The 69,015-nt window shown below is 44.9% G+C and overlaps 5 protein-coding genes across 7 annotated transcripts in view; 3 read left to right on the top strand and 2 right to left on the bottom strand.

Annotated features, from left to right (window-relative positions):
• svep1 (sushi, von Willebrand factor type A, EGF and pentraxin domain containing 1) overlaps positions 1–13,806 on the top strand; it is a 75,281-nt gene extending 61,475 nt beyond the window's left edge. The window contains exons 34-49 of the mRNA XM_053415782.1: positions 513–597; positions 722–913; positions 1,127–1,294; positions 1,402–2,068; positions 2,229–4,951; positions 5,083–5,317; positions 5,748–5,903; positions 6,831–6,894; positions 7,297–7,470; positions 7,645–7,821; positions 8,899–9,081; positions 10,500–10,670; positions 11,492–11,587; positions 11,984–12,079; positions 12,367–12,460; positions 13,516–13,806. Coding sequence (XP_053271757.1) covers positions 513–597; positions 722–913; positions 1,127–1,294; positions 1,402–2,068; positions 2,229–4,951; positions 5,083–5,317; positions 5,748–5,903; positions 6,831–6,894; positions 7,297–7,470; positions 7,645–7,821; positions 8,899–9,081; positions 10,500–10,670; positions 11,492–11,587; positions 11,984–12,079; positions 12,367–12,460; positions 13,516–13,546 — 5,312 coding nt within the window. The 3' untranslated portion in view covers positions 13,547–13,806. The remainder of the gene's footprint in view (positions 1–512; positions 598–721; positions 914–1,126; positions 1,295–1,401; positions 2,069–2,228; positions 4,952–5,082; positions 5,318–5,747; positions 5,904–6,830; positions 6,895–7,296; positions 7,471–7,644; positions 7,822–8,898; positions 9,082–10,499; positions 10,671–11,491; positions 11,588–11,983; positions 12,080–12,366; positions 12,461–13,515) is intronic.
• A 56-nt stretch (positions 13,807–13,862) lies between these two features.
• txn (thioredoxin) lies at positions 13,863–17,443 on the bottom strand. Its single transcript, XM_053415780.1, has 5 exons — positions 17,286–17,443; positions 15,504–15,608; positions 15,044–15,103; positions 14,300–14,365; positions 13,863–14,217 (listed from the first exon to the last, which is right to left on the bottom strand). The coding sequence occupies exons 1-5, from the start codon at positions 17,307–17,309 to the stop codon at positions 14,155–14,157; spliced, it is 318 nt and encodes a 105-aa protein (XP_053271755.1). The 5' UTR covers positions 17,310–17,443; the 3' UTR covers positions 13,863–14,154.
• A 2,053-nt stretch (positions 17,444–19,496) lies between these two features.
• LOC128429905 (prostaglandin reductase 1) lies at positions 19,497–24,259 on the bottom strand. 2 transcript variants are annotated; one of them, XM_053415779.1, is made up of 10 exons: positions 24,161–24,209; positions 23,892–23,958; positions 23,531–23,648; positions 23,204–23,249; positions 23,054–23,113; positions 22,345–22,512; positions 21,077–21,350; positions 20,876–20,981; positions 20,205–20,323; positions 19,497–20,110 (listed from the first exon to the last, which is right to left on the bottom strand). In XM_053415779.1, the coding sequence occupies exons 3-10, from the start codon at positions 23,634–23,636 to the stop codon at positions 20,000–20,002; spliced, it is 990 nt and encodes a 329-aa protein (XP_053271754.1). In that variant the 5' UTR covers positions 23,637–23,648; positions 23,892–23,958; positions 24,161–24,209; the 3' UTR covers positions 19,497–19,999. The 2 variants fall into 2 exon arrangements, with proteins under 2 accessions (XP_053271754.1, XP_053271753.1); XM_053415778.1 differs by lacking the exon at positions 23,892–23,958 and having other exon boundaries at positions 24,161–24,259.
• Positions 24,260–24,311: 52 nt separating this feature from the next.
• On the top strand, positions 24,312–28,344 carry haus3 (HAUS augmin-like complex, subunit 3). Of its 2 annotated transcripts, none has more exons than XM_053416224.1 (6): positions 24,312–24,417; positions 25,057–26,094; positions 26,196–26,405; positions 26,566–26,798; positions 26,948–27,233; positions 27,710–28,344. In XM_053416224.1, the coding sequence occupies exons 2-6, from the start codon at positions 25,093–25,095 to the stop codon at positions 27,935–27,937; spliced, it is 1,959 nt and encodes a 652-aa protein (XP_053272199.1). In that variant the 5' UTR covers positions 24,312–24,417; positions 25,057–25,092; the 3' UTR covers positions 27,938–28,344. The 2 variants fall into 2 exon arrangements, with proteins under 2 accessions (XP_053272199.1, XP_053272200.1); XM_053416225.1 differs by having other exon boundaries at positions 24,340–24,417; positions 25,062–26,094.
• Positions 28,345–31,284: 2,940 nt separating this feature from the next.
• Positions 31,285–65,442, top strand: poln (polymerase (DNA directed) nu). The gene is made up of 25 exons (XM_053416691.1): positions 31,285–32,044; positions 34,993–35,103; positions 35,256–35,409; positions 35,475–35,748; positions 35,965–36,140; positions 36,299–36,411; positions 36,490–36,626; positions 36,726–36,794; positions 36,869–36,929; positions 37,101–37,165; positions 39,763–39,846; positions 39,954–40,049; positions 40,409–40,465; positions 40,667–40,723; positions 41,830–41,895; positions 49,835–49,892; positions 51,205–51,282; positions 54,858–54,969; positions 56,505–56,587; positions 60,468–60,599; positions 64,128–64,238; positions 64,311–64,386; positions 64,805–64,872; positions 64,977–65,038; positions 65,356–65,442. Exons 1-25 carry the CDS (start codon positions 31,285–31,287, stop codon positions 65,440–65,442), a joined length of 3,147 nt encoding a protein of 1,048 aa, XP_053272666.1.
• Positions 65,443–69,015: the final 3,573 nt, after the last annotated feature.

Here is a 69,015-nt window from a genome sequence, read left to right as displayed (position 1 = left end):
TATATAAAGAAACTGCATAATGTTTCTTTTTTAAATTGAAAAGATTAAAATTGTCATTTTACTGGTTTCCTGTGTGTTAGAGGAGGATTTAAGTCGTTAAATATTAATGTTGTGTGTTAGTGAGCTGACTAATGGCTCAACAGTGACACAGGAGACAAGAGGTTTTTCTGCAAAAGTGGTAAAACACAGTTCATCGTTGTTGTTGTTGTGAAGGCAGGGAACAGTGTTCAAAGTATGAGGGGGTGGGCGTGTGGCTGGAAGAGTCACTGGTGATAAACTGTTTGCTTTTACTGTAACTGATGATGATTCAGTGCAGGAGGATCCAGGAAGCCAGAGCAGGAAAAAAATACTCTCAGTAAGAAGCACTCAATCACCAATTTTAGAAAAGTGTACAAAGGTTCTTTACTCTGAAGATGAAGGAAGCTGCACTTTCATTCAGTCATTTAGTTTTTCAGTGGAATAATGAACGATATAAAACAGCATTTATTAATCCTCTTATTTGATGTTTATAGCTCTTTCCTGCCCGATGCCAAGTGTCCCAGATAACTCCATCATGACGGGCGACAACTTCACCTACGGAAGCAAGTTGACTTTCAGGTATCATTTGCATCCCCAACCACACAGTGACCACAGGAGAAAGAGCAACAAAACTATTCAAAATAAACTTATATAGTTTCTTCTTAACATCTGAGTCTAACTCCGTTCTCTTCTGCCTCTGTAGGTGTATGAGTGGCTTCCTGCCTCAGATCCAGTACGACTTTCAGTGTCTGGTCAGTCTGAGATGGAGCGGGACGCCACCTGTCTGTCACCCAGTGACCTGCGGGGGGCCTCCGACCGTGGGGAATGCTGACTCCAGGCTGGACACAAACACATACCTGTCCAAGGTGAAATACACCTGTGCTGAGGGCTACAGGTAAACAACCATGTATTATCATTGGACTGTTGAATCCAGTGAATTTATGATATCGTAAAAATATAATTGCCTCAACTAACATTCCAATTCATACAAACCATAAATCAAGATAACAAAGTAAATGCAGTGAGCCATTCTACACAATTTTCCATCTATAAACCTCTGTGACACTATAGTATTATAAAGTACTTTTATTTTCATGTTGGTGTGAAGGCCATTGGGCTCCATGGAAGTCGTCTGCGAGGCCTCAGGCGAGTGGAGCAGACCGCTCCCCCGCTGCGTGAACGTCCTGTGCAGTGAACCTCCGGCCCTGAAGGACGCTGAGACCGTAGGAGAGAACTATGAGCTGGGAAACAAGGTGCACTATGTCTGCAAAGAAGGGTAAATGTGGTTGAAGTCCCCTCAGTTACTACACTCGGCTGTTCTGTCAACAGGGATTGTATTGTCTGAATGCCAAGTTTGTTTATAATGGTCTCCTCCATCTCCAGCTACACTCTGATTGGCCCGGAGACCAGAGAATGTCTGCCAAGTGGCCAATGGAGTGACAGCTGTGCCCAGTGTGTCCCCCGCTCCTGTGGCCCCCCGCCTGCCATTGACCACGCAGAGCCCTACGAGAGCCACCAGCTGTTTGGAGACACCGCCAACTACTACTGCACCGACGGGTACATCGCCGGCAACAACTCTAAGATGGTGTGCAATGCTCAGGGCGTGTGGGCGCCCCCTGGTGGCATGGAGGCCCCGCGCTGCATCGCCAACTTCTGCCTCCGTCCGCCTGAACTACCCCATGCAATTCTTGATTCAGTCAACAAACCCAAATACACCAGCAACTCTGAAGTGAGCTATAAGTGTGAAGAGGGCTTCATGCTAAACACCACGGCCACGCTGAGATGTCTAATGGGAGGAGAGTGGCAGCCTTCGCCGTACGACATCGGCTGCGTGCCAGTGAGGTGCTCCAGGCCCGAGAGCATTGACCGGGGCTATGTGAGCGGGACCAACTACAGCTTTGGAGCCATGGTGGCGTACACCTGCTATCCAGGCTTCCTGATCCGAGGGGAGAAGAGGAGGACCTGCAAGGCCAATGGAGAATGGGAAGGAGCTCTCCCCACCTGTATACCTGTGTCCTGCTCTCCGCCTCCTCTTCTCAGGAATGGACAGGTCAGCTTATTTTAAAATGGCACGAATCCTATTAAAATGTCACAAGTTTGAAGAACTGTCCCACACTTAAAGAATGTATGCAGTATCGCACTGGAATGTGGTAAAAGTATACAAGTATGGCTTGTTTAAATGGTATATTCCTCTTTTTATCACCCCACAGGCAAAAGGTCGCTACACCTTCAACAGCAAGGTGTTATATGTCTGTAACGCAGGCTACAGACTGATTGGTCGTCAGGACAGAATTTGCCAAGCCAACCGCCAGTGGTCCAACACCGACCCTCCCAGCTGTGTTCTTCTGACCTGCGACTCTCCTCCCTCCGTCACACATGGACATTACCGGGGCTCTGAGTTCCAGGTGGGCCGCAAAGTAGAGTATGTTTGTGATCAGGGTTACGAGCTGGTGGGAGAGTCCATGTGGACCTGTCTGAAATATGGACGGTGGGATCAGACGAGGCGTCCACGCTGCTCGCCGGTGCAGTGTCCGGAGCCGCCGCTGGAGGAGAACCACCTGGTCCTGAAGGGCCTGGACTCCGAGTCTGGAACAGTGGAACTATCATGCGAGGATGGCTTCGTCCTCGAGGGCGCTCGCATCCTCCGCTGCACACCGTCCCAGGAGTGGAACGACACCTTCCCAGTTTGCAAGCAGGTGTTTTGCGGCCCACCTCCTGATGTGTCCTTTGGTGGCACCTCCTTGTCCTCTCCTCCGTTTACTTTCAGCTCAGCCGTGACCTACAAATGCATGGATGGTTTCACTTTAAAGAAAGAGAGCTCTGTGTCCTGTCTCGCCAGTGGGCGGTGGAGCAGTCCCTACCCGGAGTGCATCCCAGTTGAATGTCCTCAGCCTGTGGAGATTTCTAACGGTATAGTAGATGTCCAGGGTCTGATGTACCTCAGCAAAGCTCTGTACAGTTGTCGGACTGGATATAATCTGGTGGGTAACTCCACCGTCCTCTGCGGAGAAAAGGGACTTTGGATTGGAGGGGTTCCCTCTTGCCGCCCAATCGAATGCTCCATCCCAAAGCAGATCGCCAGTGGGAAAGTGGTTTACACAAAACTCCAGTTTGGTCACAGTGCAACTTACTCCTGCCGTCGTGGTTACCGCCTCCAGGGCTCAGAGACTCTGAAGTGCCTGGCCAGTGGGGACTGGGACTTCGAGCCCCCTGCATGTGTGCAGATATCTTGCACGCCACCTCAGCCCATTGAAAATGGTTTTGTCGAGGGCCAGGATCACAGTTTCGGTGTCACTATCTTCTACAGCTGCTTTCCTGGATTCCAGCTCATGGGCCAGGACCATCTGACCTGCGAGGAGCTCGGCTGGTCGAGTTCCGTCCCTGTCTGCATGCTGTCGGACTGTGGCCTGCCTCCTCACATTGACTTTGGCGAGTATGTGAGGGTGACAGAGCAGCGAACAAGTTCTTTTACAACTTCTAAAGACACTGGAGCCTCACCGGAGAACTTGAGCTTCCTTCACGGGTCATTGATTGAATACCAGTGTCACAAAGGTTACGACCTCTCGAGCCCCACCAGGTTGGTGTGTCAGGAGGATGGAGGTTGGAATGGGACAGCCCCGTTTTGTGTCCCAGCAGAGTGTCACACGCCGCCAAGGCCAGAGCACGGCTGGGTGAATGTGACTGATTCCTCCCTCGGCAGTATGGTCAAGTATTTCTGTGAGGAGGGATATGAACTTCAGGGGGAGCCTGTGAGGCAGTGTGTGTCAGATCGATTGTGGACACATGACGCCCCCGTTTGTCGACCGGTGTCCTGTGGCGACCCAGGGCCTATTGCCAGCGGCACCGCTCATGGAGGTGCTTTTGTGTATCCTGAGGCCCTGCACTATGAGTGTCACCCTGGGTTCATCCTCAAAGGAAGCAGCACAATCGTCTGCCGGGTCGATGGATCATGGAAAGGACAAAAGCCCGTCTGTGAGCCACTGTCTTGTGGTTTTCCTAAAGTCCCCAGTGATGTGACTTTTAAAGGCGAGGAGTACATGTATAATAATGAGATAGAACTAAGCTGTCAGCCCGGTTTCCTCTTGGAAGGGAAATCTGTCAGTGTCTGTCAGGCTGATGGCACCTGGAGCCACAAGTCCCTGACCTGCGTACCCGCCCGCTGTGGGAAACCAGCACCGATTCCCAATGGACGTGTGCTGGGATCAGAGTTTGGCTTCAACAGCAAGGTGCAGTATCAATGTGACGAGGGACACACACTCAACGGAGACTCCACACGTGTTTGTCAGTCAGACGGACTTTGGGACACACCGGCCCCTCGCTGTGACCTCATCAGCTGTGATCCGCCCGAGGACATCAGCCACGGCTTCCTGAACGGCTCCAGCTTCAACTACGACGATGTGGTGGAGTACGTCTGCTTCGATGGCTATGAGGTGGTCGGGGACCCCATCCTGCGATGCTCTGCTCAAGGCCTCTGGGTGGGCGCTGTGCCCCAGTGCCGACCCTGCGTCTGTGCCCCCCCGGTGGTGAAATACGGCGTGGTTCTCGGGCGTGACCGCTCCTGCGGGGACCGGGTGCATTTCCAGTGCGACGAAGGCTACAAGCTTCTGGGTCCCCCGCAGGCTGTGTGTGAGAAGGGAGGGGTGTGGAGTCCCGGGGTTCCTCTGTGTGGCCGAGGAAGGTGCAGTGTCGCTCCGCCAACAGTTCCCAATGCTGTCCTGCAGGGCGGCAGTGCCACCTTCCCAGACACGGTTATATACAGGTGTCGGCCCGGGTACCAGATGAAGGGATACCCACACCTCTCCTGCGGGAGAGACGGCCGGTGGGGGGAGCCCAGGATCAGCTGTGAGCCTGTGAGCTGTGGAAAACCTCCGGCTATAGCCCACGCTCAGACGGAGGGAGTCACCTTCACTTTCCCAAACCAAATCACTTACAGGTAAACCAGAAAAGCTGTAGTTCAATCACATTACCTATGAACTTAGCTCCAGGTTGTTTTTTTAACTATTCATAACCATATTCAAGACATTTAAGATGTGTTTGAAATCATCTTGCTCTCCTCCCTGACAGGTGTGACGATGGGTATGAATTGGCCACACAGACGACTTCTCTCTGCTGCCAGAGCGACGGCACGTGGTCCAAACACAGCCTCCGGTGCCGGCCCCGGCCCTGCTCGCTGCCTGGCAACTTCTCCATCCCTCATGTGGTAATCACTGGAAAGGAGCTCACTCCTGTTGGGGGCACCATCTCCCTCTCCTGCCCTCCAGGCTTCTTCCTGCAAGGCTCGGCACTGGCTGAATGTCAGGTAATGATTTGTTAATCACGAAGACGTTTCTTTCTGAGGTGGCCCACCGCTCTCCTCTTTCCAACTGAACACATTGTCGTGGAAGTTTATCACGAGATTTTAAATAATGAGTTTCTCAGACCTGAGTTGCCTTAAGAGTTTTAATTATAAGCTCTGCAGAGGGTTAAACAGCCAGCAGCATAGCTCAGAGTGAAACCACGAGAAGTTAAAAAAGGAAGTTATTTTTTTTAACGATGTGATAAACAGGAAACAAAACAGAAAACCACAAATAAAGGTCAACAGGAGGTGGAAGACATTGATGTTGTATCAGCTAAGTGCACAGAGAACAGTCAAAACAGTAGTGAGACATAGATCAGTGAAATTGTTCATTACCACATCGATAAGGACCCATGAATAATGTATGACCTCCCTGTCCTGTCTCTTGTCTCAGCTGGGTGGACACTGGACTCCGAGCATCTTGACAGTTTCCTGCGAGCTGGTGGTGTGTGAGAGACCCCCCCCTCTTCTTCACGGCGTCACAGAGGGCGACAGCTACAACTATGGAGACTTTGTCGTGTACTCCTGCCTCCCGGGCTTTGACATGAAGGTGCTCATCAGGCCACATTTTTCTCTCAAGCTCTTCTTTTGTTCTTTAGCCTTTTTTATCTTTAGCTGCTGGCGTCACAGAATGTAAAAGAATCTCACACATTCTGTCACCTTGAAAGATGCAGACAGTCGTACTGGAGAAACCAAACCTAATCACTCAGAGGGCACTTAGCTCCGCCGAGGCCCAACAGTCCCCTGATTAAACCACATCTAAATTCACTGAATCCACATTTTCATTTGGATCTGTACCAGATGGCACTCATAAATATCAGTCCACTGAACACTTCAGACTTTTTTCATCAGCATCTATTCAAATATTCTGTGAAAACTTCCTGGAGTTCCTCCCTGACCACATCCCTCGGCCATGTTAAGTGCTATTCCATCCTGCAGTTCCTGTGTAATCCTCCAAACTAACAAACAATGAACGCAGACGAAAACATGACCTCACCTCTTCATAGGTTTATACAGTACAGTGAAAACATTGACTTCAGGATTCACAGTCTCTCCTCTCCCCTGTTTTCTGAAACCCTGAAATGTAATAGGTGTATGATCTCATTCCTGATTGGCCTCTCATTTCCCACTGATACAGCAGAGGGCTTTTATTTCCTCCTGTGAAACTAGGAGCTAATGGCTAGCAATCAAGTTACACTAAGTCACATGATCTCTCCTCAGCGGTCAATAGGAATGTGCTGCTGCAGAGCAAACAGATGGAGCTGAGTCACTCTCCCACTGATACACTGATAGACCCTCCTCTGTGTTGAGTGGTACAGTGAGACCAGACTCACAGAGAGCGAGGCTTAAGTCCTAAGTGAAAGAAATGTATATATATATATATTTATAAAATCTATTTTTATTTTGTAAAGCTGATATATATATATATATATGGTTTGCTGGAATCTGTAGCTTTACCTTGTTCTCTCTGCCGCAGGGCGACTCTATCCAGACCTGCCAGGGAGACAGAGCGTGGAGCAGCACCCAGCCAGTGTGTGTCGGTAGGTCTGTGTTCGTCTGTAACTGACACATTTTTAATCCTTACTTACAAACATGCATCAGTGGCAAACCTTCACTTCCAGGTTCACCTTCCAATCAGCGGGAGCAGGGGGGGGGGGGGGGGGCGGGGGGGGCGCATGTGCCTCCTTGATAAAGTTAATCCACAGTTTGGCTTGAGTTCAACTTTTAAGAGCTTTGATCCCTGACATCCACCTTCACTTCCTTATATGTGACCGCTCCTTCATTCTCAACACTCATGGTCACCAGGACAGAATGCTTTGTTGTCTTTGAACAGGACACACAGGATCTTTAATGAGGAAGAGTTTTCCATGGCAGATGTTATGAACACAACATTCCCACCACACCTCTGACAGTTTTGTCATACTTGTGTCTCGTCTCCTCAGCGCAGTCCTGCGGGCCTCCTCCCACCGTGCACAATGCACAGATCCACGTGACTGGAGACACTTACCTGCACAATGCCAGTTACGTGTGCAGCTCGGGGCTGCAGCTGCTCGGCTCCAAGACGCTCACCTGTCTGGCCAACGGCACGTGGAGCCTGCCAGCTCCGACATGTGAAGGTAAAGTAGAAAGAATGAATTAAAGGTTGCGAAACCACATATCATCTCCACAAAGTCCTGTGATGTGGGAGCTAATTAATTCAAACATTTCAAAGTTACACAAACAGTTTAAGGAGTGTCAATAAAATACCCAGAATAAGAATAAAAACTCTTTATCACTGTTCCTTACGTCAGTGGGCCGAGGCTGCATCAGCCCGAGACAGGTGCCGCACGGCAAAGTGCAGGAGCACAACCTGAACACCGGGCGCGCTGTGGAGTTCCTGTGTGATAAGGGCTACAACCTGGTGGGGGATCGTCTGGTGGTGTGTATGGGGGGCCACACATGGAGCTCCACCTTCCCCAGCTGCCAACGTGAGAAACTCACACACACATACACACACATAGAGTTACATATAAGGACGAAAAAAGGAAATACAGAATTAAATAACTAAATAAATATGATTTGGTGATTAAAAACTGTATTTCTATATATTTCTATAGTATCCTTCATTCACTTGTACTTATTTATTTTTTGTATTTTTTTCGTCCGGTATTCATACATTTATATTCTTATACTTCTAAGTTTAAGTATTTATGCTTCTTGTTCATTAAACCAGTCATTTTGCATTAATTTAATTGTCTATTTATACATAGTTACACACGAATGTGTCAGAAAGAGTTTAGATAAAGACATGTGACCGATACTTCATCTGACACATACCTAACATCTGACTTCCTGTTGTGTTTGACTTGCTCTGACATGTCAGAACAACCACTGTTACAACAGCTGTGCATTTGGCAAACATATGCAACACACACACTTCACAGTGCAGACCAACGCCCCACACTGGGTTCTTTCACCAGTGAGTTCCATCTCCTGTTTAACAACGTGTGTGACGAGAGGTCAGTGGGTCAGAGCTCCTCCTGCTTCCTACCACACAGATATAGTTTGATTTAAAGCTGTTTATGCACCTGCTGACCTTTTATAGAAGGTTGGTCGCACTTTTCAAAACCCAGTTTTAAATGGTCTAATTATAAGAAAGACTTCAAATCAATAAAAGGAGCAGATCAATTATGAATAGTTCAAATAACAGCTCAAGAATCAGGAAATGCTTTCCGGCAGAAGTACGTCTCAGGAAGGGACTTCAGAGAAGACACCGACCCAGAGTGGTTCCAGAGCGACAGGGCCCAGACTGCAGACGCTCTGTCGCCCTTAGTTTTCAAACGAGTATTATTGTTATTTAATCCCAAATGTCAGAAAGCCACCTCCTGCTTATTCAAAAGGAACTCTCAGAAATTACACTCCACAGGCGCCCTGATAAGTACAGAATGGATTTTAAGCTTTTACGAGTTACTTTTACCTGCCTGTGTTGTTTCTGTGGGAAACCTTCATGAGATCATACTTTTGTGTTGCTAACACAAACTCTGCACCACCTCTGTCCCTCCCAGCCAAGGCCTGTCCAGCTCCTCCAGGCTGGAGGGAGGACACCAGCGGGAACGGAGCCCAGCAGGAGTTTCATGTGGGGCAGTCGGTGCGAGTCTCCTGCCCCAAAGGTCAACAGGTGAAAGGCAGCGGCACCATCATCTGCAGGCCGGACCAGACCTGGAGCCCCGTCAGCTCCGTGTGTGAAAGTACGTACTGGTTTCTACTGGTTCCACAGCAGAAGAGAAAAGAGAAACTGGAGTTCTGGGACTTTTCTCTTTAATGCTAATATTCAAAGTTCCTTCCAGTCAGTCTATAGATTGAAATCCATCAATATTAAAGCCCTATTGCTGTCTGCTGTCTTCTAATGACAAATATATTTGCTGTATATGTAGATACTAATACACGTTGCAGTATATAAATATTTTATAGGTCGTTCTAACAACGTATTTGATTCTATCTCCATTCTTCCTAATTCATGTCGCTCTGTCTATTTGTGAATCAGCTTCGATCAAGAAGATTTGATGATTATTGCCAAATATGTGTTTGAGTAAAAGATCGAATATTTTTTTTCCAGCCAAAGTGATTAAGTTATATGTTGAGAAAATCTCAAATGTAATTTCAGTGCTTTACATTGCAAATTACGAGATAATCAAGTAAAGATCTGGATCTGGTGTTTCCCACCTCTGCATGCTCTGCTCCTCTCCTGCTGCTCCACCTGTGCTCCTGCATGTCTGTTGGTTCAGATCTGTCTGTTGGTTCAGATCTGTCTGTTGTCGTCCGTCTCTCTCGGGGCTTTCATCAAATCAAATGAGGCCGCATCAAACAGGCGTCCTGTACGCTGCACTAATTACAGGCACCTCTACGGCCTCTATGGCAACCTTTGTCCCGTGATCCTCAGATCTGTCCTCAGAAATATTCAACACAATGGTGCTCGTGTTGCTGTGGCTTGTTGTTGTTGTGTTGGCATGGAGTGTGTTGTCCCACATGCACGCCTAACACCAATACTCTGAGTCCTGTCTTTGTCACAGAAGATGTTTCCGTCACGGCTGATCCACACCGTGTGTATTCTGCATGAAATTCTCTTTTCCTCCGGGCGATGACGGATTAAGAAAAACTCCTTGATTCCATTTGATTGAGAGTGCAGAACGGGGGGGTAGGCAAAAAGAGCAGGAAAACCTAAAATACAATTCTGATCAAATTAGTGCTGCAGCCTCTGACTTTTCCTACGTGCATGGGAACCATTTGGAGGAGGGGGGGGGGGCTCAAAGAGACAAGTGTTCCAGACAGAGGCTGAAAAGAGGAGCTGCAGCAATGGACAGTGTGAGGGAAATTATGTTTTCTGAACATTAGAGCAGGAAAACCTTTTCAGGTAATAACCCAAATTTTAAAAGAGAAACAATTGAGTTAAATTAAGGCTTCTATCAATGTGGGAAATCGAATAAACTGCCATTGTGCAGTAGGTGTCTCTCTTACTCCGTCCACCCCCTGGAGGCTCGGCTCCTTTCCCACTCTGAATGTTTTTCAGTGCATTTAGTAACAGACATGTTGGGATATGATGAGGACGTCAGCAGCAGCGTTTGAAGCGGTCAGTACTAGTGTAGTGAGTAACCCGTGTGTTGTACAGGGGTGTCCTGTGGCCCGCCCCTCCATGTGGCCAACGGGGTGGTGCGGGGGGCGGTGTTCCAGTTCGGGGACGTGGCGGCGTACTCGTGTTTTGGCGGCTACGCCATGGAGGGCGTCGGAAGGAGCAGGTGTCTGGAGAACGGCACCTGGACGCCGCCTCCCACCTGCAGAGGTAGAGAGAACACCGAGGGGACTCCGCCCTTTCTCCCAGGACACTTCCTCCTGAGCCGACTCTCCCTTTTCCCAGCCGACGCCATGCTGCTTCTCAACCAGTTCGCTCTGTGCTGGACTCCTCCTCCTGCTTGGCTCCAGTAGATGCTTTGCACTGTAGAACCTATGAACTGGTCTGTGGTCAAACAGCTTCATCACAGAACCTCCTCCCTGCTGCTGCTGCATCCTGACCGATGCCTCTGTTTGTGCACGTTTAGCTCTGTGACTCTCACACATCAGCTTCTTTAGCCTGGATCCAGTTCCATTAGAGGAAAAAAATCCCCCTTTAGTCTAGAAGAGCAACTGGCACAGCTGAGTGTGAAGCTGCTTCTTCCCCATAAACCAGTAACACGTCGTCCAGATAGACAGGTACAGATATCAGATCAGTTGATCACGTCCATCTTCGTGAGGTCTACGGCCGATTCTCTGCATCTGAGATTCAAACACACACCAACATGATTTGCATATGAAAACAAGGGCTGTATCCAGGCTAAGCTGTCCTCACCAGCTGCTGAGACAAACACACACCCACACACACTTAAGGGGGTTTCTATTGAGTTTGTACAGCCGAGTGTAACCTGCAGTGTGTGAATGCTGCCTTCACTCTAGTGCATGAGGTTGCATGGCCATTGGCTGTGGCAGCAGAATTAACCGAAAAGGAATCAAACCCTTACATTTTACTGGAAGGGGATTGAATCTGTAGAAGTTGTGTATTTGTATGTGTCACTCAACATTCCAGTTACTTAAACCTGTTTTGTGTGTGTGTGTGTGTGTGTCCCTCAGCTGTGTGCTGGCTGCAGTGTCAGAACGGAGGTGTGTGTCAGCGGCCAAACGTCTGCTCCTGCCCCGAGGGCTGGATGGGCCGACTCTGTGAGGAGCGTGAGTATTTCATCTTTACATATCTGTGTGTAATCTCTGTTGACAAAGTACAACACACACACACACACACAGTAACCCAATCAGCCTGCTAAGCAGGATTTAGCAGACAATGGTGGACACAGAGGGTCAAACATAATGGAGACAATCAGTGTTTTCAGCTGAGGAACTGACGCGTTGGTCCATATGTGCTTTTTGCTCGGTCGTCACAAAAGTTAAAGAAGTCAGAATTCAGTAATCACCAAAGGTCACACGAAATTAGAAACTGCTGATGAATCGATTGAAGGGTCTCAGAAAGTCATTCACACCTACTCTACTAGTTAACTGTCCTTCTATAGACTTATCTATTATTAACAGTATGTAACACCCCCCCCCCTGTTGTCTCCTCTCTGATGACAGCTATCTGCATCCTGCCGTGCCTGAATGGAGGCCGCTGCGTGGCACCTTACCAGTGCGAGTGTCCCACTGGGTGGACGGGCACGCGCTGTCACAGTGGTGAGTTCACCGGCGGGTCGATGACACTCTGACATGTTTAGGCTGGTACATGTGTGAGCAAACCAGTGCACCTACTGGGCACATGGTGGAAAACCCACAGGATTCCCTCCACGTCAGCAGCAGCAGCATCCCCCTGAGGACTCTGAGGAGGGGGGGGGGGGGGCGGAGCTTCTTTAACCATCTATTAAGAGCTGTAGCCTACTGATATATCTATATATATATATGTATCTATATATGAAATGTTTTACTGATTCATTGAATATGAAAAATGTGTGACGTCTCCACAGCTGTGTGTTCATCACCATGTCTCAATGGAGGTCGCTGCATCAGGCCGAACAGATGTCACTGCAGTTCAGGGTGGAGCGGGCACGACTGCTCCAGGTGAACACACACACACAAACACACTTTCCTCAAAACGTTTTTCAAACATCCAAATGAGATGATTTATAAAGTTTTAATGTTATATTTCTAAATGAATAATGACTGTAGGACATCGTACGATAAGTTTATAAACTTTGGATCATGATCACCAGCCCACACCCCTGCAGCCAAACTGACATGTGGTGCTGTTGCTTCATCTCTAGTAGAGATTCTGTTAAATAGACAGAACCCTCCAGATAAGAAGATGGAGTCACTGGAAAGCTGGTGTCTGCTGGGGCTGAGCTGGGAGAGAGGGTCTGTCTCTGCCATTGGCTCCAGTTCAATATGTACTGGGTGTTTCCATGTTGCTCCACTGGGCCTCCCCTCCGCTCTCAGCTCTTCACCTTCTAGACTCAAACTGAAACTAAAGCCTGATTTGAAGAGACATTACCAGAAGTCCCCCAGGTTTCCTCTGACTCACTGGATCTTTTCTAGAGAATTTTACATTCTGTATAATTGTTTGTGTGGAAAAATCCTTTATGAGCATAATCTTCCTCAATAATCTATTTATTAGTGTGAAGCTCTTGAGTCACATTTACTGACAGGGTTCAGTAATGATGAGTCCTGTGGGCGACAGCATGAGCCTGGTTTCCTGACTCAAAGCTATTGAGTGGAAAAAGTTATTTTTTTAGCTACATGTCAGTAACATGTATCAAAAGATCACTCTGAGGAATGTGCAGCATCTTGTTATATTTTTGTAAATATTTCTAATACTTGAGTGTCACATTATCAGGACTTTGAAATGACCGTGAAAGAAACACCTAACATTTAGTTTTTCTTTTCTTCGAATTTTATGAACCAAGTTATTCTCACGATACTTTGTATTTCTCAATGAAATATGACAACTGTATTCTGGTAATATTATGCAAGTTTCTATTGAGATAGGACTTCCTCATTTAACTATGACTTCTCGTAACGCAGAATTATCACCTATCGCCGTCATATTTAAAAAACACTTGGACTCAGCCTTAATTTTCCTCATGAAAACTTTGAATCATGTCTTTCTCTCGCTGCAGGAAAAGGAGAACAGGATACTATCACTTCTGAAGTCCCGCCCCCGCTCTGTGTGAATCGTCCTCTGAAGGGAATTCTTGTAAAGTTAACTGACGCTCGAGCGAACCAGTCTCATCTCTCCACACAAGACAACGCAAGAACCATTTTGTAAAATAAAGCTGTATTTTTTCATATAGAGACTCAACAGTATTAAAACATATGCTGCTATATACTTGTACGATGTGTAAAAACTATTGATGCAATTGTCCAATGTATAAACTATTCTCACATTTTTATTAAAGCAAAAAATACCATCAGCTGCTCTTTTGTGAGGTGTTGAGGATCAAAAAGTGAAACCAGACCCAGTGCATGTAACTCATCTTCATTTATTGAATCCACCTTGTTGGACACGTTACATACGACGAGACGTTCAGGAGAAAAATCAAAATTCTCTGTACAGGAGTTTAAAAGTGTTCGAATGTTACATACATGGATGTGACAGGACTATGGAACCAGTACACGAGTGGAATAAGAGTCCGCCTGCTACGTGGAAAACAGGAGCCGGTGGTCGTGCGAGTCCGAGACGTGGACAGGAGGCTACTGGCGGGTTTCTGTGGAGCTTGTAGATCAAGGTTGTGTGTGTGGTCGGCCATTCCGGAGGCTTACATGTGTTTCTTCAGCATTTCAAGTAGTTTCTCTGGGTTAGCGCCGGAGAGTTCTTCCAACTGCGAGACAAGGAAAGAAGGTTAAAGAGATTGTTCCCATTTAAAAACCAGCAGAACCATAAGCGATATTTCCTTCACTTACCTTCTTTCCTGCCCTGTACACTACGAAGGTGGGCATGCAATTAATTTCACATGACGCACTGACATCCTGGAAGGAAAGAGGAAGAACAACAGTTAGTTATTTAGTTTTTACGACTTCCTTTAACGTTGTGAAGCGTTGAAGATGTTCCTCGATTTACCGGAATGACTCGTTGATAAAAATTAGCCATGTTTAGGGGACTTTTATTTTGGCGAGTGGGTGTAACTTGGTGAAGATCCAAATAAGATTTGATGAATTTAAATAAGTGCTTAGTCATGTAGCCTCTCAACAGTTAACTTTTAAATCAATTGTGCAACTATCTATTGAACGGCAGATAAATCATTAGAGATTAAAAAAAAAGGCCTCTATCAGACCTGAGCAGATAGTTCATCAGCCCTGCAGCCAAACTCTGTCAATGTTCAATGCCACTGGTTATTCATTTATACGTTTACGTCCCAGAGCTGAGCACAGACGTCACCGAGTTGGAGCAGAAAACTCGGTCACGTGGATTTCATGAATTCTCCACATTGCTGGGACTATTAACGACCGGGGACCCCGTCCACACGAGCTCTGACTAAACCCACGAGGAGGCTTCCTTTAGCTCTTCTCATAAAACACCAGAGTTTCTTTAACAATTCTCCACAGTTGGAAAAGTCCTATGTGCATATGGTTCTTTTCCCTCCCAGCAGCACTGTGGGCGACCCACTGCTCTCTGTTGGGCTCATGTACATATCCACACACACTTGCCTCAGCATCATCCACGTCCACCTTCAGGAAAACCACGTTGGTGTACTCTGCCGCCAGCTCCTGCAGAAGAGAGAGAGAGGGGGGGGGGGGGGGGGGGGGGATCAGTGAACAGGACATTTAAATCTCACACTCGTCACATTTGCATTTGAAGGACGTTTTTCCGACTCGGAGTGGGAACGTCGTGACAAAGCGTTGGCCGAGCAACAAGCTCCCTCTCTGAAGAGATGCCCTTCAACATTTAATTCCTCAAAGGCTGCAGCTGCTCTGCTTTTCAAAATAAAACGACCTCATATCCACAGACCTACAGGTCAGATGTAACCTGATTCACGTGGAGAGAAGAACGTCCCTTCTTCTTTCACATGTTTAATCAAGCTTGTTCTCCTCCGCCCCCCGTAACATAACTTTGTTGGTTAAAACATTATCTAAATCATTTCAATAAGTGCAACAATCTTCCACCTACATGAAAGTATGGGCTGATCTGTTTGCAGGGGCCGCACCACACGGCGGTGAAGTCCACCATCACCAGCTTGTCTCCGGCGTTCTTCAGCTGCTTCTGGAAGTCATCCTGAAGAATAGGAAAGAAAAAAAAGGAAAAATAGCATCAGCTTACAAACAAGTTTAATTTAAGACGTTTGCTGCACGAGAACATTTATCGTTCCACTTTCCCTGTGCAGACCAGAGAGGGACTAACAAAACATCACATCCCAGAGCGACTCCTTCCTTCTTTTATGATTGTACCTCTATCGTTTTATGGAACTGTTGTGTACTCGGAACTGTTGTGTACTCGGAACTGTTGTGTACTCGGAACTGTTGTGTACTCGGAACTGTTGTGTACTCGGACTTGTGTGTGTGTGTGTGTGTGTGTGTGTGTGTGTGTGTGAGAAGCACTTTGGACGTTTGTTTAGAGAAGTGCTATACAAGTCATTATCAAAACTGGGTTTATATAAAGCTCATGGCTAGCTGCGATATTAATGATTCCTTTCTATAGCTAATAACAATAATAAAACTATATTCTTCTGCAGCCACAGCGATTCCGAACATGTGCCCTCAGAGAAGAGAAGAGGACACACCCGCCCCCCCCCCCCCCCTACCCTCCACCCACACTGACGTTAGCTGCTTCTGCACCAGCCACAATTAGCTCCACTAGCAGCTAGCATCGGTGTAGCACATGTACTTTACGTGTGTGTGTGTGCATTAAACAGAGCCGGTGTGACGTCACTGACGGGAGCGGTAAACCCGAGGAAAGATGGCGAAGGAAAAGAACCCAGCTGCTCACATGGTGACACGCCAGCGGAGCCGAGGGGAAGTTGGCTTCAGATTCGACACCGGAAGATAAAGTGAGATAATAATAGTGAGTGATCGATTAACTAGTCGGTTGGTCGGTGGTTTTAAATCAGTCTTATAGACTCGTTCAAACAAAGGCTGTTAGAGACCCACTGTTACAAAACTATTAAATTATCCATTTAAAAAACAAGCTGAAATCCTTTAAACATTAAGAGTTTTACAATGCAGTGTCACGTGTATGAAACTTTATATTTAAGATATAGAAAAATTGTGTTTTCATAGTTTCCCATCAAACATCAACACAACAGAGCGACACAGGAACTAGAAAACAACAACCAGACAAACCTGAATATGGAAAAAAATCAGAGACGGTTTGTTCCCAGAATCGATTTCATTCCATTTGATCCCGTTGTCGATTTGTAAACATGTAAATTAAATGAGTCTATTTGGAACCACTTAAAGAAATAACAATCATTTATTATTCTCTATTAAGACAAGTTAATCCAGTGCACCAGACTCCATTCAGAAAACCCTCCATTCTACACCAGGTTGAGAGCTTGTTATGGTTTAAAGCACAGTTTCACATAAAGGACAGTATACGTTTATATTTAAGTTATTACAGAAAATTAGTTTTAATCAAATCAGACGAACTGAGCATCTGAAAACAAGAGTAACATCAACCCTGTTCCAACAGCCGATTGTGAAACCAACTTCGACAGCAAAGCGTCTCCCGGGTCGCGAACCCAGACGCGTTAGAAACGTTCGAACAGAATCAGAGAGTCGCTGAAGTCGAGAGTAAATAAAGAATAAACCCGGAAGATGGCACCGGGGGGGGGGGGGGCTCGGATGGCGGAGCGGCCGCAGGAGCAGCGGCACCGGGCGCTGGACCGATCACCTCATGGCGCCCCCCCGATCCGGCTCGAATAAGAACTAATAACGGATAAAAAGCAGAACTTACGAGATCCGTCACTTCGTGAACCATGATGCCGGCGGAGGAGAACGTGTACTCAGGATAACAGGCGGAGGAGTCTTGGTGAATGGCGCTTGGTCTGGGGGGGGGCCGCGGTTTTACTCAGACGCTACGTCAAGTCCCGCCCCTGCAGCCCCTCGCCGGAAGTGACTACACAGGCTTTTACAAAATAAAAGCATAGAGTTTGTTTTATTTATCACCTGGGGGCTAATATATATCAATATCAATATCTATCGTGATCATTTCAGTTTAATGACTTATTGCTGCAGCTTCGAGAAGGTTGTGGTTTTACAATATTGGCAGATAATGACAAACACTTGGTATATCAAAACTTACTGCGTAAGAGTAAAATGATGTAGTTCTTTCATGTGTAAAAAAAAAAGGTTTTTACTTGTTTTAGTTTTTTAACTATTGTTCTTATAAGTATACGTATAAATATATATGTTTGGGGGGTATATTTTATGTGGTGGATATTCAGAACAAATACAAAGTACACCTCATTAAAATATATCCAAATATTTGTTTTATCGAGGTTTATAGGCATATATATATATATATTAAATTATCTTTACTTTGGATCCAACAGTAAAATGCTGCTTCTGATCTAAAATAAGAATCTAATAATCTGATCGAACTAGAAGTTTTACTCACGTTTTTAACACATTGTGTTGATAAAACCGTACTTTCATTTAAGATGAGTTTTTTTGGCTGCATGAAGTTCATCTGTTTTATTCAAGTTGAGGATCTGAGTATTTCCTTTACTTCCATCCCTCTGTGGAAAGCAGTCTTTGCCAGTGGAGACGTTTATTTTGAAAGTCTACTGTTTGAACTTTACATCTAAATTGGTTTGATTCCATTTTAATCTTTCAGTTATACATGTTGTATAATAGTGAAATAAATATCTCCCTCTATGTTTATCAAGTTATTCTACGTTCATTTCCTTTTTGCTTTAATCACCACGTTTATAAATCGGACCATAAACCCACAATTGTGATTAATAATTGTACTTGAACGACCAATCACATTATCATGTTTTATAATAATATTCATAATAATAATTAGAACATATGTATGTTGTTATTCTTTGTATGTATTTAAAAATATAAACATATATATCTATATTTACTTTAAAGAGGTTTAACGGTAAATCAAGTCACAGTGACTTGACAAATTCTTGCTTTACCGTAACTGACTGAGACTGCGCAGCTGAATTCCACGTTCAATTTGGCTTTACACACACACACACACACACACACACACACACACACACACACACACACACACACACACACACACACACACACACACACACTGTGTACCCAAATTTATTTACAGCATGATGCTTTTACTTTTACTTTTACTTTTATCTCAATCCTTTTTTGGTGCGAGGGTGAGTTTCACTATCTCTCCTGTGAACTCATCACATGAGATCAAATCCACAAATAAATGGTTCAAGCTCACAAAAGGTCAAACTCACATTTCATAACAAAACAAATATATTTTTAAAAAAACTTTAAAGTGTAGCAGAGCTTAGTTTTTTGTTTTTCTCCTACATAGATAATCCCCAAAACCATCTGATTCTTAAAGTAATTAAAATCATGTCCATCTCGACCACCTCATATGACAGTATAATGCTTTTAAAGTAAGGATTCGTTACAGCATATATTTGTGAACATATCAGTCAAAGTTTATCTGCAGAAAAAAGTATATTACCTATGATACTTTAGGTACATTTGGCTCATACGTACTTTGTAATTTTGAAGGTGGGACTTTGAAATGTGTTATGACTGTTCATTTCCTCACATCTGTCTGAGGCTGATCAAGTGTTTGTTTTTTCCATTATATCTTCACCATCATATTTGAGTCACTTGTGCTTTCACTTTCATACCTGCTTTGGTGTGGGGGCGTCAGGAGTCGGGACCTCTGCTGGTCACATGTGGAATTACATGTGGAACACAACAGACTAAAAGCATCTTCTGTAACCGTGGAGATGAAGCTCCTCATGTCCTTATGAAATTCAGATTAGTGTCTAAAAATACTGACGAAGACAAAGAGCTCGGCTGAGCAGCAGGAGGCTGATGGTTCCTGCTCCATTATCTACTGTCCACTTCCCTTTTTTGAGTCCAGCTTTTCCCCCCGCTTCTTCTCATCAGGACTTAAATGGAGGACATGAATAAATGAACACACAGGTAAAAGAAAGAGAATTCAAAAAAAGTTTATTGCCTTAATAACTGCTTATTTAATAGAAAGCACCTGGTTGATTATGTAACAGTAAGTGATTGTTTTAGCAGCAGACCAACACCGAGCATCTAGGAAGAACCATCCTGTGTCTCTCCCTACTTACATTCACTCAAACATGGGGATCGTTGTCCGCTGTGAAAACCTTTAAAACGAATAAACTAGAAGTAAATGCAACTACAATTTAAAAAAAGGATCAATATCAAGTGATATGAGTCTTTAAGACAAATCTGCATTTTACATTTGCAGATAAATTTTGTTTATGTTTAAACTGTAAATGTATCAAGCCCAATGTTTTCTTCTCTCATCCTGTATGTATCAGCTGATTTATTAATAGCAGAAACTCTATTATCAGCTTCATCTGATGGGTCAGCCTCTTGCTCCTTGTGCCTGTGTATTGCTCATCCTTCATGTATAAATGTATATGATAGTTATTGTTGCTGATGCTGTCCTCGACCCCGTGTTCAGACTGCGATGACGGCCTTTCCGATGTTGTCTCCCTGCAGCATCCCCATGAAAGCAGCTGGCATCTTCTCAAAGCCCTTTGTCACGTGCTCCCGACTCTGAATTTTGCCCTGAAGGAAGAAAAATAATAAACATTACAACAGAAAGTTAATCTAGAATAATTTGGATTGTAGCTTTACTGAGGACACAGAGTCGGTCGCTAACCTCCTTCAACCATCCCACCAGCCTCTTGAGGGATTCTGGGTTTTTGTGCTCCCACCTGGACTGCATGAAGCCCTCCATCTTTATCTGCTTGAAGATCATGGTGAGATGTGGGTACGGACCTAAGACAGGAACAACGACAGATGGTTAAAGTTACTTTTATTCTGTAACTGTCAGTAACAGTCCAAAGAAACGAATTCTGTTCAGGCTAGAGTCTGTTTACACGTTTCAGTAGAACTATGCTGCCCCCTAGTGGCTAAACAGGTTATCACATGTACAGTTGTGATGGATTTATTATTTTCCCAACTAAACAAAAATGTTCTCTGACCTGTTTTTTATTTACTTTAATTACTTCAACACTTTATTGGATTGTATCCAAGCAAAAACTTCTATGGCCGGTCCCTCGTGTGACCTTAAAACTTGAACACTGTCAGATTTGCGTTGTTGGTAAAGGTTTGAGGAATGGGATGTTATTTGCACCCCTAGGACATACCTGTTATACTGCACAAAATATGCATTAAAGTTTACACAGGCAATGCACCTAAGAGAATATACAATACACTGTATTCTACACTGTTTTATTTGCATTTCACTATGTTTCTACACAAGCAGGCATCTGGTTTACATCTGCAGGGCTGTTGATATGTAAAATGAGAGCAAGAGGAAGTGCTCACCCTCCTGAGGTGTGGAGTCATTGTACATAGAAATACTCCCACACACTGCGATCCTTCCGAAGTTCTTCATCTGGTGCAGGGCCACGTTTGAAAAGGAGCCTCCCACCTGAAATCAAAAACAGGCCGATGAAAGAAGAACAACAGGCGAGAGCGTAGAGACCAAACAGGAAGTATTCAAGCACACTTGTTCAGGGTGTTTACGTTTTCAAACATGCAGTCATAACCCTCCGGAGCCGCTTTCTTCAGCGCCTCCTCCAGGGAGCCGACGGTCTTGTAGTTGAAGGCCTCGTCGAAGCCCAGCTCTTTGAGGAAGGCCACCTTGGCGTCGGAGCCAGTCGAGCCCACCACCTTGCAGCCCTTGATCTTGGCGATCTGGCCCACCACGGAGCCCACGGCACCGGCTGCAGCGTTCACCAGCAGCGTCTCGCCTTTCTGGAGTCCCAACACCTCCTCGATGCCATACAGCGCTGTGAGCCTGGATGGAGAGGGAGAAGGAGAGGGAGAGGGAGAGGGAGTGAACTTCAACATTTAACAGCTGAAAAGCACAAGGGGGATGTTTCCCTTCACTTCCCCCTGGAGGAGCCTCTCTGACCTCTGCAGTAAACTCTGAGTCATTGTTATCAGTGTTAATATGGTGACTTCATCTAATCAGGAGGAAAAACATCTGGAGTCTCACCTGTTTATTTTCTAGAAGCAAGACAGAACTCAGCCTGTTCTCCTCGGCTGAGAAACAGCACTCTCCCTTATCGGGGCAAACATTAACAAGGAAATGATAAAAGGTTTTTCAGGTTTAGATTCTTCTCTGATGTGATATCACTCAGGGAATGTTTACTTTAATGTTCTGTGCATAACGATTCACACATGGGGGTCGGCCAAGTTCAGCTGCTTCCTCCTCAGCAGCGTGTCTTACTGTCATGCTTCTTAGCACTTCCTGAATTTCATAAGGCTCTTATGAATCCAGTTTTTGGTTAATAATAAGCCTTTGCTGTGCTTCTGTATTTATGATTCAGCGGAGACAACATCGTGATCACCGACTTCCCTTTTCAACCATGAACTCTGAGCGACTCCCACAAACGGAGTCCCGACCCTTTCTGGAATTTGTTTGTCACAGATGAAAAACGCAGCAGGAGATCGTTCTGTTCGGACAAGTTCACAACAACACGAAAAAGTCATCATGACTTATTCGTAATGTTCCAGTTTTGCATCAGTCATCCACACGCCCACTCGTTCGCTGGAAATCTTCCTGCTGTCTTCTCAAATGTTCGCACTCGGACACTTTACTAAGAAAAACTTACTTGGACACTTATATCCTCTCAGAAAGCCCCTATGGAAAACTTCTGGTAAATGTCTGGACCTCAGTGGAAGTCTGAAAGCAGCTCAAGTGATGGAAAGGCCGGAAATTGCACTTTAACCTCTGGAAACCTGTGAGATTTATTAACTCCTCTAGACTCAGCTTGTGTTGGTCTTACCCTGGCATGCCGATGGTCCCCAGAGCCAGAGACAATGAGACGTCCTGAGGCCACTCGGCCATGATGGGAACGAGGCCCGTGCCGTCGCTGAGCGTGTGGGTTCTCCAGCCGCAGCGCCCGACCACATGGCTCCCCACGGGAAACGCTGGGTTTTTACTCTGGATCACTCTACAGAAGGAAAACAAGAGAAGGGGGGGGAGTCACCACCTGTCGCCAATTCAATCCATGGTGTCTTATGTATAACAGATTTCACATCACTTGAAAAGACTCAGAAGTTATTAAAAACCAGCGTTTATCTCCAATATTCAGCAGGAAACTTTTAAAATATGAAGAATTCTCAATAGAATTTGGTGGATTTGTTACAGCTGCAGCTCTTCTGCTTCACCAGCCGCAAGCAGTTAGTGAGTTTAATGAACTGTGGTCGACTACAAAGAAAAGAAGAAAAACCAAATGTGGGTTTGAAGGTCATTATTTAGACGATCTTTGGAAAGTTTGGTCGCGAAAGTGGTTTATTGTTCTTTGTTTATCACCAGAAAGACATTCCTTCTGTAAACAGATGAAGCGCCTGAACTCGGCCAAGAACATTTCGATTGAGTCACTGGGAATCAAAGGCTGCGCTAATCACAGGCAGGTGGAGGCCCTGCTCTCTCTCTCTCAACAGATCAAAGACATTTCTCTGGGTGTGTGTGTGTGTGTGTGTGTTCCTTACTTGGCCACTTGAGTTCCAATCATCACCTCGCCCTCCTTCATGCGAACCCGACTGAACGGCCTGGAGAGACATTACACGTTACATTTCATATGCATTTTGGTCCCATTAACAATAAATAACTATGAAAAGGTTCTAGATGCATGATTCTACCTCATGTACGGGTCGACGCTGAGAAACACGGCCTCCAGAAGCACCTCTGAACCAAAGACAGGGAACAACGACAGGGTGAGACAGTGTAAACAAAGAGGTTCTTCTCCTCTGTGCATGAGTCAGTGGGTAATAATAACAAACTGTATTTAAACAGCACTTTTCAAGATAAAATATGACAGGACAGGAGGCAAATAGAGTTAATAAAGCAACATTTTAATAAAATAAGACCCCTCAACAATAACCTAGTCGAGGACAGAGGATGTCACACCTTGAACAGATTGCTAAACCCGATGAGGCGTATTGTGATTCACTGGATCATCATCATACCTCCATCCTTGGGCTCGGGCAGCTCCTCCGTCTTCAGCTGGAAGTCGCTGTCCTTCGGGAAGCCATCGAAGTGTTTGGACAGGACCCACGTCTTGGCTTGGACCATGACTTCTAACAACTTTATTAATGTTCATGCACATTTGATTGATAGAAAGTGAAAAGAGGGGATAGAGTGAAATTACCTCAAGGTGCCACACTGACTCTAACACATCTATTTGCCTCAGAGGTGTGAAGCAGCATTATACTGTCATTGCGTGTGTTCTGTGACCCGTGGCTTTACATCTGTGACTCTTCTGTGCAATGTTAAATTAAATGTGGAATGCAAATCAGCAGGTACAGGGAAATGCAAATTAAAATATACCTGCAACCACAACTGCACATTCAAACCATGAAGAGGAAAAACATGCAGAACACCAGTGAGAAGTTAACTGTTAATATATGAAGACATGAATATAATGATCAGAGATTAAAAGTTAGCACTGAACTTCCTGCTGTGCATTAAAACTCTGCTTCCTGAGGCCTCTTCTCTACGTTAGCAGCTAATCACTGAATCTACTTCTTCTCCTTCTATTTAAACGCATTTTCTAACAAGCAGCTTCACGATAAAGGACATTTACTCGCTTGACTCACCAGTGATGTCTTCTCACAACAGAAATGGCAGATCTCGCTTCATGCTGCTGGGACAGGGAGCAGGGCGGGAACCCGCAGGGAGTCGCGCCTCCTTCGTCAACCCCCATTGGTTAATGGTTGAAACGCTACTTCCGGCGTTATGACGTGGAACGTTACGCCGCGCCCCAGCGTGTTGACGTCGCGTCGGTTTGGATGTTTGGCGGGTGCGAAGCTAACAGGCTAAGTGCTAGCTAAGGTGGAGCTGGCGAGTGGAAGAAGTAAGTTTGGTGATTATATGTTATTTATTATTATCACTGACGCAGCTAGCACGAGCTACGCTAGCTATTAGCATTGTAGAGATGCTTCCCAGCTGCTAACCGGACGCTGTTAGCAGCTGTTTAGCCACACAGCAGTGTAGCACACATGATGCTAATGGTAGCTAGCTGAGAGTAGGGACCGTTATTTTGTATTAATTATCATTGAGAGGATTAAAATCAAAGTGTGACGTTAGCCCTCAGCAGGAAACAACATGTCGGTGTCTTTCTCTTGTCGCAGCAGACACTAAAAACAACAAAAACATGTCAGCTAATGCAAGGCTCGAGCTAACTCCTGTTAGAAGCAGCAGGAAACTGGTAACTCTCCAACACAATCAACTCTGACAGGTTCAACTTTACGCTGCTGCCATTTATGCGTTATACTCAATGGTTCTCTCATGATGCTTTGTGTATGGAAATGGTTATACTGGTTTAACTGTACTCACAAGACAGTTATAGTTACTGGAGCAAACAAAGAAGTGAAGAGGAGGAAGAAAAAGGCTTCAATGAGCTTAAAGTTGTCTTTGCCCTACCTTCTCTTACTGTTTCACCTCATTCTCAATCCTTCTCATTGTGCTGCCGTGTGACTAACCCTAACCCTAGCACAGTAACAAGGGGGACCCAGGGTGCAGAGCCACCATGTTAAACGGGGGCCACTTTGTGGAGGCGCTGGGCCGTCTCGGTTACCCCGATGCATCATCTCTGAAGGCCTCCGAGTTCGACTGGCTGTTCGACTGCGCTCCGGAGAATCTCCACTTCTTGCGCTTTGTCTGTCGGTCCCTCAACCGCAACAATGTTCTCACCGTGGAGGAGGCGCGGGCTTTCCAGGAACTGCGGAAGTCCGGCAAACAGCTTCTGGATGAAGCAGCTTTGGGCGAGGTCCTGAAAACCATTGGCCCTTCAGATGGGAGCAGTGGGTCTTCATCTTCATCCTCTGGGTTTGCAGCGGAGGGCGATTTGGACGTGGAGGACCTGGAGGCCGAGCTCCAAGCGCTGCGTAAAGAGAGAGAGCTGAAGCAGAGGCGCTTTAACAAGTTACAGGTTGTGGCCACCTCTCGGGCAGATGTTGACCTGCGACTTGCTGCAGAGCTGGAGAAAGCTGCGTGTAAGCTTAAGGAAGCCAGCACTTCAATCGGAGGTGAGAATGCTGACACCAACACTCTGTTACAAAACCTAACGGATGAGGTGAGGAAACTTGCTTCATATGTCCCTGCTCAGCCAGAGACTGTGGCTCCATCACACTCCTCAATCTCCAAAAGGCCCCCAGTCCTCCTTTCTCAGCTGTCCTTGGATCCTTATCTGCACCAGGAGGAGCTCAACACCAAAACACTAGCTGCCTTCACTCAGAAGCATTTCTTCCAGGGCATCTCTGACATTGTTGAGACTTCTTGCTCTGAGCGCTTCCAGGTCCTCGACCTCAGCTCTTGTGAAGATGGAGAGGAGGACAAGGAGGAGAAAGCGCGGGAAGAGCATGAGGGAAAAGAAAAGGAGGCACGGGTGGTGGAGCGCAGGAGGACGGAGATGGCCAGACTTCAATGGTCTCATATTGTGACCCAACATCAACTGATGCAGGCACTGGCAGAGGAGAAGAGTGTCGAGGTCGGACTGGATTGGCTGTCGGAGCAGTCAGCTCATACTAAGGTAAAGAAATCATATTAAGTAAAGTTTATTTTCTTGGATATTGTTCATAGTGTCACAGTTCCCTTGAGCTCTTATTCATAACTTTCTCTTAACTCTGTCAGAGCATTTCCACCTCCTCCTCGCTACATGTACGTGAAGTGGTGTCCAGGAAGGAGCTGCAGGCTGTGGAGGCCGAGCTGGAGGCTCTGCTTCATGGACCAGTACCTGCTGCTCTCAGGGAGTCAGCCAGGCTAATCAATGTGCCTGTAGTGAGGGGAGACCTGGCTCTGCAGCTGTCCAGGCAGGACTACTACACCTCCAGACAGGATCAGGTTAGTAGGTGACATCTCACATTTCACCATGAGATTGTTTCAGTGATAAACTTGGAGTGTTGCTGCCTCCTACACATGAAGCTACCTCTGCCATTGTAAGACAACTTGGACAAAAAAATCACCAGCCACAGTAAAAATGAAATGTAACTCTCCCCCTTAGGTTCGTGACTACCTTCTCCGTCAGAAGGCCTCCTTTGACCTGGTCCTGCTGGCTCAGCAGATGGAGCAGAGGAGATGGAGGATGTGTCTGAAGCACCTGGGAGAAGTAAACAGCAGAATGGTAGAGGAAAGTGAAGCAGCAACTCTCAGGATTGAGTCCCTGGCGAGTCCCGACCTGGCTATCAACCCCAGGAAGAACCCGATCATCAGCTGCAGGGATGCAGCCTTCAGCAGGTAAGAAGAGTCAGACTGTGTAGTACAGACCTGTTTTATAGCTAAACAAGTTTTAGCTTGTTCACTCACCTTCTCTGCAATATCTGAATTGTTTAAATTAATTCTGTGTTACCTTGGAATGTAACTCATTGCTCCAATGCTTTCCTCAGACTGCTCCAGATCCTCAACCACGATTCAGACCAAGGGCGATCGGAGCCTTTTCGGACGTACGAAGCCTTGGACCAGGCAGCTCGTGACCTGGCAGGAAACCTCCAGGTGACCCGGGACGCCTTAGCTGGTGCTAGCCGCGAACAGCACTACACCACTGCCCGTCTTAACGGCGACAGTGAGGCGCTTCACAGGGCCATGCACACAGAGCTCCAGCAGCTGGTCCTGGGGCCGCAGGTATGTCCAATGGCCACCACAGATCAGGAGCTGCTCTGCCCCAATGCACAGGTGGGTGTCTTTCCTTTCACTTAAGTTACAGCCATGTTAGTCGACCACACAAGAAATCCTTAATGTGAGTTGCGGATTTTTAAATTACTCGTCACTGTTGGAGAGGTTAGCTGGTGGCACCACATTTTCCTTTTCACATGTATCACAATGTCATGTACTTCACTTAAAGCAGCACAGGTGTTTGGTATATGAGCACTGTGTGGGAAATGGTCCTCAGGAGGATCTGCTTTGCTGGATGACACAAGTTTTATTTTGAAGGACAGTGATGTTTGTGTTTGTCTATAGACTGAGAATATGAACGTGTACATGTGTTTGTGTCACAAGCAAAGTGTATTTTTCCCTTAAACGTTGCAGAAGTTTCTTTGAACAACATTATTTGTATAACTAGTTGTTTTGGTTATTAAAACTGGCCCTAGTTTGATATGTGCTCACTCGTCATTTCTTTCTTTCTCTTCTCTCGTGCTTTGTCCCCACAGGAGCTGACATCCAAGCTTGTGGAAGCAGAGTCACAGCTGCAGAGTTTGCAGAACTTAATGCAAGAAATCATGGGGGAGGTAAAAGCCAAACGCTCTCAGCTGGAGCGCAATGCCCTCCTGAGGCGGGAGAGACAGTTATACATCTACTTTCACTTGGATGCCCTACTCCTGAAGAAAATAGTGGAAGATCTGGAGGGCAAGATGCCTGCGAAGAAGGGACTGCGATAATCAAACGATCAAGACTGGATGAGGAGATTGATTTTAGTCAACTCAAACTCTGGGGAGTCTTCGTGCAACAGGAGGCAAACTGTCTAATTGAAGCTTGGAGAGATGCTGGTTGGAGAAGCACACCGTGTGCCTTCAGTGGAGCTTTACTTATTAAGCCCCGCTCTGTGTGAAACTGAACGTTCTCTCAGTTTGTCTTGGAGACGGAGATCGATCCCTGAAGTCCTCACTTGATCCTTCTTTGCTCAACTTGGGGAAAAGTTTGGTTTTATTAGAACGTTGTTGCTTATACTATGACTTCTGTACTTCAAACAAATAATTTCCCGTTAACTAATCCTAAAAAATGTTGGAATTCATTGTCTCTTTGTTAAAAAAGTCTTGTGATGAATAAAGTAAAATGTTAATCTTAATTTTTTTTCACTATTATCATTGTAAAGTTGCACATGTTTCTGGAGGTTTAGCAGCATACCCGTAACAGTTATTCCACTGACTGATCTCTCTCCCTCTTTGTCCCTTTGTCCTGCTCAGGTGTTTCACAGCTGAGGAGTCGGAGCCTCAGTTAGAGTAGCAGTTGTGCTGATAGGGTGGAGATGGAGCAGTCTAGCTGCAGGTTGTACTCTGGACCTCTGTCCCAGGCGGCCCAGAAGATTCTGGCTGTTCTGCAGGTCCAGCGTAACTCCAACAATCACAGGCCAAGTCAGTCAGGACACAATAGAGAGACTCTTACTGAAGCCTGTTGTGGTATATTATGGATGCGAAAACATAACATGTTTATTATTCATGTCATTGCCGTTGTTAGTGCTATTCCAATTAATATTTTCTACTTGATTTAACGCTATGGTGTGATTGTCCTCTTTGAATCCAGTAGGACAGGGGTTTTCAACCAGGGGTCCGCGGCCCCCTGGTGGTCCGCGATGGCATTGCAGGGGGTCCGCGAAATTCAATTTGATATTTCAACACATTTCCAGATTACTCTTGAATATCGTGAAAAATATCTAAAATAAGAAAAATGTGTCTAAAATAATATAAAGGTGATGAGAGTAACCTTGAAACCGTCTTGGGGCTAGAAACTGCCAGTAGTTTTCCCCTGTCTTTGAGATGTAGTTTGTAGGATAGAAATTTTTATTTTCCCAAAAAGAAGGCCAAAAAGGGCAGAATTAATAATAAAATTATAAAATAAAACAAAAGAGCGGAAATAAAATACTTTGTATTAAAAAAATAAATTGGCATAATAGCCAAAACAATTAATTGCAATAACAGTCAACTTTACCACGTTCGCTGGTTGAGAAAAACTGTTTAGGAGAGCTCTAAGACACACACACACAGAAGTACTACCTACCTAGAATGGTGGTCCCGAGGACAAAACCTGTTGAAAACCCCTGCAGTAGGAAACTATTTTATAACATAACATGAGATACTGTGTTATATTTAGCCTTTTGTAGGTTTTGTGGAGTTAATCAAAATTCTATGGAAAAAAAATTATTAAAAGCTATCCTTGATAAATGGCAAATCACAGACTAGAGAGGGTCTCCCACTAACCAGAAGGTCTGTGGTTGGATCCTCCAGTTTGCAAAGTGTCCTTGGGTGTCTTATTAGCCCCTGAATGGGTATGAATGGTGTGTGATTGAAAAGGTTTTTTCTATAGAAGTGCAGTTTGAATTGGTACTTGTACTTTAAAGCGTTGTGGGTGGTCGATAAGACTCTAAAAGCACTACATGAATACAGTATATTTGACAGTAGTGTACTTCTCATATATTCTATTTATTAGAAAATGTGCGACTTCATTTTTTGGGCATGTGTTGTATGTACTAAGTTTGAAAGAAGGGCACATGATGGATTATTAACAGGTCAGACCAGTTTCTGCTGCTCAAGTAGACACTGAATATGTATTATTTAAATTTTTTGATTCTCTGTTGTTCTCTTTGAGTTTATATATCTCTTCTCCATGTTGTGTGTGTGGTAGTGGAGAGGTTTTATGACAGCCAGAGGGAGCCTTGGGTCCAGAGCAGCAGCAGCAACATGAATCACGAGGAGAGAAAAAACAGAGGCACAGATCGGTAAATCAGATCAAGTGAAGTAAAGGCTTCACACAGTTGTCCTCACATGCACTTGGGTTCTGTTAGCTTCTTCATTTGCCAGTAAATGTTCCACTTGTGGTTTTCCCGAGTGGAGAATTGCGGCGGCTGCCCAGACTGCACAGTCATGGCAAACATTAGCAGTTTAACACTTTATTAAAGGGCAAGAACAGAGGATTTTTAATCACAGTATTTGGTTGAATTATTCTAAAATCGCAAAAGTTAATATATTTTAACTGTTAAAGTCTTATTTATATGCTAATACCATAACAAATCCTGAATGCTCTTTATAAAAGTGTCAAATATGAGAAGTGAAGTTAAGCCCCTGTTCCCATGTTACAATTCAGGCCATGGTCCCAACCCCAGGTGTCTCACCATGACTCCCCCAGTGAGAGGCAGATCTCTCAGACCTCAGCCGACTATCAGTGCTCACAGACACCAGAAAGCTCCCTGTCATCCCAGCCCGCCTCCTGTTCCTCCTCCTCCTCCTCCTGCTGGGATCCCACACTCCAAAGGGAGACGTCTCAGACCGAAGCCCGTTATCAGTGCTCACAGGCCTATTCCCACAGAAAGCACTCCCAACCCCCTTCTTACCAGTCCAGCCAGGCTCCATCATCGATTCAGTGTGAGGCAGAAACCTTCTCCCATAGAGACAGATACAACCTGTCTCTGCAAGTACCAGCAAGGCTTTCTGAAAATCAGTGGAGAGAGTAAGTAGTACGAGTATTTAAAGTATTAATTATTAAGTTTAAAGGCCTCCATCTACATTTTCTTAAGTATTCATGTGGTGTATTTTTTTGGCTGATGTGAAGAGAATAATTCTCTTTTCTCTCTCATAGCAACACTGAAGAAATCAGGCCATCTTTCATCCTCAGTCTTTCTCCAGACGATAGGAGTCCTGATGAGGTATTGTTCCCCACAGTGGAAAACCCGGATACCCATAAAGAGGCGCCTGTTTTGGTTTATCAGCCAGTCTCATCCTGTCATAGCACAAGTTATGATACAGATAATAGCACAGCAGGTCCCCTGAAAGATGCAAAAGGCTGGAACATCCTCAGAAATGAGCTAGAAGGCGTTGTAGCTTCAGACACTCGTCTCAAGGGCAAGAAACTTCTGTCTGACCCCACTGAAGAGGCCCCTAGTGGCGGAGAACATGGGCCGATATTATATCTGCAATCAGAGGCTGAAACAATCAAGACTGGAAGGACACTTTTACCTCCCTGTGGTAGTTTAACAAGGCAAGAGACGAGCTGTTATTCAAATTCACCAAAGCCGATGAGACAAGGAGATGAGGAGGAAGATATGGAGCAGACACTGGATGTGTCTGAGGCAGCTACTGGAAAAATGATAGATGGTGAACATGAAATACACAAAGGAGCAAATGGGTTTAAGAATAAAGAGACGGGACAAGTGGATGCAACCCTACAAAATAAGACTGCATCACCCCATGAAATGAAAGGACCTCTACTGGGAACCAGTGAGATCACCAGTTTGGCATCTACAGCGAGTTATATGGACAAAACCTTCCTTTGTTATCCTGAGGTTGCAGAGTCAGGGCAGGAAGACGATAATGACGCTGTGTACAAACTTAATACACTAGAAGTCCAAAATGTTGAGCATCCACCTGTCGTTGAGAGTAAGGAGATACCAGTGGAGTGTTACACTGGCAGACCAGAAAGGGGAACCCACACAGTGAACCCAGAAGGAGCACTGGTGCAATGTGAGACCAACACATTAATCCAGAGTGACACCACTGCTGATGACCTGGACAGAGCCACAGAGAAAAGAGTAGAAGAAGTGATGAAGAGTGGATCTGAAGTGGAAACTGAGAGCAGGACAAATTCAGGAATTCATAGAGGGACAGAAGATGAGATGGAGACAGAACAGAGTTTATCTGATGTCCAGAAAAAGATTGAGAGAGATTGTAGAGAAGAGAGGGAGTTACAGAGAAGAGACACTAAGCCAGAAGAGAAGAGGACGGACAGAGATGAGTCAGTGATACTTCAAGAGGACAGGGAAGATGAAACAACCACAGGTAAATGCAGTATTGGCAAAGGTAACATGTAACTGAGGGATACTCTGAGGTGAGCTCGGTTTTGCTTTAAGATTATCTCAAATACTTTTATCTGCATGACTCGAGTTTATACAGTTCTGACTCATGTATAGTTCAACTACTCACCACTAGAGAGCGCTAGAATACCTTCCCATGCACATGCTGCAGGAGTTGCGCACCACAGCAGCACAGGCCAGGATCTTCAAATGATGCGGTCAAGTAGCCACATGAAGAATTCATTAAACAAGAGGGTCTCTTGAAAGAGCTCAATGATTAAGTATTTATTCCTCCCATTTATAGGTTCAAGAGAGTAAGAATTACTAAACACTGTCCTTATGGTCAAAAGTCCCAGTCCTGTGGCTGTATTACAGCAATGAGGAGGGGTGTGTGGAGTTTTGGGTTTTTAATATTTGATCAGAAAATGTGCCAATATCGCATTAAAGACCAGTAAGCTACTCTTAATGTTAAAAGTGTAAAGGCCTCAGGTCACGCAAACGTAAAACATTTATATTTTGGTTTTCTTTATACTGTGTTAATATATCATTGATCTGAAATCATAATTATGTGTATTTTTTTTGATGCCAGTTTCTGGTTCAAGGGGAAAAGCAGAAGAGCTAGAGTGTTTGAACTTGTGCCAAAAATCTTGCTCGTGGCTCTCAGCCATCTTTCTTTTTCAATCTGAGTGGCGGTGATGACAGAGCAGTGCTGAAGAGACTCAGCACTGATGAGAGATGTTGTGTGCCTGCTCACCTTTCAGCTGCAGGAAGGGAACTTGAGTCTCAGCAGCTGAGACAATGCTGAGTCAACACACACACACACGTACACAAACACACACTTAGCAACACAAGTTGTGTGGCAATAAAATGTCAGTTTGATCTCAGCCAGAGTCGGTGTTGGCTGACCTTGTCCTGTCTCGCACCGCTGAGGTCTCACACTGTGCAAGCGTCCACACATGCTTACGCAAACACGTGCTTACACAACAGAGCCTCGTCATCGATTGAGAACGTGTCTGAAAATTGATGATCAGATAGAAATGGTCTTACCTTCGTCCCTGCAGAGGACTCGGGGAGAGAGAGATGTCCCACACCGACGTCCCTGGAGTGTGAGACAAGAGGGTCAGAGGTGAACATGTCCTTTCTCCATCTGCACCAAGGCAACGTGCAAGTAAGTCTGTTGAGCAAGGTCATGGGTTTAAGACATTATTTGCCTTATTTGAATATATAATGTGAGGAAGATGGGGAGCACATGAGGCAGAGATCCAATGTTTCATAGATTAGTTTTTTACAAAGTCATCTTTTCTGAGAAAAGTACCTGACTACTCGTCTTTTTCTACAGAAATACTGACACATCTTTATGTTTCTCTGTTTGTATACGTCTCCCACTCTACTGCTGTAATCCCTGTATGTGGAGGCAGTGTCAACACCAGCATCAACACCAAAAAAGTCCTGAAATACAAAGCGCTGCATCCAAAAGGATTAGGCTTCTATTTCCCAGATGCACATAGAAATCAATCTGGCTTGTGCGAAACAGTGTGCTGTCGGCAGTACTGCAGAACGCCGACAAGTGATAGTTCCCCACTGAGTCATAACATAAAAAAAATCAAAATCCCTGACACAGTTGTCCACGGTGGATATTGGCAGAAAAAGAGAGGGAACCGCAAAGGGACAAAAGTAAAGGAGAGGAAGATGTGGGAGTGAGAGAGAGTGGAGAAGGAGAAGAAGAGATAGAAAGAGGAGCAGGACTTCACTGTATTGCTACGATCAGCAGCAAACGCACCGATCCATTCTCTCTCTTTCTCTCCTCATGCACTCCTTCACGCTCCACCTCAGCCACTGCCGGACTTCAGGCCCTGCTTCGGTTTTCTATCTGTATCCTGCAGCTCAGCAGCCGGGGTTGTTGACAGCGTCAGCAGGAAAACAGGGTCGTGTTTTCTGGGAAATGAGGAAGACTCTCCTCAGGGAGCTGAGTCACAGGGAATCCTACATATCTGTGCGCATACATAAAACTCATGGTCTACGAAAGTCCTCAGAAAACCCCACAATTTTTGATTTTAAGAAAATCCCCAAGTGCATGTGTGTGTGCACTTAGCGCTTATGCATAAATAGAGAGGGGACTTTATGGTTATGAATAATGGAGGTGTTCTTGAGATGCTAGAAAGGTTACAGGGAGGTGAGGACGTGAGGATCTGCTTTTCAGAAATGGAGCTCAAATTTCTGACCATCTTGTTCCTTCTCACCTTTCTCCCACCGCAAGTTTATGTCTCCTCTGTCCACTTGTACTCTGGCCTGTGTGGGGTCGTACCACTATGTTAAATATATCTTGCATCCCTTAATGATTCAAATAAGAAGTAGGGCAATTTTCTCAAAGATTTCGCAATCAGAGGAGTCGCCCTCTGCTGGTCAATCGAGAAAAAACTGGGACTTTTACATTGGCATCTCTTTCTGGACCCAGAGTCTATTACGTCCATTTGTCTTTACAGTCAATGCATCTAACCTGTTCATTGAACCTTTTCTAATCCGATTGTGTCGTCTCAAATATTCATTGTCATTCAGGCAGTGTCTTTGTGTCATGAAAAATAAATAAGGGTGAATTTGTGTGGGTGTGTGTCTGCGTCTGTGACCCTGTCCCAGCTAGAGGCCGACTTGTCAGACGAGCAGTGTCCTGACTGTCTAGGTTTTTGTCTGGGACAGAGCGCTGGAGGCTGAAAACACTCAGAACTACTCTCATCACATCATTTTTGTTTTGTTTCTTCTAACTTTTTGCTCTCTTGCTCACTTGTGAACTTTCTCATCTTTAACTAGCCCTACACACGAGTGAAAATGCTCAAATGTCCAGAGTTTAGGATTTTGGGGGATCTCTCAGAAATGGAACATAAGATTCCCTCTGCGCCCTCTGACTCAGCAGTATCTATATTCTTACCTGTTTTATAGAGCACCGATACAAGCGTCAGTGGAACCAGCTCAAGGACAGTACTGGCTCCAGTAAACCCTTTGGCTCCCGGACAAAACTCCTCAGCAGTCCAGGGCTTGGCCTCTTCTGCAGTACAACCAGACAGACTGGGAAGCTGCAACCCACTCTCTACTCTCCAGACTCGTTTACATCAGCATCGTCTTTCCCTGTCCTCCCCTCTGAAGAGGAAACATGAAGCACTTCACCAGCAGGATAACGCTCTTCCCAAAATCTGCCTAACAAGGCGTCTTCCAAAATGGAAACCACCTTGTTCCTCACAAGAAAAGGCAAGGGAAAGAGGAGTCAGGCCCAGTACCTCCATCCCTGAACGTCCAGTGGTTCCTCCACAACCACAGACAAAAGCCAGTCCTTGGCATGAAAAGGGAAAAGTACCAAAGGTACGAAAAAACTCAGATGTCCCACAACAAACTCGACAAAAGCGCAGTAAGTTGGAATCCACCAGGAATGTTTCCAAACCGGCTCGAGCCGCTGTGAGCTGCAAACTACCCCAGCACAAGCTGGCCAATCACGGGCCTGACCATGACACACATGGATCAAAAACATCCAATGACTGGGTTAAGAAGACTGAAACCCTGACGTCCGACCCAAGAGTAAAGGATTCTGGGAAGCTGAGCACAGACGAGAAGAGGCAGATGCTTGAGAAGGCAGAGCAGGCCAAGACCCTGGTGCTGACAATGGTGTATCAGGACGGAGCCACACAGTTGGACCCGGAGCAGGTGAGCTCACTTCTCTGGGTGTGAACCCCTAGCTGAGGAACCACTGGTCTAAAGAAATTAAAACACTTAAAATCCATAGGTAGCATTAAGTAATAAGCTGTCAGTCACTAATGTAATACAAGAAATATATGTTTACTTACATAAAACATGCATCTGTAAAGGAAAACAATAACAATGCTGTTTGCCCGTTTTATTTCTCTCTGATGGTCGGTGTAGAAGCTCCCTCCAGCAGTGTGTGGCCTCCTCGTGCTGATGATCGGGGAACATCTGGACCGCAGCACAGCCGAGGACTCTCTGGGGCCCAATGACAGTCTGGTCTATTTAAAACTGTCTGAACAAACACCTGCATGGGCCCAGCAACACAGCCTCCAGAGCCAGGAGCTCCTCACTAGGTCTGTGTATTAGAGATATGTGAGAGAGAGAATATGATCATGTTTGTTGTGTGAGTTTACAGTACATCTGTTTCTGCATCCTTTAAAAAACTTGTTTTATCTGTGTGTGTGTGTGTGTGTGTGTGTGTGTGTGTGTGTGTGTGCGTGTGTGTGTGTAGGGATATGCTGCTACAGGTTCTTTCAAGACGTCAACTGGTGGTGTGTTATAAAGCCAAGGATTTGCTTCGTACGGCTCTGCAGTTTTACAAAGGAGAACTAACCTCGACACAAGGTAAAGGATGATCTCTTATCAGTACACAGCACATATTGAAAACTGTTTCAGTATCATAAAGAGCTTTCCTCTGTGCAGTGGCAGGCTGTCACATCCAGGACCCACAGGTGTCAGGTTGGCTGCTGGATCCTGCTGATCCCTCCTCTTGCTTCCAGGATCTTCTCAATAAACACTGCAAAAGACCCAGAGCAACACCTGCCCTGGGTGCAAAGAGGGTCGGTTAAACTGGGAATCCAAATCCACTAAGAAAGCTCAACAGGGCCTGCTCCTCTCCATTTACTCTCTTTTTCTATGTCTGTCTGTCGTACTCTCAGGTTTCTCAGATCATCTCCAGCCTCTCATCCCTCTACTGGCTTAACATGGAGCTATGCTCTAAACTGCAGGTAAGCAAATGTACACAAACACACTTGTCAATCCAGAAGGCACAGATTACTGTACTGACTGTTTGTGTGTCCAGAACCAGAGGCTGTGGGAGCTTTACTCCGACATGGAGCTGAACATGATTCCTGTCCTGGCAGGTGAGAACTTCTATGTTCTCCTAAACAAATGTGACTTGAAGAAAACTGTTCTTTTATCTTAACACCCAAACCAGGGTTCTTCATTGAATGGAACCAGCTGTTAACTATATTTTCATTGGTTCACTGATGAGGGTTTTGTGGATTAGTGAACGTCTGCTTGTGTTGTTTCAGCTATGGAGAGTCATCACATCCACGTGGACAAAGAGGCTCTGAAGAGAATGTCAGACCTGTTGGGGGTAAGACGATCATCACTGCAGAGAAACACCCCCCCCCCCCTCCCTCCCCCCGCTTTATCATTTCAGTGTTATTAATAATCAGAGCCAAAACACTGTTGGGGATTTTTCCACACGGCTGCTGGAGGAGGAGACACACTTATCTCCTGCAACCAGGAGTTATCAGCCTTCGCCTTGTGGTTAATGTTGATTTCCCATCAGAACACAGCAATTAACCAGGAGAAGTGTTCTTAATCAAAATCCATTTGAAATGTATGAAAAGACGTGGAGATAATGACATTTCACAGAATCTTTATTGAACAGTCTTTAGCTGACAGTACCAGCAAACAGCAAATTAACCAGAATCCCTAAAAGGTAGTTAAGAAAACAAGAATCTTCACATAAATCCTTGTTCTGAAAAGGAAAATGTGTCACACAAAGTAAAAACCTTCTTGTGTTTGTGTCAGACTTAATGGAAAAGCTTCCTCGGGATGCAAACTTTTTGTTCTAGCCTGCGTTTAATTATTATGTTCAGCTCAGATGTTTACTGCATCATTTCTGAGCATTTTATTTTGGCTGCTGGAAACACGGTGCGGGAGGCAGCTGCTGCGTTTATACAGATGGGAGCACAACAGTGGGAGGATGTGGAAAAACAGAATGTCTCCCTTTTTCCTTCTTGTGGGTAGAATGGAGGAGGAGATGAGTGGATGTCCTCCGGGGACATGTCCTGTTTACTTACAGATAAAAGAGACGAGTGATCGTATTCACACAAGGACAGACATACAGATGCTATACACATAGATCAGTTTTGGGGGGTGGTCATAGACAAACGCACACTTACTCTTAAACACACTCACAACTCTTGCACAGGACAGCAGGGGTGTCACGGTGGAGAGAGAGAGCGCTGGTGTCTTGTCCTGTTGCTATAAATAGAAAGGAGAGTCTGTCTCTTTCCTTCAAGAGGCTGTGCCGCAGGAAGGAGCATCACTGTCTGCCTCTGCCAACACACACACAGAGGCACTGACGTTTTTGCAGACTGCTGCAGAGCTGTGTGTGTGTTTGTGTGTGTTTGTGTGTGTCTATCCATGCACATGTGCTCGTCATGCTCGTCCCCACTCTGTCTTGTTGGATTTCTTTCTATCTGTCAGGTTCACCTGTTTGAGACCAAGGAGATGATCCCTCCTGTCTGTCACGCTGCATCTCACAAACACGCTCATGTCATCGTTTGTTTTCAACACAACATCAGTCGGTCAAACATCGACTAATTAAACACTCTTCCAACTTCTCTCTGCGTTGTTTCAGATGTCGTTAATATCCAGACTAGATTAGATCCTTCTGTAAACATGTCAGAACAAAAGTGACATGAACGATTTCCACACCTTTGATGCAATTCAGTGAAAGTAATGATCCAAAATATTGGCTTCCATTGTTAATTGTTCGACATTATTCTTCCCTGTCAAGAGTATTTTATTTGTTAATTTTTCCTTATTTTTTGCTGAGGGTTAAGAACAGAGGATGTTGCAGCTTGTTAAGTTCTCCAATATCTTAATGGAGGCCTAACTAAAAAAGCTGGGAGAGGAAATCACATGGACCTCAGAGTGTGATAATACAGCAGGGGATGTTCCTGCACGAATATCCAAAAGGACCAAATAAAAACAGAACAAATATCTATCCATCTATCTAGTCCACTGCCTTACCCTCTCTCTCTCTCTCTCTGTGTGTGTGTGTGTGTGTGTGTGTGTGTGTGTGTGTGTGTGTGTGTGTGTGTGTGTGTGTGTGTGTGTGTGTGTGTGTGTGTGTGTGTGTGTGTGTGTGTGTGTGTGTGTGTGTGTGTGTGTGTGTGTGTGTGTGTGTGTGTGACTGTTGCTTACGCTCACTCCTAAGAGGCGAGCATTCAATATAGATGAGTCCGTCTGGAGCCTGCTCTGGGCAGAAAGTGAGAGACAGAGAAAGTACATATTTTGGCATTTGTCTTCCAGCTCTGTGACTTTTCCCCCCTTTCTCTCCTTCTCTGTCTCTTTCTATCAATCCCACTGTTTATCCTTCTCTCTCCACCCTCCTCTCCCTCATTGCTCTTTCATTGTGTCTGCCACGGTCCGCCTCGGCCTGTCATGCTGTCAAGTTCTGTCACTCGAACTGTCTCACCAGGTCTGACTTGTGTCTGGTTGTTGCCCCGGCCATTTTCCTCTCCTCTGCTGCTCACTCCTCTCCTCAATTTCTCCGGGTCTCTGGTTTTTCCCTCGCTCATCCGTTTTTTCCATCTTCACAAGGCGCCATTCGGATCATATTTCAACTATTTTCAAACATTTCACTTGTGAATGTCTCCGTCCCTCCTACGTTCCCCCACTCAGTCACTATGCTCCTCTTTCTATCTGAGGTCTCTTATTTCATCGACTCACCTCAACCTCTCTTCTCCCTTTTGTTTTCTATTCTTGTCCCTGTTTCTCTCTTCTCTTGTTCCCTTGGTTGCCTGTCAAGTTAATCAGTCAGACTTGTAATGAGCTGCTGGTTGTCTCGGCGTTAACCGACTCATAAAAGCATTTTCTTAATCCAAGCTCATGTTTGACTTTGCCCGTTAAACCTTGAATGTTCTATCTGTGTGTCTGTCTCGCCTCCGCCAGACTAAGATGAAGCAGCTGGAGCAGGAGGCCCACAGAGCAGCAGGACAAATATTCCTGGTCACCAGCAGCACTCAGCTACGAACAGTGTGTATACTTTCATGTGTACATAGGATCATGTGTATATCCATTCTCCTGATACTGTATGAGCTGTTTACCTCCTTATCATACCTCCTCCTGTATTGTGTTTGAAGGTCCTGTTTGAGAAGCTGCGGCTCCACGAGCGCTGCGAGAACAAGAAACTTCCCAAGACCATCAACACACAGCAGCAGTCCACATCAGAAGCTGCAGTATGGCACACACACAACACACACAACACACACAACACACACAACACACACACACAACACACACACACACATACAGTTTGATACTCAAATCTCAAATGTTTCATCTGAGAAAACCAGCTCAGTCTTATTTTAAGTTTCAGTTGAGATGAACCCAAAGGCACACACTCACATAAACACTCTCAATTCATATCCTGCCACACCTTTATTTCTTAGCCTTTGCTAAACAGAACTTAGAGATTTCCTAGGGTTAGGGTTAGGGTTAGGGTTAGGGGTTAGGGTTAGGGTTAGGGTTAGGGTTGAGCTCTTAAATAAGCAATATCTTCATATTCAGTATCTTTCTCTGTCTTCTTTTGTTGTAGTTGTTGCAGCTTCAGGACCTGCATCCTCTTCCAAAGATCATTCTGGAGTACAGACAGGTGAGTCATGTTTTAACTGCTTCTCATTCACGTGTCGACGGGTTTCTTTGCTCATTCAAGCCACAGTCTTATCCAGATCCTTTGCGTGGTAGCGAGTGTGTGTAACAATTGATTCATGAATAAAAGAGAACCCTTTTCAGTTCTTTCCAACACCTACAAACCTCTGTGTTACTACTAAAATGTTCCTATTTTTATCCCCAGATTCACAAGATCAAGTCCACTTTCGTTGATGGGATTCTCTCATGCATGATGAGTAAGGTGAGATAGTTTCATGACAGTTTTATGAGAAAGCTGTGAATGGATAATCTAAAATATACAAATGTCAAAAGTTGCACACTCTAACTTACAGGATATTTCACAATTTTGTATCTCTCCACTGTTCTCTGTGAGAGTAGAAATCCTCTCATCTTTCCTCCTTGCGGCTGAAACAGTGAAAAACAAGACAATCAAATCAAATCTTGAGTTCTCCCTTCAGGCAACACGGACTTCACAGCTTTTGTTTTTCTTTACTCCCAGTTTGTTTCTGCTTTACTGCACAAGAACATTAATTGTACGTTACCAGACAAAACCCATCTTGCCGGTTTGAATTGGCAGAGAAATCCCTGGCACTCTGTCTGGGTGTCGCTGCAGCAGCAGCTTGTGTTTGTCGATCTGTGCTTACTCAACTCTGCAAATGAGCCTGTCTGGCAAACTGGAGACCTGTTTGGCTTCTGGTGGTGGTGATTCATTTGCTGGTGGAGTGTTCTCTGGGTGCTGATAACAAAACCACATATAGATATTACTCATAACCTAGATATTAAATATGTGTTGTGTCATTTATGCATTTAAAAGTGACTCTGCAATATATGATTAAAGTAACTTGGCTGTTATTGGAGCATAATTAGCTGTTTACACTGCAATCATCGGCCAAGGTCAATTTATTTTCTACAGCTCAGGTTCACACCGTAGTTTCCCAGTTGTCAGGCTCATACGTTTGGCTGCAACCATAGATCTCTATCACATCCCATAACAGCAGCCCTGAGCAGAGTAGTGCTGTCGTAGGACCTGCAAATTGCACCAATGTGACTGGCTCCACAGTCTGTACACAGCCTGATCAAACCGGGCCTCAGGCGGTCGCATGGCACCGCTGAGGCCTGCTCGGTCCAACAGCACAATGAGATGACGGCGATGAGGATCGCAGCTGTGTTCAGGCTGAACTGGATGAGAATCAGCCATATGAAAACAAACTGATCACTCTCTGATATATATTATGTGAGAATATTATAATTGTGGCCGGCAGAATGTTAATTTTGTGCCTCAAAATGTTGTGTAAGTCTCTGTGATTTTTTTGGTATCTGACTCTGTCTCTCTCAACAACCCATCAGAACTACATCTCCTCGACATGGTACCAGACCAGCGTTGTGACTGGGAGAATCTCTGCCAAACACCCAGTAAGTATCATCTGTCTTCTGTCCCTTCACTTTACGTCTGTCCTCATTTCTGTGTCTGTAGCTCGTTGTATGAGTTGTGTCGGAGCTGTGGAGCTGTCCATGGTGCTGAACCGGACTGGGAAGTGGGTGCTGTTTGACATCTGACAAACCAGGTTCAAATCTCAGAACACTGTTAACTGGACACTTTGCAAATGGAAAATGTCTTAAAACTTGATATAAGTCTACTTTTTCAATATTAGAATAAGGTAACAGCTCATTAAAGGGACCTAGAATCCTTTTTAGTGAAAACTGGATTTTAAGAACTTGACATTCTCCATAATCAGGGCCTAAAAAAAAACTTTGGCTTGAACTAAGTGTTCTGAGATTTGATGTCTGGTTGTGTTTACCATTCACGCACAACATCTGCTTTAGTTCCATTCCAACAAAACAGAAGGAGGCTGTCTGGGCTTGTATGAAACAGAATATGGTTTTCATCCTGTTCTTTGTTCTTCGCCAGCTTGTTTCTTTTTCCCCTTTCTGTTTATCCCGGCTTTGTACATATGAAGGACACCCTGAATGGAACTCACTGCATGAACACACATAATACTAAATTATTAACTTGAGAATTGGCATGAAAAGAGATGTTTTCAAAGGGAGGCAACTTGTTTGAGTGTGTGTGTGTGTGAGTGAGTCTGTGTGTGAGTCTGTTGTACTTTAAAAACCATTAAAAGTTTTCGGGTGTAGTACAGGGTACTTTATGTAGCTGAGATCATCGAGCGACTACCACATTCCCTGTTTCTGTCTCCCAGTTGATTACACCTCCAGACACAATGTGCTACAGAGCACACAGATGAAGAGCAGACAAACAAATGCTTTGTCTCTTTTTTACTTGTCAACTTTGATATCACCTCCTCCCTTACTACCTCTCCTGCTCTCTATCCCCTCAGTGTGGGGCGGTCGATAGCTCATTTATTTCGACATTACCCAACTGTCAGGGTCCAGAGGTTCTGTCTGTGAATACTGGTCACACACACACACACACACACACACACACACACAGAGCTGTGGAGACAACTTTTCTAATCTCACTTAGCGACTGGGGACCGGTGTGAGCTACACAGTAAATTGATCATGCTGCTAAATGATATACGACTGTTGGGCAGCTGTAATTTAACTCAACTCTGTCCCCTCTGCTTTAATGCAGGTCTGGGATTTGGCCGAGCATCTTCCCATTTAGTGTTTGATGTGTTAGTGTGGATGACAGTTTGGTCTTTGACTTTTATAATGTGCCATATTTTGAATTTGTTCACAATGGAAGTGATATTTTATACAATATAGTCTTTAGAAGAAGTCAGAGATTCAACGAGTCTGACAGCAGTCCCACACAGTTATAAAATCCTAAATATAATAAAGGAAATCATCCATGGCGGTAAAATACTTATTAGTCTGATTGATTGACATGAAAAGATAATTTCACCATTAGTGCTTCAGAAGACAGAGGAGCTCCCTCCAGCCTTTCCTCAAATAAAATGAATTATTCCAGCATATAAGTGAAGTTCACTCATGATTATTCTCACCGTGATGTGGACTCGTGGAATGAGCTGGTGGTTAATTCGAGCCTCGCCCAGTGTTCCCACTCATGTCACATTCTGTTGCTTTGCTTGAAAAACGCTGCAGATTATTCAGTAGTTTTTTAGTTAAGGGAGAAAAAAGGAGCAGCTCTGCCACTTCTACAGTTCACATGCACATGCATATGATAATGAGCCGTGTTGCGGATGTGGTTCAGCTTTCATCTGTGGGTTCGATCAAGGTGAAGCCAGACTGCAGCAACAAAGGGGAGCCTGCATTAAAACAGCACAGAACAGGACAGCCAATAAAACTGGTGCTGAGTTTAAAGCACTGCAAGCAGAGGGACGTGGGGGGTTCTCTACTCTGCCTCCTCTGCTTATATCTTCTAAAAGCACAAATCTGAGCAGCCTGCGAGCCTCAGCGTCCGTTTCTCCATCTCCAGAGTTTCTATCTCTGTGTTCTTTGCTTCTCCCTTTTTATTGTCGTATTCTGTTTGTTTGTTTTACTCCCTCCCCATTAAATTCTGTATTTTTTGTAATTCTCAATTTTAATTCTCTATGTACATACCCATGTCTTTCTTGTTCCCTCCTTCCCAGTAGGGATTACGGTACCTGGACTTTGTGTAGGGGCCGATACCAGTGCATTTCAAAGGAGAACTTATAATTCTTTCATCTGGCTTATGCTACACGACTGAAAATCACAAGGGCTGTTTTGGAGCAGCGATGCAGAAAACTAAATTGCGTTTTTTTCTGGTTGAAACTAATATACTTTAAAGATGTGGCATCGGATCAATACAGAGATTTACACACTCACAGAGGCTTGACCCCTATCGGTATCAGAACATCTCTAATTAACACTATTGACGGTGTAACAGTGAATCCAGGTGGTGCAGATACCACTGAACTTCCTCCCTCTCTACCTCCATGTGGATGCACTCAGATTTCTGGGTCCTTTATGCAGTGCACCAACTATGTATCATCTGCTCCTTTATGGCCCTAGAAGATTTATACGCTCATGCCACCCACAAATGCACCAAACTCAATCACTCCCTCATGCAAATACACAGAGAACAGATGGAAACATGCAGTGCTGCTGTCAATTTGAGATTTATGGCAAACAATTTGTTCTCGTCTCAATTTCTCTCCTTAACACATTTCTCTTGTGTCCACGCGTTTTCACAGCGACTCATTAAAATCTCATAATTCAACCGAGGGCATTCTACCTCTAGATTCAATGCACATTTACCTCTCCCTATAATTTAACCACAGTCTAGAGTTACAACAACTCTACACTGATCACGTTTCTCTCATATCCTGACCAAAAATATTCGATATGGCAAAGAGTTTTTTGTTCCTCCTCCCAAACTGCGAGCTGAGCTTCCTTTACGGCTTCTCAAGCACTTTTGTGTTGGTTTAGGATTACTCCGCATTTAGTCATTAAATGTTTTACACTCACACAAAGCCCTCCCAGGCTGATCTCAGCACTTCACTGAAGAGTGTGTCATGTTCTCTGCTGACTCACCGGCAGTGTTGAACACACTGTAGTGCATGCACACAACTGAAAACACAGACAGGGACACATTGGTGTATATACAATATATATATGCATATATTCATCATTGAATTTATCACTGTGTGAGCAGGAAACCCCTTCCCCTCTGGGTCCTAGTGCCCTCCAGTCCCCTCAAGTACTAATGGAAATGCTGGTTGTGGACTTTGTGGCCGCGTGCAGACCTCTACACTCTGCACAGATGCATTTTGCGGTTGCTGCGTAAATGGAGACAGTGTAATAGTTTGTGTGTCTGTTTGTGTGTGGGCACAAACAGCCAGTGTGCATAAAGACATCAATGTGTATGATGTGTAGTACGTTGTGCATGTGTTCTGTCATGAGTCATTAAATTTGTGCAGCCCGATTAAATTACCCCACACCAGCTCAGAGATCCAGTCGTGCCCGTCTGTTTAACAAGGCATCGCTCCTCTGAGACTCGCTCTGTTTCTCTGTGGGCTCATGTGAGCGCAGGGTGAATTTGCAGTGCGCCTTTCATTCAATTTATGTGTAATTAGTGGCAGATGCACTAATGTACTAGTGTCACTCCCTGATCAGTCCAATAATTTAAGATAAATGGTTGTGCGGTCGATTGTGAATTTATGATGCCTGCGCAGCTAGAATCCTGAGTCAGCAGAACGAGAGGACACATCCATGTTGTAGGAAACAGCTCCTTCTTCAGTCAAGGCTCTGGCTCCTGTAGCTCATTACAAAATCCTCCCCTGCTGGGACGACCTGCTGCAGTTCACTGGTGGAATTAACATAGAGACGCTGAATTAACACAAAGAGGATACAAATCATTTACATAAACCACAGAGCAGCTTTGAGAAACTACTTCTGCAGGTTTTAACATCGTTCATCAAATTGAGGGCTGGTGCATCTGTAAGACCAATTTATCGACCTAAAAGTGTCCCAGAATCCACTTGTTCTAAATCCCTCATACACTGAGGCGAAGGATTCAGATATATGATGAAAGTTATGTTTTATTGTTTTAGTTTTAGCGTATCAGCCCCCAAAACCCTGTCATTATCCAGCCCTTTCCCTTTGTAAAGACTCATAGTGCCCTGGTGTGCATTTTACCTGCATATCTCATCCAATGCTAATCCAGAACCATGAATCCCTGAGTCAGCAGCACTCATAGGTGCTTTGTCACCCAAGTGTCATTGTCAGGCTCCTGTCGGGTCCCAGCAGAACCAGTGGAGGACCAATCGGAGCAGATTGCAGGTTCATTATCAGGCTACGTTAAAGAACACAAACAGTGGGGTTGTTGTGGAGAATCAGGGACGATGCTGCTGTCCCCGGTTTGAGTCATGGAGAGAAAACAACAGAGGAAACTCATGAGCATGATTCAGTGGCCCATTCAGAGTCAATGAGCCTGGGAGAGTGTGTTGCCGTGTTTGGCACACAATGGCTCAGGCATATTTTCAAGCAGTGTTTCAGTGTGTGTTTGTTTTGTGTCTGACAGTCCAGGAATATTTATGTTGTGTGTGTTTTTTTTTATGTGTGCAGTACCCGAGTGTTTGTGTCAGCTCGGTATAATTCATGCACGTTGATGTAATTAGGGGAAGGCACAACAACATCAGCCGCCATTTAATGGAGCCTATCCTGCGGAGGTGCTCATGTGAATCTGTTTGTGTGCATTTTTATTTGCCGCACACACGTTGTGCGACTTCTCTCTTGCTCTCTCTGCGGTTGAGATCCCAGCTCTCTCTGCTCCACTACTTCAATTGTCATAAGAACCGTAAGAGTCTCAGACATTTAGAGAACAGAATAAATGCGCTCGTGTGTGCGTTTGTTTCTGCACTGGTTTGGAGCCTTGCCAGTCTCTCTCAGTCTCACTCCCACAGTGTCCACTAATGAACTGGTTCTCTGTTCCTCACGCACAGTGAGGGTGATAATGACTTAGCTGACACACAGAGAAGGCGTTTGTGTGAGTGTGTACTGCGAGTTCTCCCTCGCCCCTTTATTAACGAATGACTATTTTAAGACAGATAATATGCACACGTTGCTTCTGTGATTGTTTCTGTGTCCTCCTGTGACTGATGTGTGCTGCATTTATATTTATACCTGTTACTGGTAATTGGTGTGCTCACCTGGACCTGGAATTATACAAGTTCAAATGCTCTTTCTCTCTCTCTTAAGTTTGAGTGTAGGAGGGGATGCAGGGAATACATTTGCCCAGTGGGTGGCACCGTCACTGGAGTTGCTGTAGGAGCAACATTTCACTAGTAGGTTCTTCTGGTCACTGGTCCGTTTGTTTGGACTGTACCAAAGTTGTAAGTGCTCATGGAATCACATCATATACACTCGCTGCATTTAACAGGTTCCTAATTGATTATTAGTCGTGTTCCTCTTGTTAGGCCCCCTGCCGTCCTGCTGGCTCTGACCTGTCATCTTTAGCAGGTGCCTGCAGGCAGGAAGTGATTGTTAGAGTAATGTAATGGAAACTGCTTACACCTCCACCTCGACTACACACACCAGCTCCATCTAATTTTCACTCTCTCTCTCTCTCTCTGTCCTCCACACACCACTGACACAAATAGCTGTTATGTTTCTGAATAGTTATCTGATAAATAAAACACTTATTTGACATGTTAACTTAAAATGCGGCTCCCCCCTTGTCGCAAATGTCCACGATGTGTGTGTGGCAGCAGGTATTGATATATAGATGTTTATTGTCTGTAGGCTCGTGTGTGTGTGTGTGTGTGTGTGTGTGTGTGTGTGTGTGTGTGTGTGTGTGTGTGTGTGTGTGTACAACTGTATTGTCAGCACTGAGCAGAGCAAGCTGACCTGGGCTATTTTATGTTTTACAATTCCTCATTCATCCTCTCTCTCTCTCTCTCTCTCTCTCTCTCTCTCTCTCTCTCTCTCTCTCTCTCTCTCTCTCTCTCTCTCTCTCAGACTGCGGTGATGCATGCGCAGTACAGTCCCTCCGCATCTCTGACATTTAATCATTGGATTCTCGTTTGATGATATTTGTTTCTGTCGCTCTCTCTGTTCTGCCTTTCCGTCTCCTTGATTGTGTTTTCATCCTCTTTCCCTTCTCATCCCTCCTTTCACCCTCACATCTGACTTTCCCTTTAAAGAATATCTGATTGCAGAATGAAACACACGGCACTACTCACTTTTACATAAGAATAATCAACAAAGCTATAGACAGTAGGATGCTTACTTCCTAAATGTGTAGAGGTCTGAATTATGATTAGTTTGTTGTAGCTTGGACCATCTTTACATTTGCATCAGTTTTCTTCTGTTGTCTTACCTGTGCAGCACATTGTGTGTACTGTTGTGTCTATGACGTGTTGCAGCAGCAGCAGAGAAACTTGTGTATAAGCTGAAGAAGGAGGTCAGAGTGTACCCTGGATAAATTAGTGTGCTGACAGTGTTTCAGGAACTTCACTGTGCTCTGCATAGTATATGTTGCCTGTGTGTGTGTGTGTGTGTGTGTGTGTGTGTGTGTGTGTGTGTGTGTGTGTGTGTGTGTGTGTGTGTGTGTGTGTGTGTGTCTGTGTGTCTGTGTGTCCAGATTCCTGATTTATGCTGCCGTCACTGCGCATGATGGGAAAGCTGAGCATTCACATCTGACACAGTGCATCACCTGTCACATCACAGGGCAACACACACACACACACCGAACACACACACATAAACACATACACACACACACACATTTGCAATTACCTCTTTCATTCACTCTGCCCCCAAATACACACTGCGGGTTATTTATCTCACACAAAGTTTGTGTGTTTCTGCATTAAGGGGCTGGTGCCTGGTCCCTAATGTATCGTTTCCACTGTCCACACCCTGTCACTGCAGTCCTGTCTTTTCATAGTCTCTCTCTCTCCCCTCTCTCCCCTCTCTCCCCTCTCTCCCTCCTGAATAATTAATGAGCTGTGGAAACAGAGAGCTGTTTCTGTTTCTCTCCGGATTTCACACAACCATGCACAGTCACTGTGGGCTCAAACCAACTACATGCACAGTTGTATTCTGAACACGATGGAAGACACTTAAGTTATTGTTTCTGTGTGTGTGTGTGTGTGTGTGTGTGTGTGTGTGTGTGTGTCAGAGAGCAAGTTTCCATGTCATTCCCCTTATACATACTGTCAAACCTTGTACTGTGTGTGTGTGGGTTGGTGTGTGTGCCTGTCTGTGTGTTTGAAGGGTGGTTACAGTGGGATTAACTGGGATTAAAAAGGAACTGCTGAGTATGAACCTACTTTTTTCTTCTCCCCATCAAACGGTGTGTGCGTGCTTATGTGTGAGCTTTTCCATTTTCCTCCTTCAGGCAGAAGAAAACTGCATGCATGTATTTATGTGTGTGTGTGTGTGTGTGTCTTCATCAGCAGCATGTTAGATTACTCGCTGGTTCGATGCAGGGTGGGCATTAGATTCCTATTTTAAGACGTGGAAGATAAAACTGGAATATAGAACTCACACATCTCTGTCATAAAGTTGTTTTTCAGTTTTTTTCTTCAGGGAAAAAAGGTTTGAGATACAATGCAGCCTATTTTCCAGCATAAACTAGAGTCCTAGAATTGCAAATGAAAAATAACCTCATGAAATACGCTTTTGGAAAATTGAGCTGCATCATTATAAATGTCGGATCTGTTTGTTTTTTTACAGCTTGGTCTTTACTTGGGGCAGAATTCAGGATATTTCAGTATATGACCTTTCTCTCTTGTGCAGAAGCTATTAGTTCATTCATGATTCCTCAGTGGGGAATAAATGATCTGCACAAAACCCACTTCCATCGAGTAATGAGAGACTATTACTGTGTCTACACACTAAATGAGGCTGTGTTGACAACTTGAGCCTGCTGACAAAATATGTTTTGTCTCCAAACTAGAACTTCCAGGCGTTGCCCAGACAGCCTCTTCAAATCACCAAGAAGCAGTACATCCAAGGTAAGGCACACACACACACACATTAACACACACAGACACACACACACAGAAACACCCCTCCCACATGTAGTGGAGAATGAGACACTAATAGATGTTGATGATGAGCAGAGAGGTGGAGTATATGACGATAGTTGTCGCTAAGGGAAATTAATCACTAAATGGGAACTTCTAGCTGTGCAGATTTTTTTTCCCAAAGTTTCAGGGATCATATGTAAACTGGAAGATAACTTGCTGGTCAAAATAATTCACCTGCACCATTAATGTCACCATTAACGTGCAAAGTCCTGATGTCATGGCTTTACGTCCTTTGATAAACGATCAGCTCCTAATTAAAGATGGCGGCTTGTTGTGTTGTGAAGTCATCTCCTATCTGCAGCGCTGCACTTATCACTTTCCTGAGGTGCAGGATTAGCCGTGTGACAGTATTTCTCAGTTTGTAAATGAATAAAACATCATAATGTGTTTTATTGGCCCGGCCACGTCGACTCTGCCTCCTGTCGTAGCTGCAGTGGTCTCACCCTCAACTCTACACCTCTATTTCTATCCCCTGCTCTCTTGCTGCCTCCTTCTTTCTTCCCCGTTCTCTCTCTTCGAGGGATTCGTAGGTGCTACCACCAGCACTCCTTCTCCTCACTCAGAATCCCAAAGCTCCTTGTCATCAAATCTCCTTCAGTCCATCCTGCACATTGTCCCTCCTCTCCCTCTTGCCGTCTGTCATCCCCATATCACTTCTGTTCTCGTGCCTTCAGGGCAGAGTCTGCAGCCTTGAACACAACTCATTACAGTGCAGTATTTGTGTGTGTGTGTCCTGCAGCTGCTGAAGAGGTGTTTTCACCTTGCTGACATAGGATGTGATGGCTCATTGTACTTGACCTCATCAGTGCAGAGTGCAGTGATAGATGGATCCTCATTGGATTCTGATTTGTGTCTAAATGCAGCGATTTGGCTCCACAACCTAACTAAGTTAGGTGTATTGACTCTTTATTGCTGCACTAAGCCCCCAGCTGCTCACTGTCAGTGTTTCTCTGAGTCTGTCTGTGTCACTGTCTGTCAGCCACACAAAAACACACACACAATGTATTTATTATCACAATCTATCTGATAAGCGAAGTTTGTGCGTGTGGTGTAACACAACTATCATTTGCTGAACACTGTACATTGTCATGGTTTCAAATGCAGACAACCTGAAAAATTCTAAACCTGCACAGCCGGTACTGGAGGGCACTAGAATTAAGTTCATGCATTTTAACCAGCAGCGACTGAGGCGTGATGTGGTGAAGTGTTCCTCAGGGCTCTGTGTTTGGTCCCACAGGAAAGGAGGAGGAGACGGTGACAGTTCACCCCCGAGCCATGTTCATCCCTCAGAAGGGCTGCACCTTCCTCGCTGCAGGTTGGTCAAAAAATAAACTCAAAACAACACAAACCGCTGTGTGTTGTGCAACTAACAAGACCTCACTCATAGACTTACACACATGGTTTGACACAAATTGATTTTTACCCTTAGCTGCTTTTCAGGGCCGTTGACCCAAAGTTCCTGCTCCACAGCTAAACCACATTAGTTCTGCATTTATGGTTGAACCTTGTGGGAAAAGTGTGTAAGTCTGTTGACAGCAGTGCATATGAAAACTGGACAAGTGAGTTCTTGTGCTGCTGTGTTGTTGTACCTCCATGTGTAGCATCTAATCAGAGTAACTGTTTTGCCTCGGTTATATTTGTCTTTCGAGTTTGTAACTTACAAAAAACCCTCATGTTGACCCAAGCTCAGCTGGTCTGAGGTCAGTTTGGGGTGTGATGCCGGTCCGTGCTCTGCAGAGAGAGGACACTGTGAGCTTGGGGGGGGGGGGGGGGGGGCTTCTCGAGGGGGGGAGGGCCGGGCGTCTGCTGGCCCTGACAGTGTGTCGCCCACTTACACAACCAGACGGATGAACCAGGGTTAGCAGGAGGACAGCAGTGAAAAGGAGAGAGGATCCCACATGGACACACAACATGGCAGCAATTCACGCCAACACATGCCCACAACAACCACACACACACACACACACACACGTACGTTTAGAGGCAAGGTTGCCATGGAAACAACCCCTCCTCACCCAGTGGTGTCCTCTGATGTCTTTCCCAAAGTGGAGCATCTGCTGAGCATGTGTGTGTTTGTGTGTGTTTGTTTAAACTATCATCTCCCGAACCCTAAACAATTTGAATCTCAATGAAGACTGAAGTTAAAGGTAAATAACACATTATTTAACTTAAACAATCCAACAACCCATGACACTCTTCCTTTGGCCTGTGCTGGTTTGCTTATTCTTTCTGGAAGCTCTTCACCACCAACCACAACCCACGAGGGACATTTCATATTCTCAATTTGCAGGTTGTTTCTCCCTCTAACCTTCAGAGTCTGTGCTGTACTGCAGAGCAGCACTGACGGCTGCTCAGGCCTCTGTGGCTGGACACATTAAAGATGTATGACACTTAGTCCGCACAATATCTCAGTACGTTGTCCAAGGAACTGCAGGAGCTGGTGCCCTCTTATTTATGGTTTTTAATATCTGTGATCTAAAGCATTATATGGAAATTAAATTGTCAACAATTCCTAAGGTTCCTAAGATTCCTAACAAATACACATCTTTTATGCATAATTTAATCTATAAAATAAAACTTTTCCTCTCACCAACATAAAACGCAGATACTGATATTTCTCTGAAGGGCTCATACTATTTATATATTGCTAGGGCTCTAGTTATTAGGGCTACAAATAATAATTTCTTACTTATATATTCTTTTGTTAGTAAAAATAGTAGATGCCTATTGTTAAATTATCAAAACCCAACAAAACTTGTCAATCAACAGTCATTGTGCTGTCAATCATCCAAACTGCTGTGGCTTCAGCTCCAGTACCACGCATTGAATGTTGTTCAGGAGAAAGTGCCTCTTGTTTAAAAAATTCACATCTCAAGTGAGTGGAGACCAATAGTGAATATTCAGCTTATTAATAATGAATGTACAAATAAAACTAATCAGATTGAGCATCTTAAAAACTACATCTTCTATGTAGTTTCAGTCTGAAGGTGAGACAGGATCTGCTCTAGTTGAAGGGTCGCTCTATTGACAGCTTACTGCGGATCAGAGCTATTTCTGTATGGATCAATACCAGGATTCTTGATTGTGGCATTTTTATCACAGAGACAGGGGGACGCAGGAGAACACACACACACACACACACACACACACACACACACACACACACACACACACACACACACACACACACACACAATCCTACATTCACGTTTAGTTTTCTGTTTCATACATTTAATTCTTACAAAAATCCATCCCCATAATCTTCCTTTCTTTCTATTCATGCCACTTTCACACACACACACACACTTGTACACACACTTACACACACAAACAGAGAGATCCTGGTCAGCAATATGTTTCCGAGGCCGGCGGCCATGCTCGGAGGGAATGTGATCGGGCTCATAAAACATTGATCGGATGATATCTTTAGAAACTCCCTCCTTCACCTCATGACAACCTTAGCTCGTCATCTCTTCCCCTCCATCCCTCACCTCAACCTCTCCCCTCCACCCTGCTTTCTTTTCTTAATCCCTCCATCCTCCCCTCTCTCTCTCTCTCTCTCTCTCCCTTTCATCAGCTTCCTGTGCCACGTGTCTGACCTTGGTTAAACAGTGTTTGTCATGACCTGCATTTTAAACAGCACAGTCCAGGGAGTGTCTCTCTCAGTGGGGCTGAATAATTTCCCCCCGAAATCGCATCGCAATAATAACTCAGATTTATCTCCCTGACAATAAATGGAACTATTTTGAACGCGCTGGTGCACGTCCTTCCTCCATCGCCATCCAATACACCCGTCCTCCATCCTTCTCTCTCCTCCCGCGAGAGCTGCAACCTGTTACAGACGATTGCTTCAGCCCGACTGAGAAAAGACTCTTTCGGTTTTTCCCCCCTTTTCCATTTTGAGTCTTTATTCCCAGATTTAGTCGAGTTTAATTGGAATTTGAAGCAGCAGAGCAGAGGGTGAAATTGCAGTAATGGAATGAGCAGCAGTGGCTTTATGGGTGGGTCTGAGTGTGTGTGTGTGTGTGTGTGTATGTGAGAGTGTGTGCATGTGCATGTGTGTGTGTTTGTCTTGAGAGATGTTTCGGTTTTGGAGCTGACAAGCTGACAAGAGAACTGTAGGCTTGTCAGTACAGAACATGTCATCCTGATAGACTGTCACCTGCCATAAAGAAGTGTGTGTGTGTCTGTGTGTCTGTGTGTATGTGTGTGTGTGTCTCGTTAGTACCTCTGGTTATCGCTCTGCTTGTACTGTAATTGCCTCGGGCGAGTCTGTGAAGGGATTTGGTCTCAGAGGTTTTTCTTGTTGAAATGTTCTTGTGTCTGTTCTGTAACTTCATTTTCCTGTAACTGTCGGGACCTTTCCTCTTCTATCTTTATGTTTTCTCTGTTAATATTTGGCAAACAATGATAATTTTACATCAAATGTTTTATTTTGTCCACAGTGGGGTTTAAGATAGACACTATCTATACACTATTAGAAACCTCTGTACCAGGAGGTGGCTTTAAAAAACATGAAATACTGTGCAAGAGAAGATTAGCAGCATTTCTTGGATTCTTTTAGCAATAAGAGACCCTTTCCCTCTTATTGCATAATTTTCATTTCCAGCTGGTTTTTACTGTGAGGAATTACACAACACTCACTGTAGTTGGAGATATTGCCCGAATCCACTTTAAATTAGATTGTGTCGGGCTGGTTAATTGCACTTAACTGCCTGCTGCAGTCAGTTCAGTTTAAGACGCCTCAGGGGTGAATTTAAACTGTTGGTTATTTGATAAAATCTTGGGAATGACTCAGCTGAAGGCGACAGGTTGAGGATCATGGATGTGTGATTGAAGTCATGTGTCATTGAGAAGGTGTTTGTACGTGTGTGTGTGTGGACTTCTCAGACTTCTGCCAGGTGGAGCTGCGTCTCTTAGCTCATCTCTCCTCCGACCCTGAGCTGCTCCGTGTTTTTACCAACCCTCAAGCTGACGTCTTCACCATGCTGGCCTCTCAGTGGTAAGTCACACACACAGACACACACATGCACACACACACACTCAATCTTGATATCAAAGGCCAACGATGACACTCATGGTTTCCCGCAGAGTTTCTCCTTCCCACTCTAACTCCCAGTCTCTGCTTTGCTCTCTCTCTGTGTGTCCCAGGGTCCTTCCTTTACTCCTGTCATCTATCTCAGTCAGGTGTATAACAGAGGGCAGCCGGTGAAACAGATTACATGGTCACACAGGGCATAATTACACCTCTGCTGAGGATCCACACTGTGTCTCTTACATTATCTCTCTTTCACCTTAAACAAATTAATTGGTGCTGCAGCTGGGATTTATTTTAAAGCCTCCAGTAGATAAATACCTATCCAGCAGGGGGCAGTGAAAAGCTAGTATGGATTTCTCTCAGCCGGATGCACAGTAAAGGGGAGGGCTCACCTTTAGGTCACTAATATTTAAGGTTACACAACACAGCATTTACCCTAAGCTGAGGTTTAACAGACATGTATGTATTTGCATGTGGAACCTTTTTTACTGTAATTATCTCATATTTAAGTTCCTACCCTGAGGCTACAGGCAGTGACACAACTGACCTTATGAAACACTGGAGTGTTGAGGCTCAGCAGACACTTGTAATTTGTGTGTTTGTGTGTGTGTGTGTGTGTGTGTGTGTGTGTGGTGGGGGGGGGGGACCCACTCTTAACACTGATCTATCCTGGCAGCTCACCGTCCAACCCTGTCTGATCCCCACTACCACGGCTGTCTCCAAGTCACCTTACATAACTGTCCTCTTTCTATCTCTCTCTCTCTTTCTCTGTCTCTCTCACTTCGTCTATCCTTCTTATTTTCTTAGTCCCTCTGTCGACTTGCAGTTCACGTCCTTTTAACCTCCAGACCTCACTTGGTTTTCGCTTTTCATTTCATTCTAGTTTCTATTTAGTAATTTTCATCTTCCGTCTTTTCCTCTGTCTCACGTTTTTCCCTTTTGCTTTTCTATCTGTCCACGATTCCTCTTCTCCTCCTCCTCATTAAATTTGGAGCAGATCCAGAGAAACTGGGAGACCAACGGATATTTTGTCACTTTCTTTAACAAGGCGAGATTGTTGGTTGTGAGCCTTGGAAGAATCGTCTCTCTCTGAGGGTCCCTCTCGTTCTGCTTCATTTGTTCCCTTCTTTAATTGTTCTTGATTTAGCGCCTCATCTGTCTCTGTTTCAATTCCCACAACACGAATCAAAGTAGACAAACAAGTCATTATCTTTACATGCACACAACTCATCACACAATACTTACCTTCAAACAGTTTTCTATAATGTTTTATCATAATTTGTCTCTTGAAAATCGTAATCTATTCATTAGTCCCATTCTAGTTCAGGAAAATGTCAAACGTTGACCAGAGGGTTTAGTTTCCCATTTCTATTAAATTGTGTACCATCCGATTTTTGAAGCAATCTTTTCACCTCTACACCATTTTGTTCGTCCTAAAGCAATATTAATGAATTAAGGTATTAAAAAATTCTCTTAATCTGTTTATCTCTGTACCTCAGGAAGAGGGTGAGTGAGGGGGAGGTGACCTCTGAGGATCGGGAACACGCCAAGCGCATCGTCTACTCTGTTGTGTACGGGGCAGGTCAGCACACACACATACACACACACACACACACACACACACTCACACTCAGAGGCACGTTCTCACAGGGCAGTGGGTGATGAATAATTGATTAATGAAGATGGAAGTATTCTTCAGTCAACATCGATGAGCTGGACAGTTTCAAAATTGTGTGAGCAGCAGAGATGGTTCTGAGAAAGAACCTGAAGTTAGTATAATTCCAGGTTATCATTACTTATACATGTTTAAGATTGTCTTGTGTTTAGTTTCATGTTGTTAAACACATTCCTGAGTTCACACAGTGGACAGACATGTGGGTGGGAGGCAGAGGGGCCGTGGAGACGGAGAGAAATGAGTAAGAGGAGGATGAATGTATAATGCACCCTTGTGGCTCATAAAGAGACTCTGACCATGTTCTTGTGAACATACACACATGACCAGTGACGCAGCGCCATGTGAGACTAAACTAACATCTGTGCACATATATGTGTGAGTAAATGTTGTGTGCATATACTCAATATGGACATTTGTGCATCTGTGTGACCACGTTGTCATGAGTGTTTTCAGCGGGAGAGGCCGGAGGCAGGTCTTTAAAACTTTAAAAGCTTTTGAAGAATTACAGCTTTTTCCTCCTGACTCACACAAAGCACCACAACAGCCTCTGCTAGGATCTGATGTGAAACAGTCAGTGAACCGTCAACGTACTGACATTTAATAAATGCCTGATTTTCAAAAGCCTGCAGTTTGAAATAATAATAACAGTTTTGACAATGTCAGCTAGAATTCAAAGTAAAACCCTAAACTGCAACCACCAGACTACAGCACCTTTTAAATCTAATAATCAGTGACTGCTTGGCTTCTGCTTGTTAAAAAATGTAAAACATAGATATCTTTAAATATATGGCCATAAACTTAAATAATGAATTTGCTTCTTCGAAGTGAATGCCTAACATCTCCTTGTAATGAAGTGCCAGAGGGTATTGGGAGGTTGCCAGTCATTATATATTATTGATAAGGTCATTGTTTTGAGAGACGTCTCGCTCATTTTACTGAGAGAAGGTTGCATTTCTATAAAAGAAGATTATCACTAACCTATTCATGTGCTTAGCTTGTGGTTTACGTCTAGATAGGTCAGTTATGTCATTGCTTTCGACCTCTTTACAGTTTGCTGACATCAGAGATGTCCAATATTTGAAATGAAAATAAAATATTCCATAGGACAAGTGTAATATAATACCTAGCTTGGCGTGTGTTGTTTATACAGAAGACTTCTATCGATTTCTTTAGCTTCATGTTTTCCTCGTTCACTTTCTGACCCAGTCGTGATATATAATCCAAACAGGACCTTCACTGTTCCTCCTGAGCCCGGCGTCATGACCAATCCAGAAAAATAGGTTTGATTTCATTAATTAGCCAATCAGCGGAATCCCTAGAGCGCATGGTTTGCATCAGAATGTGCACGTAGGGAAAACTGGGCCTGTGCTGATATTCCACAGGCTCTGAAAGAGTTCAATAAAATCTGATGCTCTCCAGCTGATGATGGAGGCTTCTGGGGTTTTTCTACTTGAGCTGGAGTCGTGGCTCGACAGGAGAGAAGAACAATAAGCCAACCGAGCCACACACAGACTGATACCGCTCTAGGAATCTCACTAAACCTCAAATCTAATCGTCAATCAGGCAAATGTCAAAATGCAATTAATTGGAGACACATATTGAGCCGTGGGATGGTTCAGAAAAAGGCTGAGAACATATGAAGTGCGTGAGGAAAACGATGGAGCGAGATACTGAGAGGAGGAAGGCTGGAAATGTAGGCTAAAGGGAAAGGGGGGAGGTGGCGGAGGAGAGAGTAATGTAGGGGAAAGGGGAAGAGTAAAGAGTGGGTGGGGCAGAGAGAGAGAGAGAGAGAGGGAACTGAGAAGAGGAATGGAAGGAGCTCCTGATCAGCACGGACAGACTGCTCTTCATGGAAGGAGCGTGGCCATGGTTACTGAATACTAAAAGGAAGCTTTCTCCGCAAGACAATAATCAGGCCAGGGAGGAGGGGCAGAGCGGTGCTACACACACACAGACACACACACGCATACATACGTTATACAATTAGGTCAACTGATAAGAAGGCCAAGTGATGATTTTGGAGAAAAAAGTAGAGGAGAGATGAGTTTGCACTGTGAAAATAAGAAGTCATCAAAAAGAAAGGCGTAAAAAAACTAGATCAATATTAATGGCTACATTCATTTCATCTGACGGACCTGATCTACATTTTGTCAGCTGAGGTTCTTCACTGACCTTTACCCAAAAACGAAATTGTTAATCAGCAGCCTTTTTGAATTTTTCACATTTGGGCTTAACAGAAAACGTTTCATGGTGAGGGCAGAAAACACAAGGGTAATAGAGAGAGGGCAGGAAATGAAGAAAATCTGAATCATCAGGAAGAATCGCAGCAGTAGTACATGGAGAGACGAAAGGGAGGATAAGAGGAGCAGTGCAGGGAGCGTCAGGAACAAAGGTCAGAGGTCACCTGCTGAGGTGCCCTCATTCAGCAGGGATGGGGGGGGGGGTCATACAGATGCAGGAACACGCTTCTCCAGAGGCACAGCTCTCGAGCACCTTCCACAACATCTACATGAAATAATCATGCTTCTGCCTCTTACAGTACATCTTTAATAAACATATGTTTGATGCATTTTGAATTTTTAGTTTTGGTCCATGCCCCCTCTGTTAACAAGGAAGAGGCGAGGTTTATGACCCACGCCACAGCCAGCCACCAGGGGGCAGAGCAAGGTGATTTGGCTTCACTTGTTTGGGAGCTGTCATGTCAGTCATCTTTACATAGAGTCTAAGATTAGAACGTGACCCATTTGTGATTGGATCTCACTCTCTATATGCAAATATACATCATCTACATGCATCTTTGTACGTCACTGCTGTTTGTGAAGAGAAAATGTGTGGTTTTTTTTAGCGAGTGTGTGAAAGAGAGAGAGAGAGAGAGAGAGAGGCAAGGTGAGCGAATCAATTTGCCACAAGCAGCTCTACAAGGTTTTACTCATTTAAAATAGTAAAAAAAAATAATGAAAATCAATATGAGGCGTCAGCGTTGATGCTGTGTCGGGGCCTCCACAAATAAAATCAATGTTTGGGAAACAATGGGACGTCTGAAAATATGATTCGGTTCATTATGAAGCTGTGGAGAGTTCAAGGATCCTGTGGCCCAGGACGCTGTTTGTGTTAGTTTTGCTAAAAAAATAACTTTTAAATCTTCAAACTCAGAGGCTGACTGTCTATAAGAGAAGCTAATGTTGGTAACAGGAAGGAAGAGCCGACACTAAACCTCAATACCATGACACACACACACACACACACACGCACATGCACACAGACAGACAGACACAGACAGACAGACAGACAGACAGACACAGACAGACACACTCACTCACTGTCACACACTGTCACACACCCCTTGCAGTCTAATCCTGCTCTTTGCTCTCTCTGCTTTTATCTTGTCCTCTTCCCTCGCTTGCCCTTCACTTTTCTCTCACCCTCTGGTCCAGTCTGTCTACTGCTCCCCTCCCCCCCCCCGGCCTCTTCTCCTCTCATCAGTCAAGATAGAGGTCGTTTTGCTCCATTTAAAAATCTCTGTTATTCAACCGTCAGCTCAAGGTCTTTTCCATGACGGCCATTCAGGATGATAATTCAACATTTGGGGAAATCTGCTTTGGAGCTATTCTGGTTGAGATGAGTTAAGAAGGAAGAAAAGAAGAAAAAACAAGCTTTCATATCAGTAAACATAAAGTCTGATATGTGTGCGAAAAGCCCATATCAGGCGATATTATCAGCCCACTAATAAATCGGCCTTGGATCTTTAAATATGATAAAGTTAATCAGTAAAAGTTGTTCCCCACAGGCCGCGAGCGACTCTCAGGGATCTTGGGTGTGAGTGCCCAGCAGGCCAGTCAGTTCCAGGACAGTTTCCTCCAGACCTACAGAGACGTCCAGGCCTTCATCCAGAGAACCATCCAGCTGTGCCACAGACAAGGTGCGTCTGCATTCATCTTCCACTCAAATGTGTGTGTGTGTGTGTGTGTGTTTGTGTGTTTGTCTGAAAAAGAAGAAGATGTGCTTACAATAGCAGGAATGAGACAAAATGCCGTGGTTCAATATTGGATGTGCAGCAACGAGGTGAGTTGGGGGGGTGGGGGGGATTTTTTATGTGAAGGGGGGGCTGATGGTTGAGAAGGGGCAATCTATTTATATTCCAACATATCTGCCAGCGCAGCACACCTGAGACTTGAACACACAGAATAGTGTCGAGTCTGCACTTTAACCCTGGTTGCACACGAGCCCCGTGTCAGTCAGAATTCACCGAATCAGATCGGAACGACACCGAGCGCCACATCTGGATTAGGATCTCTGTCTCCGGCCGGCGATCTAATCCCGTCTTCACTTTATCTTCCATGTGCAGTATTGATGTTCCTGCTGATTGAACACCGATAGGCTGACGTGTAAACCAGTTGATCCCTAATCAGATTAGTGCCAAAGAGCAAATTGTGTGTGAGAGACGGACTCAGCTCGTCTCTGAAGAATCACCTCATCTCGGTGTAAACATCTGGAATTAGGTCAGTCGTGATGTGGGAGTCCTTTTGTCAAAGATAGTGACCCCCCCCCCCCCCCCGTCCTGCTCACAAAGGTGCTCCATCAACACACCCCACCCCCCCCCTCCTCCCTACTCTTGACTCCCCTGTTTCCTCTGTGTCAGCTTCTTCATCTACGCAGCGCTCTGGGATCACAGTGGAAAGCCTCCTCGTTCTCCGGGGCCGAGCGATGAAGCGCCCAGTAGTCGACTTTAAACCAGCTCATCACCATGGTGACGCTCCCATCGGAGACGGTGCTGGGATTTATCGTCCCCTGCTCGTCCTCCCACCCTCCGTCCCTCAGTCTGTCTGGTTTGCTCTCTCTCCCTCTTTTATATCTTTGCGTTTTTCTCGTCTCTCCCTCGTCACTTGTTTTCAAATCGCTTCCCCTTTGGTCGCACCCCCCACCCCCCATCTCACACCACAGCAGGAATAAAGCAGATCGATTGAGATGGTCTGTGCTGGCTGGGAGGAGACGTGCAAACATCCCACCAGATCCACCGGCTGGAGCTGGTGGATTGAGGCTCAGAGCAGAGATTAGTTCGGTTGCTCCTTGTTCTCTGAGTTAAGAGGTGATTGGTATCTGACACAGCAGGATTCTGCTCAGTTCCTGTGGACGCCGGCAGGCTGAGCAGAGACGAGGTTCAGGCTCAGCTGCTTTCATATTTGTTGTAAGCGTCTGGGAGGGGGGGCGAAGCGGAGGTGAAGTTAATGTCACGGTTTCACAGTCAGGGGGTGATGGCAGAGAGAGAAGTAAAAATAAGTAAAAGGCAGAAGAAGATTTCATGGAGACAGAAGCATAAAATGAAACCCAAGAGGAACGGTACAGAGACGAGAGCCAGAGAAGGAATATTTAATAGTTGCTTCTCTGAACGGTGTTTGAAACTCACTGTGTTTGATATTAAAATGAGCTGAAGCCTCCACTCTGGGTGAGCCTGTCCTGTTGTTCTTCATATCATGCACATTTCATTAAAGCTCCTGAGACGAGTGTCACACCTTCACTTGACCGTCTGAGGTTTTAAAGAAGATGTAGAAAGAAGGAGGATTTCAACACACACACAACGGGGGGAATCACAGAGACAAGAAATGAGTCAACTCTTCTGAGGCCTCGACAGACAAAGGGAAGCCTTCATCTGCACCGATATGTAAACACCCCGCTGAGCCAACACTCACACATCAGCACGTCCAGGCTCTGAGGCTCAAATTCGTCATGCATGGATCTATTTGGATATTTCATAACTGCAGAGAATGAAGTCGGAAAAGACTTGAAAATACAAAGGCAGTAGCATTTAGCTTTATGGATAAGAATAATACAAATTTCAAAATACAGCTACTGCAATTATTTTAGTCCTTTTTTCTTACATCTCAAATTAATAAAGCAGAATAGAAGGCAATAAAGAGCAAAAACAATATTAAGATACTGATTAAAGTTCCTTTCCACATTGGTTTATTGGTATTATTGTGTAATATTGCTCAATATGTACCTTTCACTGACATATTGGTATCAACATTTTCTGATAAACTTTAGTTTTACAGAGTAAACAGTGCAGGAAATATTTGCTTTTATATTTACATTTTTAAGTGCGTCTTCATATTGATCCATATTGAGAATATTGGTTTTTACAACATTAAATAACATGTAGTTTGGTTATAATTACATCTGAAGGTTCATTAGTTAAAACAGTGAAACATAATGATGATTTGTTGCCCTTCAACTACTCTGCCACTCTCCCTGAGCCACGTGAAAACAGCTTGAACTTGAAAAGCTGAGTTTTTGACAGTTGAAAATCCAGAACACGGATTCGAACAAACACACACATTCCAGTATGGTTCACGTGATTCCCAGTCATACCTGTCCATAAATGGAACATTTGTGCGATGTGCTTTCACTGACCTAAAGTACACTACACGTCCCTGTCACTGGGGCCCGGAACAAAGGTCACATTCTTCATGAAAAGGTCACACTCGTGTGTCATGGGTGGATTCACTGTGAGTTGGTTTTTGTGTTTGTTTCCAGTGGTGTGCGCTCATTTCCTATGCATTTATGCCTGTGTATGAGATTGTGTGTGTAGGTGTGTGTGTGTGTGTGTGTGTGTGTGTGTGTGTGTGTGTGTGTGTGTGTGTGTGTGTGTGTGTGTGTGTGTGTGTGTGTGTGTGTGTGTGTGTGTGTGTGTGTGTGTGTGTGTGTGTGTGTGTGTGTGTGTGTGTTCTGGGAAGAGGGTCATTCAGGTTTCATGCCACGGTTGGCTTTCCTCATAGTACGGGATACTACAGGGATTTAGCTGTAAAGCCTGCTCCATTGTTGTTCAGCTGGTGGAATGTACTGGGCCCACTGTGAGTGAGTGGGTGTGTGTATGTGTGTGTGTGTGTTTCTAAACGTGTGTTGCATACCTGTTTGTGTATTTTGTGCATCACATTATTGTACTCCAAAGTGTTTGAGGGCCGGAATTCTTTGCTTTTGTACTTGTTACGTGGATGCAATGGTTTGTGTGTGCGTTTGTGTTGCGTGCCTGTGTGTGTGTGTGTGTGTGTGTCATTGTAAGCTTGCTGTTACCATAATCACCGATAATGCTGCATCAACAAATGGCCTGACATGTAACTGTTCTTTGTGGCTTCGTGGATGAATCACTGGACTGAAACGATAGAGATTGGTTTTTCAGAAAATGTGTTTCCATCCAGAGGTGTTGGTCAAAATGTGAATTTGTCTCCACTGAGGTTATAGAGGCAGATTAATATAGATTTCGGGGGATAATGCCGATATTTCTTCAGATGATTCCTCTTGTGAGTGACTGTTGAAGGAGAAGCTGCTATTGAATGTGTCCTTGGTAGTGAGAGAGGACCAGCCCTTAGGAACAATGCTGGTCTAAATATCCATAATGTCGACTGAAGACCAGAACGTACCTAGAACCATTGAACTTGACTGTTTTCTCTAGGTTATGTGTTGTCCATCATGGGTCGTAGACGAACCCTCCCCAACATCAACTCTCCAGACTGGGGAATCCGCATGCAGGCTGAAAGGCAGGCTGTGAACTTCACAGTCCAAGGTGGGATGAACCACAGTTGCACAACACCTCTGCAACATATGTGCACTCAACCTCATGTGTACACGTTCGCAGGTTCTGCTGCTGATCTCTGTAAAGTGGCCATGATCCGGATCTTCAACCTGGTGTCCACCACCTCGCTCACCGCCAGGTACAACCGAGAAACATGGGGCTACTGAGCTGAGGAGGCTCCTATTACAAGCCATGTCTCCAGTGTTATACCAAACTTTGTGTAACCAGACACACACACAGACTCCTCACTCCTCACATCTCTCTGAGTCTACACACTGATTGAGTCTGTCACACTAAACAACACAAGAAGCAGTCGCTGGTTCACGAGCCAAATGCTTTGTGAAGAGTTGTGACTTTCTCCCGAGTGACACACGGCAAACATTCAGCTCGAGTAAACACACTTGATGAGCGAGCCAGATTTGACCAGAACTAGATGAATATGTTGGGGGCGTTGATGGGAGACACTTGGGATCAACTGGGTGCCACAGATCTTACTGGTACTTGTGTTGTCGCAGTTGTTGTTTTATGTATTTCTCTGTGTGTGTTTGTAACTGAAGGCTGATAGCACAGCTCCACGACGAGCTCCTGTACGAAGTGGACGACTCACAGGTGGAAAACTTTGCAGGTGAATGCACTTGATTCAATATCGGCTTTGGAAATCAGTTATCAAACATTATTATGACTCTATCATGATTTATAATATTTGTGTGGCTTCCTGTGTGTGTGTAGCGTTGGTGAAGAGCACCATGGAGTCCCTGCAGCACATCGACCAGCTGGGCGTCCATCTCAGGGTCAGTGACCACAGCCTGAAAGTAAAATCATTCTACTTTCAAAATAGAGTCAGTCATCACTCTGTGGCTCTGGTAAACCATGGCACCCAGGCTAATGGAGACACAGTCAATAAAACCAATAATTATTAAAAGAAGTATTGATTTTTTTCTTTTTTTAAATGTAGACACAACAAACCACAGGTCTCACTTTTTGGTTATTTTTAAGGTTTTCAACTACTGTGAATATTGTGCCTGTGAAAATACAACTAGAAAATGTAACTTTTCCCCTTCTGTGTGTGTTTCTGTGTGTGTTTGTGTGTCTGCGTGTGTCTGCCTAGGTCCCTCTGAAGGTGGCGGTCTCCAGTGGGAAGTCCTGGGGGTCCATGACTGAGCTTAAGATCCCTTCATCATCTCCTTCTCCTTGAGTCCTTCCTCCTCTCTTCCTTGTTCAACAAGATACTTGACTTTCAACCCCTCCCCCTTCCCCCTTCCCCCCCCCCTCTATCTCTCTTGGTGTGTCCCCATCTTCTCATTCCACCTCTCTCTCTCTCTCTCTCTCTCTCTCTCTCTTCCCTCGTCCTGCATCCACATCGCTATGGAAACCAGGCAGCTCCTTCCACTCCATCCGTATCCGGGGGCAACGGCAGGAGCTGGATCGTACCGGTTCTATCTCTCTCTCTCTCTCTCTCTCTCTCTCTCTCTCTCTCTCTCTCTCTCTCTCTTCCCACTCCTCTCCTCCTCCGTTCTCACACTCTCTCGTTCAGACCAACACTGTTTTCTCTGCCTCGTTGCCAAGGTGAAGCTCCACGTTTGAGGGAGTGTTAGATATTTATCGGTTTCGTGAAAATTGGCTTTTAAAGCAGTTCAGCTACTGTACACGTGAAATATGTTGTTCTGTGTTTTCACAAGACTTTTTTATTGTTGTTATACTTCGTTTGTGCTGTTAAAAATAAAATGTGCATTTATCCTGTTCTTACAAAACCTCTGTGAGCTGATGATGAACCTCACGACCGTTTTCTTTATGTTTTAAATAAATAAGTAGGCACTAAATCTCAATTCATTTAAGCTAATTTGCGTGTGTCGAATTTAAGGAGGATTATTTTACAGAAGAATGAAAGCCGGTTTGTATTTCAACAACTCTAACGACCATTGAGAGATTTCAGTGAGGGAGTTTCCGGGATGCGAACACAGCCACTGGGAGTTGAGACAAAGTAAATCGTATTAGTCAGATGTTGAGTTTCTTTAATGCGTTGAAACCTTTTGTGTTTTTTTATTGAGCTGATCCAAAGCAGATGATCTAATTCTGCTCGGCTGTGAGGATCCGGCACCTCTCTCTCTCTCCAGCTCATCTTTTATCTGCTCGTTTGGCTCGAGCCCACTCTCCCCTTTGTCTTGTTCCTCTCTCTCTCTCACACACACACACACACACATTCCACGAGTGCCTGTACACAAGCATAAGCACACTTTTCTTTTCCCCTACTCAGGCACACTCGCCACCTTCCAGGCACACTGACCGACTTTCCTCGTGTCTGGCAGCCACAGCGAGACCCTCTCTGCTCCTTTTATACTGTTCTCCAATTAAGACCCTTACAGCCCACAGGACGGGGCCCGGGCAGAACCGTACGCCATGTGACATTTCAAACAATGCCTCAGCCCCCATTACCTTTTTGAAACACCACCTCGTGTCGCCTCCTGATTACAGGAGCTGTCACTTTCTCAGTGGGTCACAAAAGGTGGCACGAAGGCTCGTTGTGTATTTACGTTCTTCTTGCTTCCTCTCTTGTGCGGCGCGGTGGCCCTTCGGGTTGCCCATTGAACCCACGAGCAGGAATGTGCTCTCCGTGTGCTGATGTGAGTGGAAGCTTTTCTCCCCCGGGTCAGTGTGAGCAGTCCAGAGCCATGACCCACGGACAGTGTTATGGAAATCTGCCTCTTCTATTCTCTCATTGTTCCACAGATTTTCGGAGTGCAAGGCCTTACCCCCCCCGCCCCCCCCCTCCTCTTTTTTGATAGGGGAGTGTGAGACCGGTGTGTTCAAATTCTAGAGAGCTCTTTGCACTTTTGGAGCAGGGGTGCTCAAAGTAGGAGTGGAGGTAAAACACACACACACAAAAAAGCGGTTTTTTCCAGTGTTTTAAAGTCCTTTGTGTACATGATTCTACTCTAAACCTTTTATTTTTGCTTATTTCAACAGTAAATTATCTGGGAGCAAGTCATAAAACTAAATAATTCATATTTAATGCCTATTTATACAGTAAGTGGGTTAATAAAATAATGTAAATAGTCTGATTTGTCCGTATAATCGGTAAAAAATAAGTTTCCAGTGACAACAAATAAAAGCTTAATGCATCGTCATTTTTAATTGATACAATATATGTACATCCATGTTTCAATCATCGTCATAATGCAAGAAATCCCATCTTTACATCTGTACAGTGTTCCAGTTGTTGTCAGTATAAAAGAAAGCGTAAAATAATCACAATAATAAGAGTTAATCCCCCGGGTGGTAATAACAGCAGTCGTCCAAAAGGAACGGCAGAAAGGGAACTGAAAGCTATAACAGACCCCCCCGATAAGAAGCAGGTTGTCAGTGTCACTGGGGTCGGGGGCGGACCAGTGGAACCAGTATCTACTCTCTCTCTCTCTCTCCCCCCTTGGGAATCCCAGAGCCTTTCTTCTCTTCAGTACCGTGCATTCTCCTCCCCTATAATTGGACTCTTTCCTTTTTCTTGCTCTTCCTGGAGCTGCTCTATCCCAGTGGGCCTCAGGTGCTGCTGACCCGTCGCTCTACATCACATCCCTCTGGGCCTCTTTTCTCAAATTCCTCACAAATCCCCCCCCCCCCCCCCACACCCCCCCCCCCCCCCCCACACCCCCTGGTTACAAGGTTCCCTCAGTTACAATTCAACTCCCCTCCCCCCTGAAGAGGATCCCTCTCATCCATCTATCCATCAATCCTTCCTTCCATTGCTCTATCATGGCCGGCTGCTTGACCCGCCTGCCCCCCCCCCCCCAACAGTGTGGCTGCATATCAATCCCCCTGCTGTGCTTTGTGCGGCCTGGTTCCCCAGCAACAGCCGAGAGAGAGAGAGAGAGAGAGAGAGAGAGAGAGAGAGAGAGAGAGAGAGAGAGAGAGAGACCGAGAGAGACCCTCGCACTGCAGCAGCTCCCTGTAGCTCGGTCGCTCCGTCCAGAGCTGTGTCTGGTTCTCTGCTGTAAGATCACAGAGCTGCTGCAGTCTCAGGTTATTCTGTTGTGACCCTCTGACGACATGAGAGCTCAAGCAGACAGGCGGGACCAGGCTGACTCTGGATCTGTCAGCATCTCCTCCTTTGAGGCCGTGGGGCTAAGATGGCGGGGTCTCCTCTGAAAGTGGCTGCTGTTGGTCAGAATGGTTTTGTTGTGATGTAGCACAGATGGCCACACCTGCCCTACTGGAGAATCTCTTTTCCCAGTGCTGTAAATATCTTTTAAAATATATTTTATATATTTTAAATCCACAGTTTCTGTTACAAAAGGAGTAAAAACGACCCCCAGGTGCTATTTACAATAAAATATACTTTACATCTTTACAGTGACTAACTCGAGGACTTCTGAATCCTCGCCCGTGAGGAGAGTCCACATGGTGGCTTGTTGTGATTCCAGCAGCTGCAGCATGTTTTGAATTGATTCTTTCAGTTGTGTTGACGGTAGAGTTTGAAGTGCGCGACTCCGAAGTGTCGGAAGTCTTTGCGTTTTAAATAAAAGCTCATCGCAGCATGAAGCACTTTCAGAGTCCGGTTCACGCCATCTTATCTTTCCCCCCTGTCTGCTTGAGCCGCTCGTTCTTTAGCTTCCACTTTCCCCCTCTTGTCATTCCCCCCGTTTCCCATTGACGTCTGTACAGATACTTCAACTTTTGAGCTTTTGAAAAAAAAAAACGTCTTTGTAAAGAAAATACAAAAAACAGAAACATTTTTACAATCACACGCACTCCAGGCTTCGATACAGCGAGTGGT

This window comes from Pleuronectes platessa, chromosome 23 (genome assembly GCF_947347685.1).
Source record: "Pleuronectes platessa chromosome 23, fPlePla1.1, whole genome shotgun sequence".
NCBI classification, from domain to species: Eukaryota; Metazoa; Chordata; class Actinopteri; order Pleuronectiformes; family Pleuronectidae; genus Pleuronectes; species Pleuronectes platessa.
The sequence above is the reverse complement of the archived record's forward strand: the minus strand, read 5'-3'. Positions and strand labels throughout refer to the sequence as shown.

Coding starts and splice junctions, on each gene's coding strand:
- LOC128429905 (XM_053415778.1), bottom strand. CDS start 23,636: ATGGTCCAAGCCAAGACGTGGGTCCTGTCCAAACACTTCGATGGCTTC. Junction 22,513..23,053: donor ATTGGAACTCAAGTGGCCAA/GTAAGGAACACA, acceptor TTCCTTCTGTAG/AGTGATCCAGAGTAAAAACC. Junction 21,351..22,344: donor GGGACCATCGGCATGCCAGG/GTAAGACCAACA, acceptor CTCTCCATCCAG/GCTCACAGCGCTGTATGGCA.
- haus3 (XM_053416224.1), top strand. CDS start 25,093: ATGTTAAACGGGGGCCACTTTGTGGAGGCGCTGGGCCGTCTCGGTTAC. Junction 26,406..26,565: donor ACACCTCCAGACAGGATCAG/GTTAGTAGGTGA, acceptor TCTCCCCCTTAG/GTTCGTGACTACCTTCTCCG. Junction 26,799..26,947: donor AGGGATGCAGCCTTCAGCAG/GTAAGAAGAGTC, acceptor TGCTTTCCTCAG/ACTGCTCCAGATCCTCAACC.
- txn (XM_053415780.1), bottom strand. CDS start 17,309: ATGGTTCACGAAGTGACGGATCTC. Junction 15,609..17,285: donor TTCACGAAGTGACGGATCTC/GTAAGTTCTGCT, acceptor CCTATTCTTCAG/GATGACTTCCAGAAGCAGCT. Junction 14,366..15,043: donor TGGACGTGGATGATGCTGAG/GCAAGTGTGTGT, acceptor CTTTCCTTCCAG/GATGTCAGTGCGTCATGTGA.
- poln (XM_053416691.1), top strand. CDS start 31,285: ATGAGACAAGGAGATGAGGAGGAAGATATGGAGCAGACACTGGATGTG. Junction 40,050..40,408: donor AGTCCACATCAGAAGCTGCA/GTATGGCACACA, acceptor CTTTTGTTGTAG/TTGTTGCAGCTTCAGGACCT. Junction 49,893..51,204: donor CAAGAAGCAGTACATCCAAG/GTAAGGCACACA, acceptor TTGGTCCCACAG/GAAAGGAGGAGGAGACGGTG.